At 43.1% G+C, this 71,177-nt stretch overlaps 1 protein-coding gene and 1 long non-coding RNA gene across 2 annotated transcripts; one reads left to right on the top strand and one right to left on the bottom strand.

Moving 5' to 3' along the window:
* Positions 1-8,827: 8,827 nt before the first annotated feature.
* Positions 8,828-14,765, top strand: HHEX (hematopoietically expressed homeobox). The gene is made up of 4 exons (XM_014862945.3): positions 8,828-9,324; positions 11,392-11,570; positions 11,787-11,837; positions 13,666-14,765. The coding sequence occupies exons 1-4, from the start codon at positions 8,964-8,966 to the stop codon at positions 13,882-13,884; spliced, it is 810 nt and encodes a 269-aa protein (XP_014718431.1). The 5' UTR covers positions 8,828-8,963; the 3' UTR covers positions 13,885-14,765.
* A 2,641-nt stretch (positions 14,766-17,406) lies between these two features.
* LOC123279278 (uncharacterized) lies at positions 17,407-64,483 on the bottom strand. The gene is made up of 3 exons (XR_006517211.2): positions 64,311-64,483; positions 64,043-64,206; positions 17,407-18,617 (listed from the first exon to the last, which is right to left on the bottom strand). It is a non-coding gene; the product is annotated as an uncharacterized lncRNA (long non-coding RNA).
* Positions 64,484-71,177: the final 6,694 nt, after the last annotated feature.

Raw genomic sequence — 71,177 nt, 5'->3', positions numbered from 1 at the left:
TAGTAAAAACAAAATCAAGCTACCCTCTTAGAATCACTCTGATTTTTTCTTTTTATCGATGAGAATAGACCGTGAACTGCTAAACTTAACAAGCTTTTCTTGAATGTTTTATAAAGGCAAATAATGGGCCTGTTTCTTATACTTTTGTATGAAAAGGTATCTATGACATTTAAGATAAAATATTGGATAATTAAAATACAATTGAAATATTTTTAATATATGGAGTTTGAAATAACAAGGCAATTATAAGAATTTTTCAAGTAAAAGGTGGTAGAAATCAAATTTATTTTAAACATGGTGCTAACTGGTTAGTAATTTTGCATACACTGTATCTACTTCTGTATGCACTTAATTGCCTGATCATAATAGACAATATATACTTGCGTATACATTGGATTTAATAAAATAACTTTGCTCTCTTATTTTTTTTTCTTCTGTGGAGACTTCCTGTTTTTCACTGTAATACCCCAGATCACCCAGGAATGGGTGCATTCCCAGGGATAAAGCAATAGGTTTGGGCTTCTTGATTAAAAATAGTACTTGCACACGTTACCATTGCTTAGCCAATAGCAAGGCTTTATGGAACCACAGAAAGTTCTTGCTTAAGAATCATATCTAAGATTAAATCCTCGCTTTGCTATTTATTAGCTCTGTGCCTTTGGACAAGTTGTTTAAATTCTCTGGGTCTATTGCTTTATCTATAAAATGAATTATTATCTATCTGCTGGACTATCAAAATATAGCAAAAATTTCTTAGGCTTCCACCCTTGGAGGCATAATAAGGTGGAAAATAATGAGCCTATAGTCATTTTGTGGCTGGTCTTGCATCAACTCTAAGGTTGGAACCCACGTGTGACATCCTTCGGCTCTACACCCACAGTCAGTGCTCCTGAAGACCACGAGAGAGAAGGGTCTCATAAACTCTAGCTCAGAGCCATGAGCCACCAGGTTTAGGAGATGCTGCTTTTCATCCTGACCCGTGTCATTTTCACAGCTGCTGCCGCCACAGCAACGCCACAGCAATCGCCACTATGATTGTTGCTCTTGTCTATATTCCTTGTCCTTGTTTCCTCTGAGAACTCTTAAATATTCTGATCCACACAGATGTTCACCTTATGACTCAGAAGAACAGAATGGGCTCTTTCTCCCTAGAAACCCAGAAAGCCCCTTGTACTCACGGTTTTGCTTTTTAGCCTATATAATCCTGCTCTTTCTCCAGGCGGTGCTGGGGTGATACTCCGTGACCCATATTTGATGATGCTCACTTGCTGCCACGTATAGTGCTGGGTACTAGTGGGGAACAGGGACGACTAAGAGACAGCTCCTGCTCTTCAGAAACCACTAGCCCAGTGGTGTCCCCTCCAGTCTTGTGGACCATACCCTATTTCATTAAGTTCATTCCCCCAAATCAACCTGGGCACTCATCTTCTTCTCTTTTCCTCTTTTATGCTACTCCCACTTCAACCCTTCAATCCCTTTTCCCTCTGCTTCTCCCTTCCCCATCTCAAACATGGCTTGTCTCTTTTTAGCTTGAGCGACGGAGTGGCTGGAGGTACCAATAATCAAGATGGGGAACCCAGAAAGAGGAACAAATCAGAACCATCCTTCCTAAACCAGCAGAGATTTAGGAAATGTCCAGCCCTGCTCTTGTTATCCATTTTTTGTTTTCCTTCAACATAAGCCACTTGCAACAGTATTTTATATAATTTATGAAGTTAAAAAAAATCAGTCAATCAAGATTGTTTGCCCTTCAACTTGGGAGCCGGAAAGATGGGCTAAACTAAGTTCTTCATAGCTCAAACTAAGTTCTTCATAGCTCATTGTTTGCCGCTGGGCAAAATTTATTCTCCTCTCAGAAGGAAGTTGAGAACCTGTTGGGTCAGGCATGCTCCTAAAAATTTTGAAGGCAGTGGCACATTTAATCCTCACAGCTGTATGATACAGCCATGATTATTAACCTGTTTTTTTTAGGCTAAAGTGAAAAACACAGGCTGAGAAAGAGCAAACGCTTTGCCAAGGTCCTAGGGTTAGGAAGCGTCAGAGAAAGTTCCATGCTTTTAACCAGTGGTTAACATGCTGCACATATTCATGAATGTATGCAAACAGCGTACGAAAAGCCCAGACGCTAAGCACAGAAAAGGCAAGATTTGAGTGATGTCCATGTGATAGCTGGTTCATCACTACACCAATAACTGTCATAAGTGCAGAATCTTGAGTATTAGCTTCATTGAATTTTCCAGCTCCTGAATCTTCATGCTCTATGTGCATGTTAACTAAATTCCTTACAATAACAACAGCAGAAATCAGACAGTCTGGAGTTCATTCATTCACCAGTACGATTACAACAAAGCTCCTTGAGGCCAGGGACCTTGCCCTCTTCATCTTTATATTCCCTACAGTACAACAGACTTCAGGTAAGCTTCTAATTGAAAAACCTCCCTGTAATGAAAGATTCCCCAAATCCAGATGATGTGCATTTACTTCAAGCAATATTTACTAGAGCAATGCTCCATTATCGTAAAAAAATTAGGAGAGCACCTTGGTCTACTTCTCTTCCACCACTATTGTTGCAGTTGTATCATCATCATCGTCATATTACCATCATCATCATCATCACAGCAACTACCATTTATCAAGTGCTTACTGTATGCCAGTGATTTACATGCAACAACTCATTTAATCTTCACAGCAATACAATGAGAGAGGTTGGCCTGGTGGCGTAGTGGTTAAATTTGTATGCTCCTCTTTGGCAGCCAGGGGTTTGCTGGTTTGGATCCCAGGCATAGACCTACACACCGCTCATCAAGCCATGCTGTGGTGCATCCCACATACAAAATAGAGGAAGATAGGCAATAGATGTTAGCTGAGGGCCAATCTTCCTCGCCAGAAAAAAAAGTAAAAGAAAAAAGACATTATTACAATCCCTACGCTACTTTTGAGGAAACTGGAGCTCAAAATGGTTAAGAAACTTATCAAAGCTCGCAATAAAAATGGTGGAGCTGGAATTCAAAATCACATTTGACTCCATTCATTCACCCTTTCAAAAGTATCTATTGAGCACCTATACATTCCAGACACTGTTTCAGGAACTGGGTTCAAAATTCAAAAAGTATGAAAGGGTATGCAGCATAAAGCCACTTCTCATCTCATTCTTCCCCCAGCCCACGATTGTACCACCATCCATTTCTCCTCTAAGCAACCAATGTTACCAGTTTCTTGGGACCCATAACTTCAGGTGGGAATTTCCCTTTTAGGTCAAACCTTGGCATGATCAATTTTTCCCACCTCTCCAATTATCCCAGGCTTCTTTGATGAGCTGATTTTAAATAATTCAGTATTTCAGGCCCATTTCACAGCTCGGGAAAACAAGTGCCCCTGGGAAGCCGGATTATGTTTATCCGAGATGAGGTCATTGCCAAGCAGGAGAGTGAGTTCTTCCTAGGTTGCTGCCTAAGAGTTTGGCTGCAAATCCACAAATTTGGATTATATGTCAAAATATCACTTCTGATATTATAACCCCTGTTAAAATTATTATAGGGTACATTACTGGCTTTCATCCTTTCGTCATTAAAGAAATTTACATAACAGCTTTATTGAGATATAATTCACACCACGTAATTCACCCATTTAAAGTTCTGAGTTTTTTTTAGCATATTCATAAAGTTGGGTAACCATCACCACAATAACTTTTAGAACATTTTCATTACCTCAAAAAGAGACTCTGTACCCATCAGTGTCACCCTCCATTTACCCCCAACTTCCTTAGCCCTAGGCAACCACTAATCTACCTTCCGTCTCTATAGATTTGCCTATTCTGGACATTTTATATAAATGGCATCGTTTAATAGGCGGTCTTTTGTGTCTGGCTTCTTTCACTTAGCAAAATTTTTTCAAAGTTCATCCATCTTCTAGCATGTGTCAGTACTTTCCCTTTTATTCCTTTAAATTCCTTTTTATTACCAAATAATGTTCCATTGCTTGGATGTACCACATTTGATTTATCCATTTATCAGTTGACGGACATTTGGGTTGTTTCCACTTTTTGGTTGTTACGAATAATTCTGCTAAGGACACTTGTGTACAAGTTTTTGTGTGGACAATGTTTTCATTTCTTGGGTTTATACCCACGAGTGGAATTACTGGCTCATATGGTAACTTTATGTTTAACCTTTTCAGGAACTGCCAGGTTTTCCAAAGCAGCTGCTTCATTTTTCACTGCCACCAGCAATGTATGAGGGTTCTAAATTTCCATATCCTTACCAACATTTGTCTTTTTCTGTTTTGCTTTTTTTTTTTTTTTTTAAATTATTATAGCTATCTTAGTGGGTGTGATGTGGTATCTTATTGTGGTTTTGATTTGCATTTCCCTGATGACTAATGATGTTGAACATCTCTTCATGTACTTATTGGTCATTTGTACATCTTCTTTGGAGAAATGTCTATTCAGAGCTTTTGTCCATTTAAAAAATTGGGTTCTCTTGTGTTACTATTATCGAGTTCTCGTGACTTTTTTAATTGAGAAAATAGATATCATAAGTGCCACCTAAAGCTGCACGGTGAGTAAAAGTCACCCACATTACGGCGCTATGTAAAGTACACGGTAGCACGCAAAACGTGGACATCGCTGCAGCGACGTCACGGTGACGACTGCCCCTGTGTTCCAGAGCTCTGATCCCATTCATGACACGGACGAGACAATTCTACTTGATTGTATCAGCATTTTCCAAGTTAGTAAAGCCCTAAAACACTAATTAATTAGATTTTGTCAAATTTTAAAGAAAATTTTATTTGATATGTGATTTAATAACTGATATAGTCATTCCAGCAGTTGAAGAGAATAAAACTTTTAGTGTAAGTAAAAACAGAACCAAATCGTTATAATAAAATCCATTGATGCTTTCAAGCTATAGCTAACTTGAAGTTTTACCTCTATGTATATTTAGTTATTGAAAACAAGTTGCAAAAATTTTACCTAAGTTCCTACTAGATAAATTAGAGGTGAGAACCACCTTCTCTTCTTACAAAGTTTGGTCTCACGCACAATAGCAGTGACTAAAATAAATGGTGCCAAATTTTTGCAGACAGTCTTGTTTAATTCAGAATATAATTAAAATCTCATGTAGCTTTATTGGTTTTAGTATCCAGCAGAGAAAAAATATTGAAACTCCAAGAGATTTTGAATTAAATAGCTACAACAGTTTTGTTTTATTAGCTCTGACTGTGTGAAAAAAAATTATAAGGACAACTTTGGAAAAATCTAGTTCTTTTAGAGCCCCAAATGACTTTTAAAACAATAAAACAAACTATAAAACCTACACAAGTGATATTAAAAATTATGTAGTTCAATAAATGTGACATTCACAAATGTGGTTGTAATTTTTTTTTTTAACTATAGCAAAATGAACACGGATCTGACGTTTGGATTTAGAAGAGGTAAGTGTTACACAGCTTAACAGAATTAAGTGCTTCAGTTTGCAGGGGAGGATTATGTAGCTGAGTTGAAATGTTACACATTGCAATGCTTTTAAGATCTCCATCCACCTCACAGGGTCTGTGGCTGAATCAAAGAGAAGGATGATGCTTCTTTTTTCTGTAGTAATGATTTTTTCTCTAGCATTCTAATATCTACTTTTGGAAAGTTGTACATTTAGATCTTTTTGGCTGGTGGCTGAGCCCTGCACAGCATAAACTATAAACCTACTCTTTTTGAAGATGGAGAATGAAGGCTGGCTAGTGATTTACTGTAAAGGCACTAAATGAATTGGAGTAATCATCTCAATTTCTCATTAGGTGGAAGGGGTCGGAAAAAGTAGAAAAACACAGATGAGAAGAAACATTTTGTGCAAAAATAATCATCACAGTTATCTGCTTAGTTCCCTGAGGTCCCAATCTTTGAAGACCCAAACATAACTTTTGAAAGCACCTTTGAGCTTCAGATAATAACTCTTTCTTTGTCCCCAAATCCTGCCCCTGTCCTTGGTACACAGAAGAGCACACTTTACTTTCATAGTCTCCCGGCCCCTGCCTGAATTCTCCGTCAGGCCACGTGATGAGGATTATGATCAGTGCAGAGGGCACAACATCGGACCAGACCACAGAGGGACCATCAATTTGCAACAGCCCTGCACGGATGGTGTCCAGGGGCAAGGCACTACCTGAACTTGTATGCAGACTTAATAATTAAAATAATTTTTACCTTAAAAAAATGAGACGGAGCTTTTATTTTCTAACATATAAAATCACACTTATTTTTTTAAGTTTTTACATTGAAAAATTTCAAACCTGTAGAGAAGGTGAAAGTAGTATGATGAATATCTGTATACTCTTCCCTTAAATTCACCAATGAACAAAATTCTAATTTGGTTCATCTCCCTCTTTATACAAACATGCGTGTGTGCCCATGTATATATATGTATGTATGTGTGTGTACTGAACTATTTAAAAGTAAGTTGCAGATATCATGACCCTTCACCCTTAAATACTTTAGCTTGCACCTCCCAAGAATAAGGATATTTTACCCACAATATCAATATCACACCTAACACAATGAACATTAATTTAATAATGCCATCTAACATACAATTCATATTCAGTTTTTGCCCTATTCTCTCATAAAATGTCTTTTATAGTTTTTTTTTTTTAATCCAGAATCCAATCAATTGGGGTGATACAATGGAACCTGTGAAAATCCACATCCCCAACCAAACTCAACAGTTTTGGTGTCCACTGATGGTTTTTTCTTGAACGAATTACTACATTTTCTGATTCTATCAATCTTTCTACATTTGTTAGCTGGCATTCTTCCAGCTGTACCACCCACCATCCCTTTCTCTCTCTAAGTACCACTATGGACAGTAATACTACGCACTGTTATAATGCATGATGTGTTTTTGATGCTTAAATCACCCCAAATTTGGCTAGGGGAAGACCCTCCAAGGCAGTTCCTGTTTTCTTTCCGTGCTTTCTGGCACAAGATGCCTCCAGCTACTTTGTACTTTTCCCATCCCAGACCTAGAATCAGCCACTTCTTGAAGGATCTACTTATACTATGAATAGGTCATGCATCCAGAAGGTCCAGTTCTCCAAATACTCACAAAGTATACAGCACATTCTCTCTCCAGCTCCACCTCTCTCTTCACAGACGGCCAATGCTATTAATTTTTTCATGGATCCTTCCAGAGATAGCTTATATAACAGAGAAAGGCACAGCTAAATATTCCTACCCTCTCCCAATATTTTAAGTCAAAGGATAGCATATTACACTCGCTGTTTGTCTGTGCTTGTAGCTGTTGTCTGTCAGCAGATTCTGAAAGATGCCTATGACTCCAGCCCAAAAAGATTAGGAACCTTTAGGTTAAGTTCCAAATGTTTCAGATGAGAAAAGCTCAAGGAAGGTGATCTGACCAAAGCTGCACTGACAAAACTCACATGCCATTCGCTGGACTTGGCTATTTGCCCCTCTCTAGGCTTGTCGACAACTACTCATTTTTCAAACATCGCTTCTGTGTGGAGTCCTTTCCCTTCCTGAAAACCTCCCCTCCCCCAAGTAGGTGTTGTCCCCTCGTTATAAGGTTTCAGATCATGATGCACTTCTCCTTCCTAGCGCATACATAAGTCACTGTATTAAAATTTGTTTCCTGTCTCCGTGAGGACAGGAACTACATCTGTCTCGTTCACTGCTGGTACACAGTAGTTGCTCAACAAAAATGTGCGGAGTGAAACTCGAACTCAGGCCGTCTGGCTTCCAGTCCACTCTTCTTCCTACTACGGTCTCACCGCAGTCGGAGAAATAGTTCCAAGACGTAAATAAAAAAATCTCCTCTGGAGAAAAAGCCGGGAAGTCTTTTCATTTCCACGATTAATGGAGGACCTTAGCAGAAACCGCTCACCGCGAGGTGTGACAACCGCAGGAGGGCGTCAATCAAGAAAGTGCCCCCTTGCCCCGCAGGCGAGTGGAGCTGCACAGAGCCGAGGCCACACTGGGTAGCGTCAGGGCTTCAATAGAAAACACGTGCAAAACGGGAAAGCGGGGCTGCGCGCAGCTGCAACTCCCAGGACCCGGGACAGGGGACCTGGAGGAGTCCCCATCGGGTCTGAGATTACATGGCTTCTGCTTAGCGCCGTAGGATCCAGGTCTTCCCTTGATTCTTGCCCGAAGCGGCTTCTGCCAGCGTCCCCAGGGAAGTGGCCGAGTCTGGGGGCCCACAAATGAAATGGGCTGGAGCGGCCGGGAGTCTGGAGCACCTGAAGTCTAGTCGTCCTTACCCCACTGGGACGCAGCCCAGAGCCGTGGATCTCTCCCCTTGGAGCTGCCCCGGGAACCCAGGGCACCCTCTCTCGCTAGGAGCTCGGGGACGCCCCGGGCAACAGCCAGTGCCACCGTTACTCCAGGGAGCTCGCCGGCCACGGAGGGTACTCTCAGGCCTGCGAAGGCGCGGCCCTGCCAGTGGCCTCCACGCCTGCCAGGTCCGATCCAGCTGCCCCTTGCCTGGGGCCGGCCGCCGCCCCCGGGCCCGGGCCTTGGACCAGCGCCCCGAGTGTCGGCAGAGACGCCTCCCCGCTGGGGCGAGGGCCGCTGGAGTCCGCCTCCCTGGCCGCTGCTTTCCTCGCGCCTCTTCCGACGGACGCGGCCCTGGGCTTCCTTCGAGGGCGTCCCGAGCCAGGGTGCCTGGAGCCCCGCGCGACGGCGGCGGCCCGGCCCCGGGGCGCGGGGTCCTCCGAGGCCTGGAGAGAACGCGTCCCAGGGGCGGGGAGCTCGGCCGGCGGGGGCGGGCCAAGGGTGGGGGCGGAGGCGGCTCCCGGGGCTCCGCGCCATTGGCCGCAGGGCCCGGCGGCAGGAAGGGGCCAGCGAGCGCGGCCCCACCCCGCGGCCGGCAGAGCCTATCGCCGGGAGCGCGGAGCGCGGATAAATGTAGCGCCGCGGCGCGGCCGGCAGCTCTCCGAGGGCCGGAGCGCGCGGAGCCATGCAGTACCCACACCCCGGGCCGGCGGCGGGCGCCGTGGGGGTGCCGCTGTACGCGCCCACGCCGCTGCTGCAGCCCGCGCACCCGACGCCCTTCTACATCGAGGACATCCTGGGCCGCGGGCCCGCCGCCCCCAGCCCCGCGCCCACGCTGCCGTCCCCCAACTCCTCCTTCACCAGCCTCGTGTCCTCCTACCGGACCCCGGTGTACGAGCCCACGCCGATCCACCCAGCCTTCTCGCACCACTCGGCCGCCGCGCTGGCCGCCGCCTACGGACCCGGCGGCTTCGGGGGCCCTCTCTACCCCTTCCCGCGGACGGTGAACGACTACACGCACGCCCTGCTCCGCCACGACCCCCTGGGTAAGGCGGCCGGGGTCATGGCGGGGCCGAGCCGGGGCGGCGGCGAGGAAGGCGCCACCCGGCAGGTGGCAGCGCCCAGGCGGCGGCGGGGGCGGAGGGGAGGCAATAGAAAGTTGCGGCAAAAGCGCTTGAAAAGCGGCTCTCGGGCGCGCGCGGGGCCAGGAGGCGCGGGCCCCGGCGGCGCGCGGCCGGCGCTGACCGCACGGTGACTCAGATTGGTTTCCCTACACCTTGCAGGCGTCGGGGCGCGCGGGCCCGGGCGAGACCTCGGGGCTGGCGGCCGAAGGCGGTCCTGGGGCGCGCGTGTCGCCCAGGGTGGGGCCCCCTTCGCTGGAGGGACGGGGAAGGGAGTGCCAAGGCGCCCGGGCCGGGCCCTGCGGGGCAGGGAGAGCTGCCGGCCCGGCGGGTTAAGGGGCTGGACCTGGTTCAACAAGCTTGTGCAGTGAAAGAGCCTGACCCTTTCCGTTCATACAGGAAATCTTGAGTTCTCGATAGGAGTAAATCTGGTTTCAGAAGCTGTTAAGTGTTTTCCTGGCTGCATGAAGCAGACCCTTCCCCCGGAGTAGTGCACGCTGCTGATTATTTTATCGACATCCTCAATACAGACAAATTCAGGAAACACTCGACTTCTGATAGCCGGGATCCGTTTTTCTGATATTGTTCATTTCCTCTGTGTGGGATGTGACTTTATGGCAGCTAAAATAACCGGTTGCTTCCTTTTTTTTTTTTTTTTTTGAGGCTGTTTTGCACCAGTCTGAAGCCTGACGTAAGCAAAATCTCGAAAAAAAAAAAAAAAAAAACAATGCCAGCTTTCAAAGCGTTTAGGGGCAGGCCTGCAGACCCACTGAAGGACAGACGGACCGACGCGTCTTTGGAGTAGGAAGCGCAGCGCGGACTCGCTGGGCATATAGAATTTGCAGGACTTGTCCCCCTCAGTGTTGTCCCACTCAGTGCTTGGCCTAAGAAGTAAGCCACCCGTGATTGGCGCTCGGGGTGACCCTTGGCGCCCCCCCGCATCTGAAGCCCCCGGGTAAATAAGGAAACGGGGCTCCTGGCCTTGGACGACCAGGGTTTTAAATCGACTCCGTTATTTGTCTCTTCTGTAGGGACTCTGGAGACAAGTAACATTTTAATTAACATTTTAATGCCATCATTATTATGGTGCGGCCTCTAGGTCAGTCCTCCGCCCTCTTTCTCATCGTTAGAGAGACTTGGAGCGGATTATATTTTTGTTCTTTTTAAAACAGTTGTTGGATTGTAGTTTTGCTTCCAGCCTTCAGGGTTTGGTGGGCGGCCCGGCGTGGCACTGTCCTCCCGCTGCGGCCGGCGCGGGACCCTCCGCCGGGCCGGGCGCGGGGTGAGCGTTTTCACAGCGCGCGCCCTGGGTTTCCTTGGGTTACTGCTGGGACTGCGCAGGAGGAAGCAAAGGGTTTTTCGAGATAGACCAACAGGAAACACATTGACGGAAATGTTGCCATAGCCCACGGGGTGGCTTTAACTGGCGGCCCTCGCGGGCCGGGTGTGAAATCAGAGGAGGCCGCGGCGCCCTCGAGCCAGGATTGGAAGCTCCCCGCGCCGCCTAAGGCCGGCGCCCGGGCCCCGGGGCTCCGCGCGCAGCCAGGCTCCGCCGCCGGCCTGGGTAGCGGAAAGTGCGGGTCACCAAGGGAGAGGACCTAGAGGTGGAAAAAGTTGTGTATAAATTCGAGAGCGATTTAGGTTAAAGAGGGCCCTGGTATTTTAAGCTCAGCCTATAGTGGATGTTCCTTTGGAGATCAAAAGATTTGTATGTTTGTGTCTAGCTATGGATATGATGGTTGGGGTGTGCGTGTGTGTACGCGAGTGTACAAGGGTAGTCTATGCGTATGCAGTGTAGGTGTGTGACGTCGGGTATTTCTGTGTCTCTGGGCCTGTGTGTGTATTGGTGGGAGCGTGTTGGGGTCATGTGTCGGTGGGTGTATGTGAACATGTCTGGTTGGATGTCCTCCTGCGTACCCTCCCCCTCTTTGTTCACCCCCTGGGCCAGGGCGCTCCAGGACCTTCACTAATCCCTGCTCTTGCTGCCCGCAGGCAAACCCCTGCTCTGGAGCCCCTTCTTGCAGAGGCCTCTGCATAAAAGGAAAGGCGGCCAGGTGAGGTTCTCCAACGACCAGACCATCGAGCTGGAGAAGAAGTTCGAGACCCAGAAATACCTCTCCCCACCCGAGAGGAAGCGTCTGGCCAAGATGCTGCAGCTTAGCGAGAGACAGGTGAGCGCACCCGCGGGCCCGGAACAGGCTCCTGGGGAGGGGGTCGCGGGGCGGAAGAAAGTCGTGGAGCCACGGTGCGCCTTGGGCGCGTCGCGCCGCGCTGTCCAACACCTGGAGTGCTGGGCTGTGTGGCAGCCCGGGATCCGCTTCCCCCCTCCTCCCCAGGTCCCTGGGATTCTGGGCTTGTGGCAAGTTTTCTTTCTCTCTTTCCTGTAGGTCAAAACCTGGTTCCAGAATCGACGCGCTAAGTGGAGAAGACTAAAACAGGTATGGACATGGTTTTGTTTCTATGGAAATAAATATTTTTATCATGTTATCTCAATGCGAGGCCTGTTATAGGTTGTATGCAAAAGTCATTTGAGAGTCTATTTAACCTCTTCACCTTGATTAAAAAGGCAAATAGTCCTGCTGAAATTCAGGATGAGTTGCTCAGGCGGCAGTAATGCTAAAAGCACCTAATGCAGTTCCTATATCAATTATGCTTGGGTTTTCACACACTGGCTAGTAAAACTCCCGGCTAATTGTTTTATAAACCCCATATGTTGTTTATCTAATTAACGCAGGAAAGATAAAGTAATTGACAGTAAATGACTTAAGCAGTTATCTTTGGGAGAAAATTGTTTCTTTTATTTACACAGCCATAATAAAACCAGGCAGAGCTCAAGGGTAAATATAAGGAAATAAACACCTTTAGGTCTTGTTTGCACTGTTTTTAAAGAAGAATTAAATATCAAAGAGTTTAAAAATTATTTTTCCTCTAATGCCAGCTCATAAAATGAATATAAAAACATGTAAGAGAATATCCAAGCCTGTTTGGAAAGTAGCTTCAATTTTCTAACAGTCTTTCTTCCAATGACCTTGTTACGCAATAAGCGATAAAAAGTAAAGGGTAATTCAGTTTTTAAAGAAGCTGTATTGACTTAAAGCTAAAGATTTGTTTTTGATGTCCTAGTCTGGATATCTTCTCCAGAGTTATCTGACAATTGCTGAATTGTTCATTTGCCATTGTATATACAGTTTATAATAAATAAAATATTTTTGAAATAATAATACGAGTAGGGAAATTGGAAGCAGTGTGCGTTTTCAAATTTAGTGATCATAACTTTTTCATTAAAAACAAGATGGTGTCACAGAGAACCTTTTGAAACAGAAAATAAAATTCCCATAATTTCATTATTCTAATATAATTTAAAAATTTTCAGATTCCCTTTCAGTCTCTGATCTTGCACATCTATTTGCTAAATACTTGCAAGCCTGGTGAATTTATTACTCTACTCTTACTTAAAAAAAAAACTTTAGCAGTATACCATAATATTTCTATATAGTGTTTATGTCCATTTTAGTCAGACATAGGATTAAAAGTTCACTAATGTACTTCATTCTCGGGCAAAGGCTTGACTGCAGTTTTCCAAGGACTTTTAAAATAGTGGTTCCTATGTAAGATGGGAATATTTTCTAGAGATTTCCCCCAGATTTTAAGTAAATTGTTGGTAGTTTTCTCCCTTTTCAGTTGGCAACATTCTTCCAGTTCTGCATTTTTTTTCTTTTGCCGTGATTTTGTAACTTGGTACTCATATTTATGTGTATATGTTTATAAACTTACTCCAGAAAATCAATGAAAAAGCATTCGATCTAATCATTTTGAAACTTTATCCTTAATTCACTATTTAGCATTAATATTTTTTAAGTGTCTAGAAGACCCTGTTAATTGGCAAGTTTAAATACTGAAGAATGAAGACTATATCTGTAGTGATCTGCTTTCTTTTTCCCCCTAAACTTTTAAGACTCTGGAGACCATGGGTCTGGGCTGGAGCTAAGTGTCCATTTGACATAATACATTTACAGTTATATTTATGATTGGTTTTTCTTATCTGGCAAGAGTATAATTTTTCTCTGATAAGACAGGAACTTTACTTCTGCCAGAGTGAGAAAGAAGCACAAGTGTATATTTTCTGAATAAAAACATGATGGTTGAAAGCAACTAATAAACAAAAAGTTACAAAGATAGTAGAGGATGCAAAGACGTTTTAATTTGTCTCTCCCCTCTCCATATTTCCTGATCCTGCCAATCTCCATTTTCATCCTCTTCATCCAGGAGAACCCTCAAAGCAATAAAAAAGAAGAACTGGAAAGTTTGGACAATGCCTGCGACCAGAGGCAAGACTTGCCCAGTGAACAGAATGAAGGTGCTTTGGATAGCTCTCAATGCCCGCCCTCCCCTCGCTCCCAGGAAGACCTTGAATCAGAGATTTCAGAGGATTCCGATCAGGAAGTGGACATCGAGGGTGATAAAGGCTATTTTAATGCTGGATGATGACCGCCAACGTTGGCACGTTCAGAAAACTGGACTTGGGAATAACATTTGCTACAGAAAATCTCCATAGATGAACTGGAAAACCATATGAGAAAGGGAATCAATTTTCTGCTATTCTGGAAACCGAAAATATTTGGTGCACTGGCTAAATAACAAACTCACATTGAAAGCTGAATTTTGACTTAAAAAATAGTTTATGTACTGATTTTAGGTTGTATGATAAAGGGACGCCGCTGATTAAATTCACCCCCCTTTTTAAAAAAGCAAATTGTTTTTCTATTTATAAAAAGTAATTGTGAACTTTCTTGTTAAAATTTTAAGTTATAACTTTAAAGATTTTAATAGAATCTTTTTGAATGACTTTTCTATAATCTGTATCTACATCCCACTTAGGGGAAAAGCAAAGGGGCACCCCAAATCCAGAGCTATGCCTTGGAACGGGGACCCACATTTCATGCAGCCTGGGAAAATTTTAAAAGGCAACATTCTTTTATATTACATTCTTATACTGCTGCCTTAAATCCAAACCCTTCTCGGAGCTCTTGTCTTGGGATGTGCGGGTTCTTTTTGTCCGAGAGATCAAGTTGATAATCTTACATGCTTGTTGTGCACTGTCACTTAGTACCTGTTTGACCAAGGTGTTAAGTACAGTCCAATTCAAGCAGGGAAACTGACTCATCGGTGACTAAAATTAAGCACAGATGAACTAGAAGTAGCAGGTTAATTAAATGTAAGTAGATTGTAGATATTGTGTTTATCAAACAGTGTTTATAATGTGTATATATATATAATTGTTCACTGTAAAAAACATGGCCAAAATGTTTTTTTTTTTTTTTGAATGAGTAACTTGTCTATAAAATAAATCCGTCGGTGGGACGAACGACCTCGTCGGAACTCTCATTCTTTGATTAAAACAAACCCACAGCTTTGCTTCCAGCGCCTCGGGGCGCCTGGCGGGGTGTCTCGCTGGGGCTCCTGCAGCGGAGGCCCTGGGAGCGCGGTTCCGAGCGGCTGCCGGCGGGCTCGCACGTGGCTGGGGGATTCGGGCCTTTCCGGGCGTTTGCCGCGGGCCGGGCGTGTGCGCGTCGGGGCGGCGGGGATGGCTCCCGCCCGCGGACCCCGCGCCAGGTAGGTTCCAGACCCGGGCGCGCCGGGCGGCGGGAAGAGCACCGTGGAGCGCGCGGCCGCCCGAGCGCCATCGATCCACCTCGGCTGGCCCGGGCCGCCGGCCTTGACCGGCGTGAGTCAACACTGCGTCAGCCCTGGGCGGCCGAGCCCGGGGCGGGGGGAGGGGGTGGGAAGAGGGGGGTCCGTTTAGGGGGATGGGGGACCTGGCCGGGAGGAGCCGGGAATTAGCTTGCACTAAGACTGGGCGGTGGGGGGGGGGGGGGGTCTCACGCTTCAGCTAGTTTCAGACTAACCTGCAGAGCTTGTTGAAGCTCAATGCCGGGCCCATCCCCAGAATTTCTGATTTGGTCGGTTTGCGGTGGGAGAAGGAATCTGTACTCTAACAAGAGCTCAGGTGATGTCACAGCTGCTGGTGGGGTACCACGCTTTGAGAACCACTGTTCTAAGGTGCTCCTTGTGTGGAAGAAGCAGGTGGGGCCGGCATTCCTCTCTCACCTGCTTCCCTCCTCCTGGTGCTCAGGAGGCAGGGAGCACTGAGAGGGAGGAAGGGGGAAGAAGAGGGAAGCTGGGCCTATGAAGTGGAGGGAGCAAGACTTTGATGGTTGAGGGGAGGGAGCAGGGTCGAGGAAGAAGTATTGAGGGATGGAGGAGAATGAAGGTGCTGAGGTGTGGGTGAGTGTGGGGCTGAGGAAGGGTGGGCTGAGGTTTCTGACTGGCCCAGGTATTGCTGGCCTCATCCAGCTGCTTGCCTGGCTGAGCCATCAGCTCCCTGACATTCCAGGAAAATGATGAGAGAGACCTGTGAGGGGAGAGGTCCAGAAATCTCTCCCTCCAGCCTGGGCCTCCATGGAGGCCTCTCATTGTGGAGCTCACTGCCTCCTTGCTGAGGTCCCATGAAGGAATGTCTCTGCCTCTGTCCTGGCTGACCAGGGCTGTGGCTCCTGGAACACGGGCACTCACGCGAGGAGAGAGTGAAAAAGTCATTGCTCTTCGGGGGTTGTCACATCTTACCTGTTAGATTCCCAGAAGGCCCCTGGAATTGCCTGTGACTTTAGAGTTCTGGGAACATCAGTCCTGGGTCCTTAAGCAGAGAGGTGTGCACAGGCCTGCAAGTTTAGAGGTTTGAGGTGGAGTTTTAGTTCTCTTTAGTGGCCTCAGTTCTCTTTAGTGGTCTCAGTTCTCTCCTCTGTAGAATGAAGGTGGTCTGGTTGATCTACATGATCCTCCCCAGCCCCCATATTCCCACCTCAGTTCAAACACTTTGTTTCCCGTATTCTCTGTCTCCCCAAGCTTGGGTCCCAAAGTAGACATCCAGTGGGAGGGTCTCCTTTCCCATCAACTTCGGGCTCCGAGCTCCCTGACCCTGCCAGACAGGTTCCATCAAGGTTTCAAAGGTCATAATCAGTCTCGTTTGGAAATGGGACTGTCTGCATAGAGCCTGGGAGAACAGAAGGCTTGTGGGCCTAATATTGAATTAGAGCAATCTTGAAATTGGTGCATGCATGTTTCATTCCTGGAGATAACCTCTGGTTAATGTTTATTATTGAGAATAATTGTATCGTGACTATCAAGCAGAGAAACACAGGCTTTTGTATTGATTGACACTAGAAGAGTTGAGGGGTGAAATCTCGTTTTAAAGTAGACAATCCTTGAAACCAGGCTGTTTTCCAATTTAAAGCTATTCCTAACTGTCTTCAAGGGGCTTGGACTCTGAATCTAGACATGTCCTTCTGAATGGAGAGGGCGTTACGTGGAGAAAGCACAGCATGCTCAGGACACAGGCTGGCAGTAACTGTTTTCTAAAGTGCCCCATTGCAGATTGCCAATGAATATTTACAAATTCTTCCTACGATCCAGGCATTTTTCATTTGTTTGCCTTTTGGCTATTTCATGTTGAAGCAGCATATATGACCTTTACAGCACAACTCCTGTCTTGTTTTTAACTCTTTTTATCAGGAGATTCAACTTGAAAACGGTTATCATTTAGCAGAAAGACAAACAGAAAAGCACATTTTTGTAAGCAAAACGTTAATGATTGGAAGAATTGCCCTAATTTCACCATGACAGTGTGTGATTAATCCCTTGGGTCGTGTACTTATACTTTCAGTTATTCAGTTGGTTGGTCTTTGATATTCAGAACCCTTTCTAACTTAATAGGATATTGATTTTGCTGGATGATGTACTTTGACTCTTTAAACAATGTCACTTTTAGGGATGACTGGGCTGCTGTGTAGTATTTTATTTAGAGAACTATTGCATAAGGTTTCTTTTTCTTACTTTTTATAGTTTTCTCAGGGTGAAAGCTGATAAGACATCTTGTGGGAAAAGAGGAAACCATCTCCGATAGTGAAAGTACCTACTCTCTTTCAACATTTCTGACAAACTTTTTTTTTTGTGGTTTCATTGCTGTGAATATTCATTTTAGTTAACGGGGGCAGGGCAGGGATTCAAGAAAATATATTTGGGGGGGCCGGCCCCCGTGGCCGAGTGGTTAAGTTTGGGCACTCTGCTTCAGCGGCCCAGGGTTTCGCCGGTTCGAATTCTGGGCGTGGACACGGCACTGCTCATCAAGCCATGCTGAGGCAGCGTCCCACATGCCACAACTAGAAGGACCCACAACTAAAAATACACAACTATGTACCGGGGGGCTTTGGGAGAAAAAGGAAAAATAAAATCTTTAAAACTATATATATATATTCGGACTTGAAGGAAATGCACGTTGCTGGAGACAGGCAGCACCTACTAAAATTCCCATTTCAGTTATACTGCCTCATGGAACATGACAAACGCAGAAGCTCACCCTTCTGATTTTTCTTCAAAATCTAATCATCAATGATGCTTTAAATCTGTGTTTGGCAGTGATATTTATGTGACTACTGACGACAAGAGAAGGTGGAAAACTAAACAGTCACTCAGGATGCTTCTAAATGGTTAGAGTTTATCTTGCAGTAAAAATAATCAGATGTTGTACTGACATTTACTTTTCATCCCGTTTGGGTTTCATGAAATTCCAGCTGGACTCTGCATTTGTGTAATCTCATTTTGCCCTTGGATACATTTTTGGCTATTGTTGTTGAATGGAAATGAGAAGCACTTTGGGGATTTCTTCCACTCACCAAAGTATCTGAGATCCAAGGTCTGCAGAACAGCAGCTACCCCTTCAGATGTGGCTGAACCCTTTCTCAGGAATGACACCCTTGTGGATAAAAGCGGGGCTGGAAGTCAGGCAGGTGACTCCCCTACACCTCCCTTGCCGGTTGGGGGCCTTGGGAAACATGAATTCTCAGCCTCAGTTCCTAAAGAGGTGGGTGGTTCACCTGAGAGGAGGCATCAATACCTGGCACACAACAGGCGCCAAGGGTTAGCTAGAAAAGCTGGAAAGCCCCCACGGATTCCCTCCTTTTGAGGCAGCTCTTTGATTCGCAGTTGCAGGCGGGAAACCTCTTCAGTCGGATGTGCACAAACCTCCCCAGACAATAGAGACGGCTGCGGGGAGGAGACCTTGGAGCTGGCGAAGGCATTTCCTGTCTGCGGAGGATCTTGACTTTGGAGCATCCGGCGGTCGCCGCGAGGTTTTCGAGGCCGCAGAAGACTTTCTCGTGTAGCTGCTTAAAAAAAAAAAAAAAAAAAAAAAAGTCGTTGCTAGTTTCAAGCGATTTTTCAGATGCAAGCCAATGAGACAATTTCTCACTTAAATAAAGAAAAACTTTTAAAGCATATTTTCTAACCATTAGAATTTTTTCTAATTTGGATGGGGAGTTTGATATTATTCAAAATCTTAAATATTCGAAAATCTCGTCACTCTCCAAAGACTACCACAGGAAAGGATTAACTGTCACCCCATCTCCCCCCCGTAGATACTTGCAGGAAGGGAAGTGCCTAATGAGTTAGTGTCTATTACACTTGTGTATGTTTTTCTTTTAGAATTTAATTATGCCCTTCATCCTTCCTTGCCTCTCCACTTCTTTTTATTCATTCCCTGTCTCTTTTCCCCCCTCCTTCTCAGGGTTCCTCTTCCTCGTTCAGTTTATTTCCCCTTTAAGAGTAGAAAATGACCAATCCTTATTCTTTAGATGTCACAATGCGGGCCAAGATTTTCTTCAAATATAGAGAAATTTTCAGCTTTCAGGTGGAAATCCTGTTTGAGGGAGATGTTGCTCCAGTCCTAATACACTGCGCCCATCCCTCCAAGGACGGTTCTTTAGTTCTGCTTTTTTTTTTTTTTTGGACCAGGCTAAGCAATAATCGTGATAATGATAATAGAGGAGTAATAATACTTGTTTCCCCAGGGGGCACGCACTTGTTGCACTGGGGTGTAGTGGGGCTGACCAAGAGATGCTGCAAAGAGGATGCCATGGCAGAACTTTCCAGCGGCTCCCAATGCAGAGAAAAGGAAATGAAATGCTGTTCCAGGGAGAGAGATGATGGTGTTCACAGACCTGGGAGTGAAAGAGGGCAGGGACTACGGATGACTAGAATCTTCAGAGGTTTTTGGGTTCCAGCATTTTGGAGAAGGGATTATGGGCGGATCCTCTCTCCCTCCAGTCATGCAGAGCTCTCTGCGTTGGTGTCTGCTGTTTCCTCTACCTGGCACTCTCGTCCCGTCCCCTTGGCTGGCTCCCTCACCTCCCGCAGGCTTGGCCTTCCCTAGCCGTCCCACTTAAAATCCCAACCCTCTCTTCCCTATTCCCCTCCCACAATTTACTTTCTCTATTTCCCTTATAACCATGGGATGTAATATTTTTTGCTTATTTATTTATTATTTATCTCTCATTGAAATGTTAATGCCACGAGGGCAGGGATTTTTGTCTGTCTTGTGTATTGCTAAATATCTCCAGCCTGACACAAGAATAGGGGCTCGATAAGTAGGTGTCGAATGAACATATACTGAACACTTATGATGTACTAAACGTTATGTAAGTCCTTCACTACTTTCTATCATTTAATTCTCACAAAAATCCTGTAAAGTGGATACTGTTATGGACCTCGTTTTCCAGATAAGGAAACATGGAGAAGGTTAGCCCAAGGCCTCAGGTACTATACCGGTCAATGTTGCAATGTGAACTTTCTCATTTACTGTTGTACCCTTCAGAAAGCGTCAAGCCAGGTCTCGCTCTAGCTGTCAGAAGAGAGTTGAGGGTTTTTGTTCATTTTATGTAATCTTTTTTGCCTTAATTCAAGTCTAGTAGTAAATCTGGAAGGGATTACAATACAATACGTATAGGGGATATGCAATTTCTGTATATGTAGCACATTATTCTATTACACAAAGAAACTAATAAACTGACTGGAGCGCCATTTCCAGTTTTCTGAGGAAATGAGCATATAAAATACACTTTATATCTTTCAAAGTGTTAAAAAAAAAAGTCTGCTTCTGGTCCATGTGATTTGGTGTTCCCATTATATAATCTGTTTAGTATCGTTATATTTCTTCTTCATCTGACCCCTTGACGCATGTTCCACAAGGGCCTCTGAACATATAGCAGCACAGTGGCTTACCCTGGAGTCCCCGGCATCTAGCACTGTGTTTGGCATGCAGCCAGCTTTTAATAAATACTGTACTGCAGAATGAAAGTGAAAACCATATGCCCTCCCCAGCAGAGAGGAGAGACATTTCCCTCCCTCTCCAGCCTTGCACTCTCATTAAAGTTCCTACTTCTTGGCCCCCAGAAACACAGCTTCCCTGGATGGCCTCAGGAGCCCAGCAGAAAGCACAGGAAGGGCAGCACACGCAGGAGAGAGAGTCTTGGCTGGGCTTGGGCATGGGTGGGGGGAGGACACGGTTAGGTCTGTTGAAGCCTGAGCAACCACTGAAAGAAGATGTTCTCCCCGCTCTCTTTACCCACATGAATTTTAAGAGGAAGTGCTTCTGTGGGTTTATATTGGCCATCTTTCCCTTCAGATTTGGTTGTTTCATTCAATTTCCAATTCACACTTCTCAATTTCGACTAAGAGTTTTGTTTAAAGTATACCTAGTTTACTGAAAAATGACGCTGTTGAGAGTAGCCTGTTATTACTGCTATTTGTATCAGCATCATCCGTTTAGCAAATGGAAGCAGGAAACCCAAATGTTTTAAAATGATTTCTTTAAGTATTTCACGAATTGCAAAGAAGTAAATGTAGAAGGAACATAAACTGTGTTTGTTTCACACCCTGGTTCAAAGCTTTAGCTCTCCTTAGCTGCTTATGGAATTTGCATTACTACAGACTTTCCATTAATTGTAAATTAGACCAGACTAATTTAATAAATGTTTAAAAAATGGCCCCTGAGTGCAGGTTCGGACGTCCAGAGGAAGTGGTTTCTTAGACACCTGCCTCCCATCTATTGACTCGATGGTATGTAGGGGGAAGGGAGCGAGATACTTATGATGATGTATGATGCTGTTGGTTAGCTAATTGAAGGTAAAGTTTTTAGCTTCACAAAGCAATTACCTGATCTCATTAAGGTCTTTAAAATCACCCAAATACCATTTTGCCTGAAGCACCTGCCCTTGTTTAGGTGTTATTTCAGGCATTGAGAAAAACACAATGCTAATGGTAACCAGGGAATTTAAGCCTGCAATTTTTGGAATATATTGTTCTGAATCTTAGCCATTATTCTGTATTATCCGTCCTGTCTGAACATGGGATACTAAAATATATTTTCATTTGTATGGTGTTTTACTTTTCCAAAAGTTTTTTAAAGAATCATGTTTACAAAATGTGTTTTTTCACAGATGGCTTTTTTAAATAGATGTTGTTGATTTTACTTTTGTTTTGATTTTTAAGCAAACTTCTTATTGAACTTACCTACAAAAATGTTCACAAAATGAATGCAGTGTGTAACTGGAATCTGTATGCTGACACAGAGGTACTGGGTCCCAAGAAGCCCCCTTAACGCCCCCTCTGGGTCACTGTCCCCACTGCCGCCCCAAGGGATGCCGCTATCCTGATTCCAAACAGCATTGATTCCTATCCTGATTTTTGAACTTTATATAAATAGAATCATGCATATGTCCTGTTTTGTCGCTGACTTCTTTAGTTTACTTTTTTGTTGGTAAAATTCATCCATGTTGTTGTGTGACATGTGTTCATTCCAATTGCTGTGTAGTAGTTGATTGTATGAATTTTCCTGCTACTTTAAATAATCCACCTGAACGTAAAAACTCGGGCAGAAAGACCTGGGACATCGTTAAGAAACAAATGTGGCAACCCTTTGCCCATCAGGAGGGCTGGGAATATTAGTAACTATGCTACTATCTATTTTTTCCATTCAGGGGCGTTAAATTTTTTTAAAAAATTCTTCTAAAGGCAACTTTCAAAGATTAATTTGTGTTGTTACACATAGTTGTTCATGATAAGAAAGTTAAGTAAGGAGTCAAAGAGAGCAAAAAAGAACCTCAAATTTATTTTAATTCTGGACATAAGATCTCTCTGTAGTTATAGTAGTTTTATGCAATAATTTTAGGAATTTAGTTTGCATCCTCCTCCACTTTTATGTTCCTGTTACTTTGCAGTTTATAATATGAAGGTGCTATGAAAAGATGGCCTGGTTTTGACCCCTGGATTTGCTGTTAAGTAGCGGTGTGACTTTGAACATGTCACGTAACCTCTCTGAGTCTGTTTCTTCATCCTACAGTGAGGGCCTTGGCCCAGTGGTGTAGTGGGTAAGTTGGAGTGCTCTTCTTCAGTGGCCTGGGGTTCGCAGGTTCGGATCCCTGTCACAGGTTTGGATCCCTAGCACAGACCTACACACCGCTTGACAAGCCACGCTGTGGCAGGTGTCTCACATATAAAATAGAGGAAGATGGGCACAGATGCTAGCTCAGGGCCAGTCTTCTTCTTCTTCAGAACAACGAGGGCCTTGGACTGGGTCATCTTTGGTGTTGCATTTAACACTAAGATGCTACATTTTTCTGATCTATATCTTTCTAAAGAACACATTATTGTCCTAAATTAGGGAAAGTGCCCAGAAATGCCTTGGAATCTTCATAGACCTTCTCTACCATCATCTAAGAGTAGTTTTTATTCAACTTCGTTTTCTGTTTTTATTGCTAGAGTTATGACACTTTGTTTGCTACTATCTGCCTTGTAGATAAGCGCTATTTCAGTTGCATAAGGATTAAATAGGCTTGAGTGGACTGCACCAGGACCTGATCTTTTTTATCTACCTATCTATCTATCTATCATCTATCTATCATCTACCTATCTATCATCTATCTAAAATCATGTTAATTTTTCTTTGTTGTGAAAGCCATACATTCTCAATGTGAAATATTTGAAAAATAAAGAAAGTGTGTAGAAGAAAACAACAATCACCACTAATCCCACCATTTAAGGATTAAAGTCTATGGAAACTTTAGGACATTTTCTTCAGTTGTTTTCCCCACGTTTCTATGTATAATAATTTTAAATTTTGACTTTTTTTCATCTTAAAATTATTTTTGAATAGTTGAAAAATGGTTAAAAATGTAAGTAGTACATGGTGTCGGTCCGGTGGCTCAGTGGTTAACTGCACATGTTCTGCTTCGGTGGCCCGGGGTTCGCCGGTTTGGATGCAGGGTGCTGACATAGCACGGCTTGTCAAGCCATGCTGTGGTAGGTGTCCCACATATAAAGTAGAGGAAGATGGGCACAGGTGTTAGCTCAGGGCCAGTCTTCCTCAGCCAAAAGAGGAGGATTGGCGGCAGATGTTAGCTCAGGGCTAATCTTCCTCAAAAAAAAAAAAAAAAACCCCAAAACAATGTAAATAGTACAAAAGGTAATATAGTAAAAAGTAAGCGTCCCTCGTCTCCCTCTCTGCCTGCCCCTGGCCCTCTGGTTCACCATCAGAGGCAATCTCTTAGTGATGTCCTTGGTAGTCTTCCAGCGATGGTCTATAGACATACAGTAGTGTCCCTCTCTCATACGTGATTTCGCTTTTTGCCGTTTCAGTTACCTGTGGTCAATGGCAGTCTGAAAATATTAAGTGGAAAATTCCAGAAATAAACAATTCATGTCTTAAATTGTGCAGCATTGTGAGTAACATGATGAAATCTCGAGCTGTCCTGCTGCAACTCAGGGATGCCACGTCACAGTGCCGATGTCACTCACCTCACTTCCTCTCATCACGTAGGCGCTGTATCATCTCACATCGTCACAAGAAGAAGGGTGAGTAGCCTACAATAAGATATTTTGAGAGAGGCTACATTCACCTAACTTTTGTTACAATGTATTGTTATAATTGTTCTACTTTGCTATTAGTTATTGTTGTTATTCTCTTACTGTGCCTAATTTATAAATTAAACCTTATCATAGGAATATACGTATAGAAAAAAACATAGTATCTGTAGGGTTCGGTACTTCTTCAGTTCAGGCACCACTGGCGTTCTTGGACTGTGCCCCCTTGGAATGGAGACGGGGGGCACTACTGTACCAGCACCTTTGCAAGTATCTCCTTCTCCTCTGCTCAGTACAAGTCATAATGTACTGTACATTCTTTTCTATATCTTGCTTTTTTCTCTTAGCAATAGACCTTAAAGATTGTCCCATATCAGTATAGATAGAGCTTTTCTTTCCCTTTTTCTTTTTGGCTGGCTGGATTGTATGCCATTTTATGCCTGAATTCTAACTGATTTGATGTACATTTAGGTTTTTTTCAGCCTTTTGCTATTGCAAGCAATGCTGCAATAAATATCTTGTATACATGTCATTTCTGCTCTCATGTATCTAGGACAAATTCCTAGAAGTGGAATTGCTAGGTCAAGTAGTATGTGCATTTTTTATCTAGGTAGGTATTGCCAGTTCACTTCCTATGTTTTATCGTAATTGAGGTTACATGGAATGTAAAATTTTATTTCCTATGTTTAAAATATTTTTAAAATATTTAAAAATATTTTAAAAATTTTATATAGATATTTTGCTTTATAAATATCGTTTTGATGGTTGCATAATGTATTCTTATGTAATGATGCCATAATTTTTTAATTCTCTTAGCGTTAGGTTGTATAACATTGTTTTGTTGTTATAAAATTTTCTAAAAGGAGCACAGTTTACCTCCATTTCAGTTTAATTCCTTCCAGAGTACATTTATGGAAAATGATTCATTGAGCCAAAGGGATGACTATTTGATAAATATTGTGAATTGTTTCCTGGGAAAGTTCTATTAATTTACATCAGGGGAGAACAAGGCTCATTTTACCATACCTTTACTGACAAGGAATGCTTTTTTTCTAATCTTTCTTAATTGTACAAGAGGAGAAGGATATATTATAATTTTGTGTTTAATTTTTCTTTTTAGGGTGTGGGAGAAGATTGGTCCTGAGCTAATATCTGTTGCCAATCTCCCTCTTTTTGCTTGAGGAAGATTGTCACTGAGCTAACATCTGTGCCAGCTTCCCTCTATATTGTTTGTCTGTGGGACGCTGACACAGCATGGCTTGGTGAGTGGTGTGTAGGTCTGTGCCCAGGATGCGAACCCTGGGCTGCCAAAGTGGAGCATGTGAACTTAACCACTACACCACAGGGCTGGCTCCTATGTTTAATTTTTTTATTATTAAAAATCGAGTTATTTTATATGCTCTTTATTTCTTTTTCTTCTTTATCATATTGTCTTTCATGCCTTAATCCATTTCTTATTGATTTATTTGAAGTCTTTATGTTGGAGGATATGACTTTTTGTCTTATTTATACAGAAATATTTCTCAGTTTCTAAAAAATGTGCTCATAATTTTGATGCAAAGAATTTTGTGTAGTTAAATGTAGCAATAGCTTCTTGATGATTTCTTTTCTTTCTCTTAAGCTTAGAAAGTCTTTCCTCAGGTCAGTCCTGTGGCCAAGTGGTTAAGATCTCGCACTCTGCTTCAGCGGCCCAGGGTTTTGCTGGTTCAGATCCCGGGTGTGGCCCTGGCACTGCTCATCAAGCCATGCTGAGGCAGCATCCCACATGCCACAGACAGAAGGACCCACAACTGAAATATACAACTAAGTACTGGGGGGACTTGGGGAGAAGAAGGAAAAATAAAAAAAAATAAAATAAAATCTTAAAAAAAAGTCTTTCCTCACTCAGAGAGCAAATGCGCATCCACCTGCATTAAAAGATTTCTCTCTGACTCTTCCTTTTCCCTCCCTCCCTCCCTCTTTGCCCCCTTTCTCTCTACATTTAACTCTTAATCCGCCTGGAGTTTATTTTGCCCCACGGTATGAAGTAAGGAACCAAATAAAAATTTCCCTCTAATATCTAACCAAGTGTCCCATTTATTCAATAATTTTTTGGGCTCTTTTCCAATATTAAGTGTCTAGAAACATGTTGGTTTCTGGACTAATTATAGTGTTCTTACAACGTGGTTTCTGGATTCCATATATCTGTGGCTGGGCTTAATGACTCGAGCTTGCTTTCTGCAGCAGCAGGATGAGAGCTCCTGCACATCCTTACATACATTTGGCTTTCTCCTTCTTCCATGGCACGGGCTGGCTTTTTGAAGAGATAACAGCTAGCATCAGATTCTACCCTATGCGGATCTTCCTGTTCATTACTCTTGCACCACACGTGAAAGGACTGTCAGAATGTACAAAGCACCAAACTTAAAAAGCACAGAACTTAGGAAGTTTTATGTGACTCACTGTTGAATCATCTGACATGGAGGAGCAGGTGCTCTGCCTTCCAGTCCGTTCATATTTTAAATTATACTATTTCAGCATTGCATTAGGCAAAACCTTAGATTAAAAAAATAGCTAACACCTACTGGAGGCTTATATTTTCTACATTTTTTCAAATCTTCATTAATGTTCTCAGTAAAATATTTTCTAGATCTAATTCATACTCAACAAATTTTTAATTTGAGGAAAAATTCACATAACATGAAGTTAACCATTTTAAAGTGAACAATTCAGTGGCATTTAGTACTTTCACAATGTTGTGCAATCATCACGTTTATTCTCTTCCAAAAACATTTCCATTACTCCAAAATAAGACCCTGTACCCATTAAGCAGTCACTTCCCATTTTCTCTTCCCCCCCAGCCCCTAGTAACTACCAATCTACGTTCTGTCTCTATGGGTTTGCGTATTCTGGATATTTCACATAAATAGAATAATACAATATGTGGTCTTTTTTGTCTAGCTTCTAAAACATTACAATAATGTTTTCCAGGTTTATCCGTGTTGTAGCATGTATCAATACTTCATTCCTTTTTGTGCCTGAATAATATTCTATTGTATGTATATACCACAATTTGTTTATCCATTTGTCAGTTGTTAGATATTTGAGTTGTTTCCACCCATTGGCTATTGTGAATGGTGCTGCTATGAACATGTGTGTACATGTATTTATTTGAGTACCTGTTTTCAATTCTTTTGGGTATATCCCTAGGAGTGGAATTGCTGGGTCGTGTGGTAATTCTATATTTAACTATTGGAGGGACTGCCAAACTGTTTTCTTTAGTGGCTGTACCATTTTACGTTCTCACTGGCAATGCATGAGGATTCCAATTGCTCCATCCTCCCCAACACTTGTTGTTTTCTTTTTTTTTTTTTTTGATTATGGCCATCCTTGTGGGTGTGAAGTGGTTATCTCATTGTGGTTTTGATTTGCATTTCTCTAATGACTAATGATGTTGAGCATCTTTTAATGTGCTTATTTGCAACTTGAATATCTTCTTTGGACAAATGTCTATTCAAGTCCTTTGCCCATTCTTTTTTTTTTTTTTTCTCTTAAAGGTTTCATTTTTCCTTTTTCTCCCCAAAGCCCCCTGGTACACAGTTGTATATTTTTAGTTGTGGGTCCTTCTAGTTGTGGCATGTGGGATGCCGCCTCAGCATGGCTTGACAAGAGGTGCCATGTCCGTGCCCAGGATCCGAACTGGCAAAACCCTGGACCACTGAAGCGGGGCGAACGAACTTAACCACTCGACCATGGGGCCAGCCCCCCCCCTTTTTTTTTTTTAAAAAGATTTTACCTTTGCCCATTCTTAAGTTTGCTTGTTTGTCTTTTTGTTGTTGAGTTGTAAGAGTTCTTTACATATTCTGGAAAACTAATTATACAATTCACTAGATCTTTATCAGATATATGAATTGCAGATACTTTCTCCCATTCTGTAGGTTGTCTTTTTCACTTTCTTGATAAAGTACTTGGACACACAAATTGGATGAAGTTCAACCTATCCATTTTTCTTTTGTTGCCTATGCTTTTGGTGTCATATCTGAAAATCTGTTGCCAAATCCAAGGTCATATAGATTTAGCCCTAAGTTTTCTTCTAAGAATTTTATGATTTGGGCTCTTACATCTGGGTCATTGCTACATTTTGAGTTCATTCTTGTAAATGGGGTGTGAGCTAGGAGTCCAACTTCATTCATTTGCAGGCAGATATCTGGTTGTCCCAGCACCACTTGTTGAGGAAATTATTCTTTCCCCATTGAATGGACTTGGCACCCCTGTTGAAGATCAATTGGCCATAGATGCGTGGGTTTGTTTCTGGACTCTCAATTCTATTCCATTGGTCTATATGTCTATCTTTGTGCTAGTACCACACTGTTTTGATTACTGTAGCTTCGTGGTTAAGTTTTGAAATGGGAAATTGTGAGTCTTCCAACTTTGTTCTTCTTTTTCAGTATTGTTTTGGCTGAGGGTTTATTATATGCCGGATACTACTGTAAACCTTAGCACACACATTATGTTCTATAATTCATGTGACAACTCTGTAATGTAGACATTAATATCCACATTTTACAGATTAAGTGATTTGGCCAAGGTTACAGATGGGTTAGTAGATCTAGGATTAAAACTAAGATTATCTAACTCTAGAGCTTACTTTCTTAAGAATTACGTATACTAACTCCGTCAAAGATGATGGACCACTGGAGCTTCATAACATTGTTTTCTTTAGGTAAAAGGTTAGAAATCTATTTGTACTAGTGAACATTTCTCAATTGGTAACCTACAGTCTGGCTGACCTGGTAATAGATATACTGAAACCCGTTTTTCCTTTCACATTTAGTACTTAATTTTTCTAAGGTTTGTGACTGCTCAGACAGTTTTGCATCCTCCTCTGCCTTCCTCTTTTTGTGATCTTATTTTTTCAGATGGATGTTTTGAGGTTATTTTCTATTTTGAGAAAATTACACAAATCTGATTTATTAACACGACAGCTCCAAAGTGGTTCCTGTTGAAGCACTCCACCTTGTCAATCCTGGAGGCTCCAGCCAGTCTCCTTCAGTGGACAAGAAACTACTGAGTCTGGTTGATGCTCCATAATGGGTTTTGAACTAAACTGTTGTTGAATGAAACCTCAACCTTCTTAGATGTATCAAAGCAAATATACAAATGAAGATTTTACCATCATAAGCATGCATGACATTAAAAGCAAATACATGATATATATTATCTTGGCAAGCTGTTTCTATATCTTTGATGTAGTATTTATTGTTTATTTAATTTTTACGTGCAGTAAAATTCACTCTTTGCTGTTTGCTTCTGTGAGTTTTGATGAGTGCATAGAGCTGCATACCCACTCCCACACCCAGGATAGAGAGTAGTTCCTTCACCCCAAGAAATCTCTTCTCTTCTTGCTACCCCTTTGTAGTCAGCCCCTCTTCTTACCCCCAGTCCCTGGTAACCACTAATTTGCTCTCTGTTCCTATAGTTTTGCCTTTTCTAGAATGTCATGTAAATAGAATCATACAGTGTGTAGCCTTTTGAGTGTGGTTTTTTCCACTTAGCATCGTGCATTTGCGATTCATTCGTGTTCTTACATTTAGCAATCGTTAGTTCCTCTTACTGCTGAGTCGTCTTCCATAGTGTGGATGTGCCACAATTTGTTTATCCGTGCACCACTTGAAGGGCATTTGGATGGTTTCCAGTTTTTGGCGATTACAAATAAAGCTGCTATCAACAGTTCACGTAAAGGTTTTTGTGTGAACGTAAGTTTTTATTTCTCTTGGGTAGATATCTAGGAATGAAATTCCTGAGTTACTTCATAAATGCAGGTTTAACTTAATGAGAAACTGCCAAACTGTTTTTCAGTTCCTTAGAGCTGCTGTAACAAATTACCACAAACTTGACGGCTCGAAACAACAGACATCTATTTTGTCGCACTTCTGGAAGCTAGAAGTCCGAAATCAAGGTGATGGCAGGGCCCTGCTCCCTTTGAAAATTCTAAGGGAGAATCCTTCTTTGCCTCTTGCTAGCCTTGATGGCTCCTGGCAATCCTTGGGGTTCCTTGGCTCGCAGCTGCATCACTTCAATCTCTGTCTCAGCCTTCGCATGTTCTCTCATGTGTCTCTCTGTGTCCTCGCCTCTTCTTTTAATGATGCAAGTCACTGGATTTAGGGTCTACCCTAATCAGTGATGATTTCGTCTTAACTCAACTAATTATATTTGCAAAGATCCTACTTCCAAATAAGGTCACATTCGGAGGTTCGGAGTGGACATGAATTTTGGGAGGAAACTTACTCGATCCGTCACAGTAGCTGTACCATGGTTGCATTCCCACCTGCATTATACGACAGTTCCAGTTGCTCCCCAAGCCTCATCAGCACTTATTATTGTCAGGTTTTTTTTTTTAAAAAGAAAACCATTCAATGGGTGTCTAGTAGTGTCTCATTGTGATTTGAATATGCATTGCTGTAATGATTAACAATGTTGAGCGTCTTTTCATGTACCCATTTGCTATTTGTATATCTTCTTTGGGGAAGTGTCAGTTCAGATCTTTTCCCATTTTTAAAATTTATTTCATTTTTATTGAGTTTTGAAGGTTCTTTATATATTCTTGGTATAAATCCTTTGTTAGAAATGTAATTTGCAAATATTTTTTCCTAATCTGTAGCTTGCCTTTTCATTCTCTTGACAGTGTTTTTCATAGAACAGAATTTAAAAATTTTGAGCAAGTCCAATTTGTCAATTTTTTCTTTTATGGCTCATGCTTTGGATGTTGTATTTAAGAACTCTATCTAATCCAAGGTCACAAGGATTTTCTCTTGATGTAGTTTTGAAACAATAAGGATTGAGTTTTGTCAAATAGCAAGTTGATTTGAGAGAAAATGCTTGGGTTCATTCAATATTATAAAGAAATTAATTCAGCTTAATTATTTGATAGTCCAGCATTCAAACAATGTCTCCAGGACTCCATCATGATCTCTCAGCTCTTCCTTTGAATACAGAGACTTCCATCTCAGGTAGGGTCTCTCTTCATAGTTAGCAACTCCAGGTTTAGCAACTTCAGGAGATGGAAGAGTTTCTCTTCCCCAGTTGTTACATCAAAAGTCCCAAGACTTTCTCTCATAGGACTGCCTTGGTGAATATGCCTTTATCTCTGAACTGATCACTATGGCCTGGAGACGGAATATGATTGTCGGCCAGGCCTTGGTTACGTCCCCACCCCTACAAGTAGGGATGGAGAGGGGTCAGCCTCACCTGAATCACGTGGTTGAGAGTGGGTAAGTGTATTCCTAGAAGAAAACCAGGCAGATGTTAAGGGAAGAAGGAGAACCAAATGATTGTCAGGTAAAAACAACTAATAGCTGCTACAACTGGGAAAGTGTCCTTTTAGCTATCGACTAAATTGTGTCCCCTCCTCAAATTCGTATGTTGAAGCCCTAATCCCTAGTGTGATGGTGTCTGGGAGATGGGGCCTTTGGGAGACAATTAGGTTCAGATGAGGTCTGAGAGTAGGGCCCTCATGATGGGATTACTGTTCTTATAAGAAGAGACATCAAAGAGATTGCTCTCGCTCTCTCTGCCGTGTGAGGACAGAGTGTGAAGGCGGCCAACTGCAATCAGGAAGAGAGCTCTCACCAGAACCCAACTTTGCTGGCACCCTGATGTCAGACTTCCAGTCTCCAGAATTGTGAGAAAATAAATTTCTGGTGCTTCAGCCACCCAGTCTATGGTATTTTGTTATGGAAGCCCTAGCAGACTAATATTCAGCTGTTCTGTGTCAGTTTCCAACAACTGCTGTAATCAAACCAACAACTATCCTTTATTGATTGCTTTGTGTGCGCCAGACACTGTGGCAAGTGTTTTACATGACTCCAGTTTTCCCAACAGTGCAACAACTCTCTTCCTTATTTTACATAAGGAAACTAAGGCTCAGTGATTTTGGATAACATGCCCAAGGTCACATAGCTATTGGGTCGTGGACCCTGGATTCTAAGGCAGGTCTGTCTGACTTCAGTGCCCATGCCAGGAACCACTATGGTATCCTGTTCTCTCTCCCCAAGTCTCCCAATCAGCCAGTCTACCCTCTTCTGTCTTGACTTGACCCCTTCAATGACAAGGATAAATTCATGGAGGTGAATTTCAGCCCTTCCCCCAGTGACAGACAACCTCTGCCTCCTACTAAGTTCTGGATCCAGAGCACAGGCAGGTTTCCTGCTCTTTCTCCCATAGCAACTGAAGTCTGCTTTGAGTTGGTGGAGGACCTTGGGCCCAACAGAGTTTCCTGTCCCTCACCCAGCAGCAGACCTCTGCTTTGTATCTGAGCTGAATTCTGGGCACAAGTGTGCCTCTTGCCCTACCCCCAGGTGCAGACATCTGTCACCTTGTCCTCATACAGGGCTTGGAGTATGAATGGGCTTCTCCAGGTACTTTTGCTCTACTGTCAAATCTTGGCAGGTGCTGCGGGACCGTCCCACCAAGAGAAAGGGTCTCTCAGGTCTGCTCTCCTGCTTCCAATCTTCCTCATGGGCACCAAGTGGAGCCCAATGGAAAGAGATGGCAAGCAGTTGGGAATCCTCTTGTGTCTGAAGTGCTTAAGGATTCTAAACTCTCATGCCAGCTCACACGTGCTAGCCTTAAAGAATTTTCCTTCTTTCCCAATTTTATGGTGATTACCTATTCTTTCCATTCTTTACCACAAGGGAAACAGTTGATGTGTCTTGTTTCTCCTCCAAAGGGCTTGTCATCCTTTAGAATTCAGTTCCCCTCGTTGCTTTGCAGCTCAGTTCTCTGATGGGCTCAAAAAAAATGATAGTTTTGTAGATTTATCCATCTTTTTCTTGTTGTTAGTGTGGGAGCAACATTCCCTTGGGGCTTTTTACATCCTAGGTGGAAGTAGAACTTCCCAGTTCCAAGCTTAGAAAAATGGTTTCCAAAGAAATTGTTAGAAAAATACCAGCCTCACAGAGTGTGGGATATGGGGAAGAAAAGATTCTGGGGTCAAATAATCTTAGGAAATTGGCATATCTTATTCTCTTTTGGATATTTACGTGGCACATTAACATCTTAAAGGCTCTGAGAAGTCCTCCAGAATATAGAAATAAACTTAACTTTGTTTAACAAAGTGTCCTTAAAATTTGTTTGCTTGTAGAACCCTTTGCTTGTGTAGCACCCATATTTCCCTTAGAATTGCTATTCTGTGAACACAGCTTGGAAAATAGAGGCCTGGATATTGATGCTTTATTCTCTGGGAACCTGGAACCAAAAGAAAAGGAGGGATAAGAGATCCCTCAAGATAGTACCGGAATCTCTAAAACCATCCTGAAGATTATTGGGTAGGGGGGCTGGGTGGTACTGAGGCACTCAGCAATGGCCTCAGTCAGTAGTTAGTGTCTAATCTTGTGTGCTATGACTTCAAAGAGGATACCTGAATGAATGAAACACAAAATCAAAATAAAATTTCTGGAAGTCTATAGATCATTCCACTGGCTCTCCTCTCTGACACACCCCACCTCACTCTCTAAAACCAATCATAAATCTCTTTCTGGATGCTATATTTATACAACTTGCTCTGATGGCTGGTGGTCCCCATTCCTGCCGTGCTTGGGGCACACCCTGACTATGGGGCTACTATTGTATAGAAGGGCTGGATATGAACCTGTTCTATGGATCCTCATGCTAGTTTGAAATGAATCTTCAGTCTCAGCTTTAAACTCTTTAGCATCTGGGCCCTGCTCTCTCTGTCCCATGGGTTCAAGAGTGGGCCTTTGGTCCCTGCCCTCCACCCCTCAGTTACATGACAAGTCTTTGAAGTAGCCTAGACATCAGTTATTTCCATCTCCTTATATCCCTTTTGTTTCTCCTCTTGGGACATTGCCTCCTTCCCTTTGAAGAGCTAACCCTCCTCCATCCCATATTCAGAATGGTCTGCCAATCAGTGATTGCTGGCAAGGACCGAGCTAGGATTTGAACCCAAGAAGTCTGATTCCAAAACCCACTTCCATAAAAATTACACTAGCCTCCTTTCTCGTTCTAAATTTCATCACTTTTCTTTTATAGCATTTACTTTTTCTTGCTCTAAGTAGTGAAATATCTTATGTTACAGAGTTTCTCCCTAGCCATTTGGATAACCACAGAGAAGACATACCTGAGTCAAGGTTTAAGATTATAAAAATAATAAATAAAAGTTCTCATCTCATAATGGGGAAAATTTTTATCTTGTTAGTTTTGGTGGTGGCACAAATTAGGTTCTGTTTGAAATACAGGTCTTTAGTTCTTTGTATTCCTTAGCTACTTCAGCTCCACTGTGCCCATGAATGATGATGAAGGAAGCTAACAGGTTTTACAGAAGGATACTAGCCTAATTACCCTGCAAATAGCAACTCTGAATCAAGAAGTATATCATGACTTAATTGTTCATTACACAAAAATTATATGATCCCCTATTCTTCATGTCCTCTCTCTCTCAGTCTGAAAAGGTATTTGACTAAGCAATCAGGGATATTAACTAGTCACAGCCTAGGCAGGTGAGAGCAAATAGCCCCGCAGGAACACGTGGGCAGCCTCAGAGATGGCTGCGTGTGAATAGGCACCCAGCCCTCAGTCTGCCCCTTCTTATGTGTTTGCTGATACATTTGCAATTTCATGCACAGTTTTAAATGTTAAGCATTAATCTGAAATGGGCACTGAAGCATCAATAAAGTCTACATTTTGCCCCTTTTAATGAAAATGCTAGATATAGATTTAATGCAAAACTAAACATTTGGCTCAATATGTTCTGCTCCGGTAAATTAGCCAGTGTTTGTCATCTTTTTAAAAAACCGAGAGTTGAATGCCTCATTTCACATGGTTTTGTTAGGGGCAGATAGAGAGCTGATAAACAATCCATTTGTTCTATGACAGTCGCGCCTAGCTGCCCCGCTGAAGTTCAGCGCTGTAAAGCTCAGTTTCCTTTACAGGCCCTGTTGTGAGTTGAAGTGGCCGGCTTTTGAATATTTGACTGAAGCCGAGCCTTGACGAGAATGTTTTCTCCGAGGAACGCAGGCCAGGCATTGTTCGACAGTGGCCCCGGAGCAAGGGGTTCCCAAATGACTCAGTGAACCCAAAAGGGAATAGTGAGCCCCTCCTGTGTGCTGTTCTAGATTTTCACATGCATTATCCCCACAACAATCACCACAGCCCTGAGTCGTCCACGTGACTACCTCCACTGGGCCAGATGAGGAAACCAGAACTCAGAGATGAACCTGCACAGCTAGTGAATGATGGCACCTGGTTTTGAGCCCACTCACTATACCACCCTGCCTGGCAGTTAGGGACTGCCCTCTCCCAGCTGTACCAGTAATGCATTATTTGTCATTCAAGGAGGTTACATATGCCACCTCCTCCGGGAAGTCATTGCTGATTGCCTGCTTGCTGACTATTCTTGTGTTTTTATTGCATTTTATCTGTGCCTCTAATGTAGCCTTTAGGACATTCTGCCTCTTACTATGTTAATTCAATATCTGACTCCCCAAGAAAGAAAGGGCTATCTCTTGGATCACCTTTGTAAACCATGTAAGACCTTCCCTATCGAAGGCGCTCAACAAATATTCATTGAAATCTTGATAAAGTAGATCGTTCTCAATATCTCAAATTCTATTTCCAAATTATGAGGAACACTGTGGTGAAGGGAACAGGTCCTGCAGTAAGTCTGTCAAGATTTGAATCCCAGCTGTGTGACCTTAGGCAAGTCACAGAGCTTCTCTGAGCTTCAGATGCCTTACTGTATAAAGTAGGCATAGTAACAGTATCAACCTCGAAAGGCTATTGCAAAAGCTCCATAAGATGAGGCACATAGAGTGCTCCAAACAGTGCCTGGTGCACAGAGAATGCTCAATGACTGTTATTTTCCTGAAAACTGGAGAGGTGACAGCATAGGCGAGAAACTACATGGCGCTTGATTTGTCTATAATTTTAAAATCTATAAAAAAGGGGGATTGGATCGAGTATAAGTGGAACTGACAAAGCTGAAGAACCATTGAATAATGACCGATTGGGTAAGATTATGGAAAGAGCAATGATTAAGAAGGCTCAGGCTTTGGTAAGCCCTGGATTCGTCATGGGCTTGAACCCACCAGTGTACTCGTCTGTTCCAGTCCTGGACGCGGGAATGAAATTTGTGCAAGGAAGAAGAGTTGGCAATGTGTGTAACGCTTTCTGAGAATGGCTTTCCAAATCATTGTGTAGCCACTGACACGGGTGTCATGTTTTCCAAACCCACCTAATCAATATGTACCAGACAGACAGACAAAGAGAGAGATGTCCATACAGTTCAGAAAGCCGATTTGGTAAACCCAGGGAGGTATTTTGTCCCTTATTCTGATAGCTAACTAATGAAGTAACTAACCTACTTGCCTATTTAACATTATTTGATTCAGGGTAAGCCTGTCCACGTCTCTTTGAGCCTGAATCTTCTCATAGATAAATATGGGCCAAAATACAGACCCCTCCCCTCTGTTTCCCTCTCTGGGCGTCAGTTTCCATGCTGTCAAATGACCTGGTGGCCTCTCAGTCCCTCCTCTGGCTAACCTTCCATGGCTCTACCTTCTCTGGGATGCTGTGAAGTCAGTTCAATAATGTTGACCAAGCCGCTGGGGCCTTCCTGAGCTGGGCTCTGCGGGAACCAGCTGACTAGAAGAGTTGATGGACACACAGGGAAGAACCACCTCTTTCCCGGCAGGAGGACAGCTGCCCGACAGGGGTTTCTCCTGAGTGATTCCTCACAAAGGAGAGGGTGGGGCAGCTGGCGATGGCTATGTGTTCCCGCCTCTTCTGGCCACCTGGCCTCTGCTTGCATGTAACAACTCTCCTTCTGGGTAGCAGACAAGTGGCAGGAGGGCCCAGATGTCTGGATTTTCTTGAACAGCAGGCACCTTACAGGACCCTTGCCCTGATACAGTACCCTCTCTCTCATGAAACTACATGAGCAGCCCACCGTGGAGGGAAGAGGAGGGCAGGAGGTCTTGCAGCTTAGGCCCTTTGACTCAGCCAACTGGAAAAGTCAACAGCCTTACACAGAGGCTCCCAAGCCGGGAGTGGACCAGCAGCACCTGGAGAGGTTGTTTTAAGGCAGATTCATGGGCTGTAGACTAGAACACTCTGATTCAGCAGGTGGATGGTGGGCCTGAGCGTCTTTTTTTTAACAAACTCCCCAGGGGGTTCTCGTGCACAGCCAGGCTTGAGAATCCCATTGGTTTAGGTCAAGGCAGGGCAGATAGAATAGATTAGAGGAGACTAGTTGGCGAAAAGCACATCAGCTCCACCCATGCTGCAGTGGGGTCAGCAGTAAGAGGCATCCCAGCTCTTTCTAGCTGGCCCATGAGTGAGTCCTAACATTGCAAAGCCTCAGTTATCTCATCATTAAAATGGGAATCACAGCAATGGCCCCAGAGTATAAATGTGAGAGTTAAATGGACGATGCCTACAGGGCACTTGACAGAGGGCTTGGCACAGAATGAGAAGTGAATAAATGTTAGTCGTTGTCATTCTTATTGTTATTGTTGTTAAGACTTCTAAAGAAGCGTGGAGGCCCTTTAACTAGTGTGTCAGGAAGTAGCCCTATTCCAAAAAGTCTTTCTGAGAGGAAGCCAGTAAATCTTGCTCTGGCTGAAAAAAAAAGAAACATAAATAATAATAAAAAAGAAAGAGTATCTAGGTTTGGGGTGGGGCCTGGGGATTCTGAAAAGGCGGAGGGAGGTGCAGGCAAAGAGCTGGAGAACTTGGGCGGCTGGAGGAGTGGAAGAGCCCGGAGACCTGAGGCCGGGCTTGGCTCCGTGCGTGTGCCAGGCCTTCGGTAAGTCACTTGACCACTCCCGGCCTTCTTTTTTCCAGTCATTTGTAGAGTGGGTTGCCCTGGATGCCATCTAAGGTCTTGTGCACTGGATGGTTTACCTCAGAGCCCCCAGAGGAATCACACTTCCAACACTTTTCACAAAAATGGCTCATGAAATTAGGCTAGAAGATGTTAATGTTTACTCAGTCTGGGTGATGAATACATAAATGGCTGTTAGAATGTTCTTTCAATTTCCTGTGCTTTTGAAATACTTAACAACAACAAACCAAGCTGTCATTTACAGATGCCAGCTGACTTGTTCCCATTAATCCCAGCTGGCATGACCCTGATCAAAATGTGGAAGCAGGCAAAATGGCCTTCGGTGGCACTCCAGCCGTGTGACGGCACCTCCTCTTCCCTTTGAGATCCCCCACACTCCCTCTCAAGTTCTTCAGCCATCTAAGGCCTCCCTTCCTCAAGGACCTGTTTTTCCAGGGCTTCCAATCTCATCGTGGGACTGGTTTGACCTGAGGTATGAACAGCTGATAGTGGCTTCATTTCAATTCCTGCTTCTCCTCATAAACCAATTAGCATGCGTGTCAGAGCCTGTGAGTGGGGAGGCTGGAGAGGACATTTTGGTGGAGGGTCAAGTTCGCATGCTGCCCCTCGAGCTCCACCAGGTACAAAGCTGCTTCCTTGTTGCAGGGGAAACAGTCATTCCTGTCTCTGCATTATGATGTTCTGTTCTGCACAAGGCAATTCAGACTGAGGCCCAAACAACTGTTCAGGTCAGGCATCTGGATGTGTGTGTGTGTTTTGCCTGCTAATTAGTTGGATAAAAAAAAAAAGTGATGAGTTGCCTTGATGTAAACGAAATAGTCAGCTAGTTGACAGGCATTTTTACTTTTCAACCAGTCCTTGTTGCATTGTATAGCCTTAGACAAAGAACACCTTTGCTAAATTGCTTTTCACAACATCGCTCAGTCTAACAAATACAAATACAGGTCGGATTCTACCTTTGTTATCCTCCTCCCGTATGAATATCTAATCTGATCTCCAGTCTTTCTCTTCCTTCTTGGCGGTCCTCCTGATGGCTCCCTTGGTTTCCTCAGGGTCTTCGTTCTTTCCTAAGGAAGCACTTCTCTCTCTTTCTCAGATACCTGCAGTGTTCCCCAAACCTCAGTCAGTCCCAGACCACTCTCCCAGTTTTTGCCATATCCATGTATCACGCTTCCTATCATTTCACCAGTTTTCCTTACGCCCGATCACTTACAAAATAAAAATCAGCTTTAAAGAGAACTTTAAATTGTTACCATAAGTGGGAAACCAGTATTACTTGCCATAAATAGAAGGTAACCCTAAAAATAAATACAATGGAAAACAAAACAACGTTCCTAAATTCTAGCTGAATTCCCTCTTAAGAATCTCAGTCTAAGACCTGTTTTCTCTTTGTTAAAAAAAAAAAGGAAGTAACAACTTTAACAAACATGTTAGCACCAAACTCAGATTTTTCCCCCTTGATTTAAGTCCAAACAACTGATCTTGAGCTGAAAAGCTAATATCCTTTCCTTTAGGTGATTTACTGTGAATGCCGACAATAATCCCTTATACCACAAGTAGTTGCATCCCACATTTTGGAGTTCTGGAACCTTGCAGGTGATCTTCTAATCAGACTACCCAATTCTATCCTGACCTTAACTCAAATGCCCAACCTACCATCTCCTTTCCTTAGCTTTGTGTGCCTTACATTCTCCCTCAGGGCTCTTTTAAGAGTCTCTTGGGTGCTTGTACCTTGCCTCACCTGCCACTCATCCAAGTCTGCAAGGAGGCAAATTTTGCCCAGGGAGCAGTCTTCCTAACCCCTGCTTCCGAATACTTCTAAGGAAGGCTGACACTGTAGCCTCTCGGAGCCTCCATTCCTCATCTGCGAATCAAGGAAATATAATAATAATGGCCTCACAAACTGTTGCAAGGATGAAATGATCCAATCAAGAGAAAGCGCTTTGCACATGGCCAATAAATGCTCAATAAGCAGTAGCAACTGTTGTTAGCCATTAAGACATTGTCTGACCCTAGTGCCAGCTACTTTCAAACTCTGAGCTCTTCAGCCACCCCCTTACCTGTGGTTGCACGTATTCACTGGCTCTTACAAATGCCAACAAGTGATCGGTTTACTTAAATTCCTGGTCAGTGATGGTTGGTTGTCTGGAATGCCATTTGTGTTTGCATGGTACACCTCAGATCTGAATTAGCCACCGAAGTCAAGTAGCTCAGAAAAGGAGTGTGATTGCAGGGCATGTCCTGGTTTCCCAACTGAGAGGCTCACGGCTTCTTGGAGAGACCTTTGTTTTTCTCCCTTAGTGGACATGAGTAGGCAGCAGCTTCTAAGAAGGGATATGGCCTTTAGCCCTCAAGGGGCTTTGGAGTGGCTGTGTCCTCCTGAGTGTTGGGCAATCTATTCATGGGAAGTTCAGTTTCTTTGTGGGAGCCTTTCTTTGCCTTACACACTTGAGTCTTGGAAGCCAGGCTCATCCTCTTATAAAAGGACGCCAAGCAGAGAGTCATACAGTAAAGGGAGGTAAACATTCTTTTAAACTAATTTATCAATTTAACACAGCGCAGTGGTGTTGGGTTACTGGGGTCAACAGCCAGCAGTCGCATTCCTCAGTTGTTTGATTGGTGAAATGCATTAACAAACAGCCAGTAAAACTCTTTCTGATTGATCACGTTGATAAGTTTTTTTTGTGGTGTTCTCCAAGCTCTTCTAATTTAATCTGCTTGGACAGCAGCCCATTCTGGTGAAGTGTCTTGACTTATCTAAGGAAGCATTGATGAGCTGGCTACTGGGCCCGGAATTTTATTGTGATATCAAGTAATCATTAACGCATGTGGCTACTGCTTTCCTGCATTTTAATTCCTTTCTTGAAATGAAGGGAGTGTTTGTAGGGTGAGGGCATAAGGTAAGCTAGCATGATCCCCAGAAGCACGAAAGGAAAGGAAGGTGTTGTTATTAGTGGAACCTGAAAATGCTGCCTCATTGTTCGGTATAAAACTATTTGAAAATACTAATAGCAACTTCAGCGAACACTCATTTTTTAAAGGCAAAGGAAGGCAAGTATGCTTTTCTCACAAAAAGTGCAAATCTAAATCAGGGCTTCTCAGCCTTGGCACTATTGGCACATTGGGTGGGAAATTCTTTGTTGTGGGGAGCTGTCCTGGATCTTGTGGGATGTTTAGCTTCTACTCAGTAGATGCCAGGAGCTGTTCTCTGCCCCTTTGTGGCAACCAAAAAGATCTTCAGACGTTGCCTAATGTCCCCTGGGGGAGAGAATTGCACTCAGATGAGAACCACTGGTCTGGAGGTACAGTTCTAAAACCTCAGATAACCTATTATGACTCTGCCGATCCCATTCCATCATAGTATTTAAGACAAAACTCAACATTCGATTCCTCCAGGGGCTCTTTCTCCCCTGGACTGCGCCTTCATCTGCTTTCTCTGCACTGAGACCTGCAGTCTTTAGTCTCTTCCTGCTCCTCCTCCTTCCTCCATGCACAGAACACTGTACAGAGCTTGCTAATTAACCAGGGAATTCTGTCTCCCTCAGGTTTGTGATGCCTCGGAGGCAGTCCAGACAAAATTCCCCCAATTATCCAGAGGTAAAATGAATATTCTTTAATTTAAAGTAGACACCTAAATGATAGCAACTTAAATGGGGTGAGAGGCAGCAGGAAGAAGTGGCAGAATTACTGAACTCAAAAATAGCTCACATCTATTAAACGCTTACTAGGCATCACACGCATTATCTCATCTAATTCAGATGTGATCTCCATTTTACAGATGAGGAAACAGAGGTTTAGTGAAGTGAATTTGTTCAAGTCCCCAGAGGTGAGCTGGCAGCATGCAGACTTGAACCCCGGCAGCCTGACGCTGGGGTGGGCGCTCAGCCCCTATTCACACAGCTGCGGTCCTCAAGAGGTGGAGGATCACTGAGTGAAGCTGGGGACCAAGAGATGGGGTGACTTTTCAGGACTTGTAAGAAAAACTTGGCTGAGTTCTAGAGGCCTCAGCTTTCAGTGTCGGGGCCTATGCAAATCTTTAAGTGAATGTGGTCCCATTTCTTTGTTTCCATCTGTCTTAGTGAAACTGCCTCTGCTTAGCGGTGTGGAGTATTGCTTTCCCAGTTTAGAAAGTTAATTTATAAAGGCAGCTGAAGTGAAGAATATGGTTCAAGAGGGTGCCCCAGCTAGCAGGTGTTAGAGGAATAGGGTGGGGGCGGGGAACATAGGGCTGGAGAATCGAGAAATAAGTTGAACCTTTGACGTTTGAAGAATGTGGGAGGAAAAAGAAAGTATGGACACAGGTCCAAAGCTTTAGCAGTACCCATCCCTGGACCTGTCCTAAAAGCCCTATTTTTGCTCATTTTGTATTTCTGATACAAAAACACGAAGAGGTAGTTGTAGTTTCCAGTTTCTTGGTGGCAAAATTGTATGCAAACATTGAAAAAGATTTCCCCATGCCCTTCTTTACTGCAACAGTAAACATGTTTACTGGAGAAAAATCAGAAGCAAGCAAGAAAGAATAAAAATAGAACTGACAATCCCAGCACACAGCAAAATCCACTGTTTACATACTGTGAACTGTACTCTGGCAGGTCACAAAGAAAGTCTTCAGGCGAATTGTAATCAAATGATGGGTTGAAGGAGATGGGAAAGAGGGAGGAAAGAGGCCATGGTGAAGGCTAGAATTAACGAAATCAACCTCCTTGTATCAGCTGCCATCTGACAAGCCCCATACATGTTGCATGGAGCAGAATGTCATTTCCTAAAGACAGGGCACCCATGAGGCCCCTCCTTCACCACTGACCATAAGCATCATCTCTATCTCGCTCTAAATCCCCTCCCCAAGCCTAGAGAAGGCCTCTCAAGGGCCTTCAAAAATCCTGCATCCCCCCAGAGAACCCTCCTGGAGCCAGGCCTCCACGCATGCGTGCCCGCACATGTGCCCCTGGCACTCTCTCCTGGGGAGTGCTCCGAGAGCCAAGGCCTTAAAAGGCTCTCAAAACTCCAGGGTCTCTCTGGAAACCACCCACTCTGGGCCTTCTGGAGGCTTTGTCACTGGAAGGTGTGAGGAAGGATGAAGTCACACAATCATTGGGAAAGCTTTGGTTTGGGCTGAAATCTGTTGTCAGCCTGTCTTCTCCTCTGTTCCTATGTAACTCAGTGTTGTGTGCATGCACACACACGTGCATGAGCCCATGATGTGTGATTTCAATGTTTTTTCCTTTTGGGGGGGATGTTTTTCTCTTAAATGATTGTTTGATTTGTTTTTGATAGAAAAATCCATTGCCAGTACAAAAGAGCATATACAGTGGAAATTGGTCTCCCTCCAACCTCGCTGATCTAGTTAGTCTCCCAGTTCCCTTCCCCAGAGGCAGCCCCTACTATTGATTTCTTGCGTATCTGTCTAGAGAGATTCCATGCAGAAACAAACATGGCCCCTTAAATCTGTTCCAAATGGTCAGAGTGAGTTCTTTTAAGGGACTGCTGAGTTGGTCATTCCCTTTCGAGTCTTCCCAAAACACAGAGGACCAAGTCCCAAAGCTCTAACAGGCCCTCCAGAGCCTGCCCAGCTCTCCAATCTCCTCTTGAGCCACCTTTTTCCTTGCATTGAACTCCAGTCACACTGGCCTTCCCACCCATTCCTACCTCGAGACCTCTGCCCCTGGTGGCCAGTCCAGCTGGGTGCTGTCTGTCCTTCCTCTGCCCAGCTAAGCTCCTTCAGGTCTTCATTTACATACCACTTCCTCAGAGGGGACTTCCTGACTTCCTTCTTAAACCTGGGTCCTTCATTATCCTCTCAGCACAGCCAGATCATTTCCTTTGGAGCATTTTCTTAACTCGTGGTTATATATTTATTTGTGTGACTATGTGTTTAATGTCTGTCTCCAAGTAGACTATATGCTCCCTGAGGGCAGGGACTCCAGCATCCCACACAACGATGGCACACAGTTCTTAATTTATTGAGGGAATAAATAAAGTGTTGACTGAGTGTTTGATTGATTTGGAGGCAATTGTGTTTTTGTGCATTTTCTGCTTTTTCACTTAAAATTTTTTATGGAAAATTTCAAACATACATAAAAGTGGGAAGAACAACACATTGAACCCCTGTATAAATATCACCCACATTCACCAGTTGTCAAGATCTTGTGATATTTGCATACTTTTTTCCTCTTCTACTTTGTTTTCCCCTAGCCTTCTGAAGGCACAGAAAAATTACTGACTGCTGCCATTTATTGTTTACTCTGTGCCAGTAACTTTGTTAAATGTTTCTGACATAAATCATTATCTACTCCCCTCAACAACCCTGCTGGGTAGGCATTATTATCCACATTTTAGAGATGGGGAGACCGAGACAGTTTAAGTCAACCTGCGCAGTGTCCCCAGTTCAGTAGATGGAAAAGTTGGGATTGAAACCCAGGTCTCTCTGACTTCAAGGCCCAGGTCCTCAACTGCCAGACTACTTGATGCAGACTTCATCAGCGCGCCTCACCACCTGCCTTTCTTCTTCATACCCACAGACTTTGAAAATGTTTGAAGCATTTTTATAGTGTTTAAGCTGTGGAGGGAAATGCTTGCTTCCCTGTGAAAGGAGTGCAGCAATTGACTTTATTATTCTCCTATAAAAAAAAACCCCACCAATTCAGCCAATAAATATTTATTGAACCCTTTTTTATTTACCAAGCACCATGTTAAAAGCTGGGGAAACAATAGTGCGAAAAAATAAATACTGTCCCTGCTCTCCTGGAGCAGAGTAGAGTCAGGTTCTCCAACATTAGATAATTTGTGGCTGAACCCATTCTATGTAAATACACTCTTGGTTTTTCAGCTGAGGCTGTGGGTTCAGAATGAGAGAAGTAAGATGGAGCCGCTGACACTGGAGGTTCGAAAGACTCCACTCTACTATTCGGAGGCGTCTTCTCTGAGACCCTCTTCTACTTCTTTTCTTTCCCTCTGCTTCGTGAGCACCTGAAGCAATACTGCTTTCATCTCTGACTGGACAGAGGACGGGAAATGATCTATGGTTCAAAACTTCTCTGATGGCTCAACAGGGCTGCTCTGTAGTGTTGTGCAGTTAGTGTACTTGCAAAGACACCTGGTTAAGGCGGCCAGTTGGAGCTGAATCAAGCCTAAGGCTCACTTCCCAGGCCGTGGCCTTGTCCTGGGTCGGCACAGCCCTGAGGAAGGGGTACCTTCTTCTTCCCTTAAGCTTCCCAGGGCAGACCCACAAAGGCAACACATAAGCTCCAGGTGGCCCTCTTGGTAGAGCTGGAAAAATAATGGAAAGGGCGATGGTTGAATTGCTGTGTCAGATTGAAGTTTTGTGAAATTTACCGTTTGTGTTTTCCATGTCTCCCACTGATGCAGTTGATGTAATTCAAAGTGCCTTCGTATTTCTTTCTTAATAGACTTTATTTTTTAGAGCAATTTTACATTCACAGCAACATTGAGCTGAAGGTACAGAGATTTCCTATAAACCCTCTGCCCCCCACACATGCATACCTTCCCGCATTATCAACATCCCCCACCAGAGTGGGGTATTTGTTACAATTGATGAACCCACAGTGACACATCGTTATCACCCAAAGTCCTTAGGTTTTGGTGTCAGTGAGAATGCAAGCGTTGGTTCAACAGAGGAAAAATGCACGCTGGTTAAAAGCATCAGCTTTATAGGGTACATACTGTGACTTGAGAATGTCCCTGCCAGTGTGTAACTGGAAATAATGGGAAGAACTGGTAATACTTTTCAGGTGGTTCATTTCTTAGACTTAACTTCTAGAGTTGAGCTCATCATCTCATCATAATGGTGAAGAAAATAATAACAATTGCCTAGCCCTTTATGAATAAACCCAGGGGTTTTCCATTTGGAATACATTCACTGTGTTTTTCTTTCTTTTTTTTAATTGAGGTATAATTGAGGTGTAACATTGTGTAAGCTTAAGGTATACAACATGTTGATTTGGTACATTTATATATTGCAATATGATTACCATTGTAGCATTAGCTCACACCTCTCTCACATCACATAATTATCATTTCTTTTTTGTGGTGGGAGTAATTAAGATCTAGTCTCTTAGCAAGTTTGATGTTGATAATACAATAGTGTTGTGTCTAATCACTCTACCGTGCATTAGATATCCAGGACTTATTTATGTACTAGTTGCAAATTTGTACCCTTAAACAACCTCTCTCCTATTCTTCTACCCCTCCCCCACCCACAGCCCCTGGTAACCACCATTCTACTCTCTGTTTTTATGAGTTTGGCTTGTTTAGATTCCACATGTAAGTGATATATAGTATTTGTCTTTCTCTGTCTGACTTAATCTCACTTAGCATAATGTCCTCAAGGTCCATCCATATTGTCACAAATGGCAGAATTTCCTTCTTTCTCATAACTGAATAATATTCATGTATATTATATATATATATATCTATCTATCTCACATCTTCTTTATCCATTCATCCACTGATGGACACATGGGGTGTTTACATATCCTGTCTATTAGGAATAATGCTGCAATAAATATAGGAGTGCAGATATCTCTCTGATATCCTGTTTTCATTTCCTTTGGCTGCATACCCAGAAGCGGAATTGCTGGATCATATGGTAGTTCTATTTTTAATTTTTTGAAGAAATGCCATTCTGATTTCCGTAGTGGCTGGACCAGTTTACATTCTCACGAACAGTGCACAAGGGTTCCCTTTTCTCCACATCCTTGCCAGCGTTTGTTATCTCTTGTCTTCTTGATGATAGCCATTCTAACAGGTCAGGTGAGGTGACATCTCATTGTAGTTTTGATTTGCATTTCTGTGATAATTAGTGATGTTGAGCATTTTTCATGTACCTATTGGCCATTTGGATGTCTTCTTTGGAGAAAGATCTATTTAATTCCTCTGCCCATTTTTTAATCAGATTTTTGTTGTTGTTATTGAGTTGAATGAGTTCTTTATATATTTTGGATATTAGCCCCTTATCTGTATTTATTATCGTGTATAATAGTATTAATAACTTTAATTTAGTGAGTACTGATATGTGCAGGGCATTATACTCAGACTTTGAAATACATTGCTTTATTTAATTCTCTTCATAGCTTTATAAGGTAGGTATTATTACCTTAGTTTTATACATGGGGACACTGACATTTGAGTTACCCGAGATCATATAACAAGGAGGCAGTAAGTACAAGTAGGACTTAAACCCTGTTCTATTTGACTCCAAAACCTGCACATATGACACCATCTCACGCTCTTCTGTTTTGAGAGAAGAGATCTGTTCAGTCAGCTTTGAGGTCTCTATCCTGACCTGAGCACCCGCTGCACAAATTCCAGACTTCCAGAAAATATTCCCAGTCTCCTCCAACTTTGAATCTTTCTCAGCTTTCCCTTCTTGAATATTTACCGCCCTCGTAATGCAAACTGACCACCAGGAACTCTTCTTGGTGCAGCCACCAGACGGCTCCCTCTTAGTTAACATAACCACAGTTCACACTTGCACCACCAGCCCCAAACCAGCCCGGCCCTTTATCTCTGCCAACCTCATTGCTCAGTGCAACCAGTGACATACAAATATACAAAATCTCATGAGGATTTTTCTCTTTGACAATCTCCTCGCAGCTGTCCATATGAGGGGACAATAATTTAAAAGGACTAAGACAAGAAAGTTGTGTGTAATGGGGTTTGGGGGGATCAAAGAGACTTGAGTTTCACAGGATGAAGAATGTAATTCTGTGGGAAGTTGGGGCAGGAGGTGGTGGCACTGGGCGATGGTTTTCATGGTCCTAAGATCACAACTATGATCAGGAGTTGACTGTAATTATTTTTTGCTTTGGGTCAAGTGAGATAATTGCTTTGCAATTCTTGGCCAGCTTGGTATTTTATTTCCCGTTTAATTTAAGGAGCCCGTGGCTTTTATAAGACAAACTCACCGGTAATAACTTACATTTGTTTTGCTCTTATCCTTGAGTGTTTTTGGCTCATTATAGACTTTCTTTCATTCAATCCTCACAACCACCCCGTGAGGAAGGTACTACAAGTACCTGCATTTTACAGATGACAAGACAGAGGCCCAGGAAGGGTAAATAACTTGCTCAAGGTCACAGAGTTAGTAAGTGGCAGAGCATGGATTCAAAACCAGGCAGCTTGCTCCCAGGCTGAGCTCTTAACCACTATTCAATGTACCCTCTAAATTCTTGTGGTGGTGGTGGGCAATTAAAGATACTCATGATAACCTTTGCATACAGAGCTCGTTAGGCAGCAAATGCTTAGAATGCTTCTTGCCTACTTTTTGTTTAGAAACCTAGGGGTTTTCCCAAAACACTTTTGGCCTCTGTCCCACCTTCATGTCTCCCCTGGGGAGATGGAGTCACTTACCTGAGTGGGAGAGTGAAAGGGGCTGCGTGGCCCATCTTCTTTCTCTCGTTCCCTCCTTGGGGCGCAATCTGCCTCTCGAGACCACACCTTTTCATCTGCCCCTCCAGGGGCAGGTCTCCTCTGTGGAGTGGGTGTGGGGAGGACTTCGGGGATCCAGCGCTCCAGAGTAAGTCTGCCTGACTTTGGGGCTCGGTATGAGAAGGCCCCTTGCTTCATAGAAGCCACAGTCTCCACATCAGCTTAATAAAGGGGATATTTGAACCCTATTTGATGATTCTTTGTCTTCTTTCTCAGTGGATCTAGAACTCAGATGGAGAAGAGAGGTGTTGTGTGTCCTTATCACATCTTCCCCCAGCAACTATTGAGGAAAATAAATAAAGAAGTATAGATGAGTAATAAGACATCACATCCACTAGAGACTCTTGATCCGACATCCGATGAATCCATCCGCTTCCAAGGTGACTAGTTCATCAGTTAAGCTCAAGAAAAGGAATGCAGCAGGTACTTTGCTTACGTGGTCTCATTTAACTCCTATAAGGAGACGGTATCTCATTCGGTCAATAAATATTGGGAGTGGCCCACAGGCCTGGCTTTGTTCCGGGAGGCTCAGAGAGGTAATGGGAATTGCTCAAGGTAGCTGGTCAGTGGAAGAGCTAGGATTTTTTGAACCCAGGTCTGACCAATGACACCGTTTAGGCATTCCTTGGAGAGAAAAGAGAGTGGGAACAAATAAAAAAGTAATAATAAACATGTTATTGAGCCCTGACTTGATATCATTGTGTAACTTTGTACCACTCAGTGCTTTGTGGTGCTTTATCTCATTAAATCCTTGCATCACCCTTAGAAAGTAGGTATTGTTTTCCTCATTATACACACCAACAACCTGAGCTTCGATGACGTTAAATAATTTTCTGAAGGCCACACAGTAAATGGCAGAGCTCCAGCTGTAATCCAGGATCTTCTCACTCCAGTCCTTTGGCTCCTGTGCAGCGCTGCCTTTGTTTTTCTGGAGCTTATAAAGGTAGTTGGGAGACTCAATCTCTGATATGATATCAGAGCATCTTGAAACCATTAATTAACAAGTGCAGATCAGCCTGGTGGGTGTGCGTGGAGGTGCTGAAGGGAAGGGAGAGAAGCCAGAGGCAGAGGTCGGGGGAGGAAAGGCGGGCAGAGTAGAGTGATCAGCCCTGGGTAGGTTCACCTAGGCTTCGCGGAGAGGAATTTTCAGCTAGGTTTTGGCTGACATATTCTTGATGACAGTGAAGAAAAATAACGAGGCAAGTTTGAGAATCAGGGATAATTTTTGAATGACATCCTTTGTACCTGTAAGTCAGTTGTAAAAAAGAAACAACAGCAACAGCAAAACCCATCCCCTCTGAAAATGAGGAACCGCCCTGCAAGGACATGGCCTCCAGCCAGGTCTTGAGGATTTTGTTTGGGTGAGACTCTGAAGACCCTGGATCTTGCCATGGCTTTCTGTCAACTACGTGGTCACAACGGGGGGTCATTTAATTTTTCTGGGCCTTAATATCCTTATCTCTAAAATGGGGAAGTAGAATGTGTGGCCTCCGGAGGTCTATCCAGCAATAATATTCTTCCTCCTCCTCTGCAGGGCAGGGAAGAGTAGCAGCATTTCCCAGAATTTCTGACACGTAGATGATGGTCAGTAAATGTTGAATTGAACTAATTGAGGACAACGACACTAATTGAAAAAGAGATTCCCCTTCACAGTAGCCATGTCCTGCCATAGTCTTGTTGCCTGTGTTCCATACTTCATCTATCTTTGCCTCTGAGTTATCAAACTTGTCGTTTCCTTACGGAGAAACCTCTCCCCACAAATCACTCAGCTTCCCTCATTCTACCCTCTGTCTAGAAAGGGCTCAACCACTCTACGAATCCCTTACGTTCTTAATTCTTCTTACGTAGCCTTCTGACTTCCAAGTTCTTAACTACAGCTGGCTTGGCTACACACTTATTCTACATTTTTCATTTAATTGGTGCATGGAGAGTCTCATTTACTCCCTCCATAGCTGAGCAAACATCTGCATGCAGGGTGTGAATGAAACCACGTGACTGAAGGAGCAACACCTAGTGGCAGCAGGCTTTAATTGCAGGCTCAAATTTGGCAGTGAATTAACTTCTTGAAAGTTGACTTTTAAAATTAAGTAGGGCCTGGCCCCACGGTCAAGTGGTTAAGTTCATGTGCTCTGCTTCGGTGGCCCAGGGTTTCACAGCTTCAGATCCTGGGCGTGGACATGGCACTGCTCGTCAAGCCATGCTGAAGTGCTGTCCCACATGCCACAACTAGAAGGACCCGCAACTGAAAATATACAACTATGTACCGAGGGGGCTTTGGAGAAAAAAAGGAAAAATAAAATCTTTAAAATTAAGTATATACAGTGATAAGAATAGCATTTCAAGGAGGAAAGTTTCTTCCATATCATTTTTTGGTTTAAGCAGATATATTTGGTGTTATATAGATAAAACGACCATGTATTTGATGCCATTTTTCACTTGTCGTCCACATCACTTAGCACCATAGATGCAAAATCTGAATCACTCTGCTCAAATTTCCAGCCTGAAAAAGATCACTTCCATCTAGGCTTCTGAGACTGGAATCTGGTTGATCTGGTTGTTTGTGGCAGTAGTATGGCAGACACTCCAGGGTGGCCTCCCAATCCCCAAGCTCCCCTATTTTTCACTAACAGCCCTCCAGTTGTGTTTAGGGCAGCAGTGTGCCCATTTAAGAACATGCACCTTCCCAGACTCCTTTGATACTAGAGGGGCCACAACTTAGGTCTTGCCAAAGAGGTATAAGTAGAAGTTCCCTGCGTGGGGTTTCCAAGAAAGCCGTTGTTTTCCTGATAAAAAGAGATGAGTCCAATTGTCACATGCACTTTGCCCTTTACTCTTCTCCTTCTTTCTGCCTGGAGTATGGATACCATGTTGTAGGGGCAGCATCCCAGCTTTCAATTCTGAGGAAGAAAGTCAGGCACTAAGAGTAGCAGCAGAAGAAGCTATAAAGAGCTTGGGACCTTGTTGACTTCCTTAAACAGGTGTATCAGCCCTACTTCAAAACTTCTATTATTGAGAGAGAAATAAAGCCTCTATTTAGTAAAGCACTATGGTTAGCTCCTTTCAGCCACGTGAAATCCTGACTGATGGAAATATAGAAGAGAGGAAAATATGAAAATTTTAGGTTTCAAGAAAAACTTACATATCTTGAAGATATTGGCAATCAAATGCACCAGGCCATAAATATATTGTGCTGAGCTTTGGTTTATCCAGATTTTGTCAGTGATTGCCTGAATCTTTTCCTTCGTTTCTTCCTCCCATCCTTCCTTCCCTTTTGAAACAAAGTTTGTAGAGCAGCTCCTATACTATCTATGTGCTAGAGGTAAAATAGTGAGCAAAACAGGCATGATTTCTGCCCTCGAATAATTATGTAAATATATAATGAGAAAACAATCTAAATATAATGAAAGGTGCTAGAGGGAACAATGAGAACATGTAAATGAGGGGCCACATCTAGTCTGGGAAGGTTTCTCTGAGGAGCTGAGGTCTGAGCTGAGACCAGAAGGATGAACAGGAGTTTATTAGGCAAAGGTGGTAGATGAAATGAGAAGAGAAACATCATCATGTGTAAAGGCCCCAACGCTGTAGAGAGAGCAAAGCACTTTTGAGGAACTGAAAGTAGTGCCCTGTGACTGATATATTGAGAGTAAAGAAGAAACAGCACAAAATTAGGGTGGAGAAGTAAATGAGCCAGACGACTCAGGGCGCTCTGGTCAGTTCATATGAAGGATTTGCATCTTTGTCCTAAGACCAATGGAAAGTCATTGAAGATCCTAAACCTCTAGGGATGACCTGGCCATATTTGAGTTTAAAAGCCCAAATGCTGGGGCCAGACTGGTGGTGCAGCTGTTAAGTTCGTGCACTCCACTTGGGCGGCCCAGGGTTCGCCGGTGGAAGCCCAGGCGTAGACCTACACACCACTTATCAAGCCATGCTGTGGCAGGCGTCCCTCCTATAAAATAGAGGAAGATGGGCACGGATGTTAGCTCAGGGCCAGTCTTCCTCAGCAAAAAGAGGAGGATTGGCAGCAGATGTTAGTTCTGGGCTAATCTTCCTCAAAAAAAAAGAAAGAAAACCCAACCCAAATGCCATTCTATCCATATGGCCTAGACTGGATTGGAGATGTGAGGCTAGAGTTTATATGGGGAGCCTGGTTAGGATACCAGATGGGAGATGGTGGGCAAGGTGAGGATGATGACAGCTAGGATTCAGGAAGTGACAGTGGAGAAGGAGGAATGTTGTAGGATTTGAATACTATTTAGAAGGCAAAATCAGTAAGTCCTGCTGATGGATTAGACACAGAGGTTGACAGACAGGAGAGTTCAAGGACGACTCCTAGATTCTGGCTTGCAGAATTGGATGGCTGGTTGTTGGAGGGGGGTGGCCTTTACTAAGAAAGGAAACTTGGAGGAGGTCTGGGTCAGGTGGGAGGCATTATGATGAGTTTCCACTGAACATGATGAGTGTGAGGAACCTTAAGACACCCGTGTGGGTCTGTCACTTGGGCCTGTGAGAGCAGAGGTCTGGCATTCAGAGGAGAGGTCTGGGCTGCAGGCATCAGTGTGTAAATGGTGGACGAAGTTACAGATCATGAGATCACTTAAGGAGAGAGGATAGAGTGAATAGAGAAGGGGGCTTAGGACCAAGTTGATGTAAAGATGAATAATCTTGTTCTCATCCTCAGGAAGCTTATAACTTGCGAGAGATGATGAGCTACATACATACGTGATTACAATATAGACCGAAAAGGACTTTTATCCTACCAATGCCATAACTGAGGCATTCAGAGGAGAGAAACCCTACACCATCTGAGAGGATCAGAGACCATTTCATGGAGAAGCATTTAAGAACATCTTTGGGGCCAGCCCCGTGGCCAAGTGGTTAAGTTCTCGCACTCCGCTTCGGCAGCCTGGAATTCACTGCTTCAGGTCCTGGGCATGGACCTACACACCACTCATCAAGCCATGCTGTGGCAGCATCCCACATAGAAGAACTGGAATGATTTACAACTAGGATATACAGCTATGTACTGGGGCTTTGGGGAGGAAAAAAAAAAGAGGAAGGTTGGCAACAGATGTTAACTCAGGGCCAATCTTCCTCACCAAAAAAAGCATTAAAAAAAAGAGAGCACATTTATAAAAAAAAAAAAAAAGAACATCTTTGTTGGATAGCTAGAATGAAGTGAGGTAGATGAGGAGAGGAATGGGCTTCCAGGTGGAGAGAGTGACTCAAAAAAAAGTTTGAAGTCTGAAAAGCAAGACACATTGGAGGTACTTCAGGGTTTTCCATTTATCTAGCAATGGGGTATAAGCAGGGGAGTCAGGAAAACGTGAGCTGGAGCGAGACTGAAGAGGGCGGTAAATGCCAGGCTGAGATACTTCACCTGTAGGAGTGCGAACTACCAAAGGTTTGTGTGTATGTGGAGGAGAAGGTGAGGTGATGAAGCAGTGATTACTTCATAAGAAGACCCCTCTGGTGTCCCACATGGGGTGCACTGGAGAGGATGAATACTGGAGGTGGGGAGACCAGGTAGGAGGCTGGAGTGGAATATCTCAGAGATCGTCTGAATGCAACGACTGAACCCACTCAGCTAGTTAGCTTAAGTAAAAGGTAGATTTAGTGAAAAAAAAATTTTTATATATATGAATACCTCATGGAATGCAATCCTGGAAGTCCAGTTGGCTCACAGGAGACGGACAGCTGAGAGGCCCTCTCTGGGCCTCGGTCTCCCTGGAGACACACGGTCTCTTGCCTTTTCTTCTCTCTGCACTCCTGTAGTCTTTGAAGACCAGCTTCCTCTGTGAAGCTGTTGGCTTCTGCTCTTCCTTCCCCATGGTTTGTGCGGGGTTTGGGCTGCCATGACACTCACTCTGACCTGAATCCACTAGGTCTTACAGCTCCAGAGCCCACTATCATTTGCCACAGTCTCTTCAATGATCATGGCCTGACAAAAAGCTGTACCTCTGAGTGACAAAGTAGACTCCAAATCGATATCCCAGTCACGATCCATACAATAATATAACGCATCTCCTTCCCGCATTCCACGTTGGTGGGACAGCCTAGCATTCGTACAGGTTTGCTGGGCGGGATTCAACTCACAGTGCTTCCACATTTGTGCAATAATAGGTTATTATCCATCCCCAGAAGGAGGACAGGGACCATGTTTGTCTTGTCTACTGCTAGGTAACAAATGACCCCAGTACTTGATGGCTCCAAGCAACAACAGGTATTCATCCTCTCACAGTTTCTGGAGGTCAGGAATATGGGAGTAGCTTGACTGGGTGGTTGTGGCTTGGGGTCTTCATGGAAGTTGCAATCAAATGTCACTGGGGTCGCAGTCATCTGAAGGCTTGACCGAAGTTGGAGAATCCACTTCTAAGATGGCCCCCTCTCATGGCTGTTGGTAGGAGGCCTTGTTTCCTTACCACCTGGGCCTTTCCACAGGGCCCTTAAGTGTTCTCACCACATGGCAGCTGGTTTTCTCCACAGTGAGTGATCCAAGAGAGACCAAGGAGGAAGCCGCATTTATGACCTAGTCTCAGAAGTCATATCGTTACTTTTGCCCCATTCTATTTACTAGAAGCAAGTCACTACTCAAGGGAAAGGGAGTTAAGCTCCATCATTTGAAGGGAGAATTGTAAAAGAATTTGGAGACATATTTCAAAACCACCACAACAACTATAATTCCAGCACTAAGGCACTAAGGCAGGGAGTTATTCTAAGGAACGGCCGTTTGCGCCTTCATTCAGCTTTAATGTCTTCTGCTACGGTGTCCCAACAGCAAGTGGTTGGGCCATTTTGAGAAGTTGCCTGGCCATTCACGCAACATATGAGCTGCTGGGATTCCTTATTGGGGAAAAACTGGAAGAAGAGCTATGAAGTCTCAGAGGTACCTGAGAGCTAAGTTTTTCTAATGAACTAGAATTATAAATGAATATTTATAATAGGGACCTCTATTATTATTATTATTGTTGTTGTTATTATTCTTGTTATTTGAGGAGCAGCTATTTTAAATCTCTTTGAAGACTTGGGATCACTGATGTGTGTAAGATCAAGTGGATTGAGATCAGAGTGAGTGCCCTGGGAACTCAAACCCCACACAAACCATGGTGGAGGAGAGCCGAACGGGGTTCTTTCGTTCAGTTTTTTAATCCCTGGTATTCCAAGAGAAAAGAAGGGAGTGGTAGGTGTGGCAGCAATGGATGAGTGCCACTAAGCTCTCCCTTCAAGAAAGAGCCTGACTCAGCTGGGAGGAGCGCGATTAGTGGCAGCACCTCTGGGAGCCACCACAGCTTGGAGCTGAGGCGGTGCTCTTCCCGGGCAGCCCCCAGCCAATGACAGAGCATGCTGAGGGCAGGTCTAGTTATTTCTGTCTAATGTGAGACTTCTCAGATGAGCAATCTTCGTGCTCCAAAACTCCGCATTGAGTGGCCGAGCCCTTGTCAGATGTGTATTGTGATCTGAGGCTCTCCCTGCCCAACCCTGCAGCCTCCTCCTTTCTCTCTCACGCTGTCTCCCTCTCCCCAGTAAGCTCTTGCACTCCTAACTCCATCTTGGCATCCCGGAGGACATGAATGGGCTTGGTAGGGATGTATAGAGGGCGTGTGGTCATGGGAACCGTGGGGCTTGCTTAGGTGAAGGACAGTGGAATGCAGTGGTTAAGTGCTTTGGAGGCAAATAGCCTGGGTTTGAGCCTGGCTATGCTACCTACTAGCTTTGTGACATTGAGCAAGTTCCTTAAGCTCTTTGTCTCTCGGTTTCCACATTGGCAAGATGGAGATGATAATATAAACCTAGATTTTTCAGATTTTTGGGGAGGATCAAATGGTTCATTCTTATAAAGTGCTCAGCATCATTGAATCAGGCAAAGTTCTTAGTTGTGAACAACAGAAGCTGACTCAGGTTGATCGAAACAGAAAAAGAAGTGATCAGAAAGACAGCGGGCAGCTCCCAGAATCCCCAGAGAGGCTAGAGAAGCAGCTAAGAAAACAGAAACAAGGGCAGCAGTCAGGTCCATGGTCAAAATCATGCTACAAAATCAGCCTGGTGAGGACACTGCTGCTGCCACGCTGGAAGGTGGGATGCCTCCGTGTGTCCCATTGCCTCTGCCACTGCCATTCCCAGTAGTGGACCTCAGACCCTGCCCTTGGCCTTGCTGCCACTGCTGTCTGGAAATGTGATATGTCTGTCCCTAACCACACCAGCCCAGTCATCAGAATGGCTTCTCTGGGGTCCCCCAGATCTTTTCTCCTCCCCCCTTCCTCCCTTCTTCTTCTTCTTCTACTTCTCTTCCCCTCCCCCTTCTTCTCTGTCTCTCATCTCTGTTTCCATGTCCATCATCTCTATCTCTATCTTTCCTTCCTCCCCCTTCTTCCTCCCCCTTTTCCTTCTCTATCCTCTTCATCTTCGTCTCCATCTTCTCTGTCTCTACAGTAGTCCCCTCTTATCTACAAGGAATACGTTCCAAGACCCCCAGTGGATGCCTGAAACTGTGCATAGTGCTGAATCCTATATATACTACATTTTTTCCTATATATACATACCTATGATAAAATTTAGTTTATAAATTAGGCACAATAAGAGAATATCTGAATTGCCAGCCTCACAACTCTTGTGCTTTGGGGCCATTATTAAATAAAATAAGGATTACTTGAACACAAGCACTGTGATACTGCAACAGTCAATCTGATAACCGAGACGGCTACTAAGGGACTAATGGGCAAGTAGAGTATACGGTGTGGATACACTAGACGAAGGGAAGCTTCACGTCCCAGGCAGGATGGAGTGGGACTCCTCAAGATTTTATCACACTACTCAGAATGGCGTGCAATTTGAAACTTATGAGTTGTTTGTTTCTGGAATTTTCCATTTAATATTTTCAGACCACAGATGACTATGGGTAACTGAAACCACAGAAAGCAAAACCATGGATAAGGGGTGCCTAGTGTGTTTCTCCTTCAACCTTTCCCTCTCCACTGGCTCATTGTCCTTGTCAACTAGCTATACCAAATCTTTCCCATTGAAAAAATATGTGACCCAATGATCTCTCTTTAACTTCCTTTATCCTCTTCTTTCCTTCCTCAAACTTCTGAGAAGTCTATTTTTCTTCCTCGCTTCTTATTCACTCAACTACAATCTGGCTTCCCTCTCTTTTACTCCTCTGAAACTGCTCTTCCCAAGTTGCTAATGACCTCTCTGTTGCCTTGCCAGGAGTCACCTTTTCTGTCCCCCTGCTTGACCTCTTGGGAACATTTGATTTTGTTGACCATGACTTCCCTTTGAAATTCTTTCCTGTTCTTGGCTTGATGTTGCCATCCTTTTCTGGCTTTCCTCCTTTCTTGAACCTCACCATCTCGGTGTTCTTAGATTTTCATTCTTTGTTTACCTTCCTTATTTATTCTCTAGGGGTGTCATAACAAAGTACTATGAACTGGGTGGCTTAAATAACAGAAATTTATTGTCTCATGGTTCTGGGGGTTTGAAGTTGGAGATCAAGGTGTCAGCAAGGTTGGTTCCTCGGCTTGTAAAAGCATCACCCTGATCTCTTCCTTCATTGTCTTGCGGTGTTCTCCCTGTGTGCATGCCTCTGGGTCCAAATTCCCCCTTGATATAAGGATGCCAATTATATTGGATTAACCTTCCTTCCCCAATGCCTGCATCTTAACTGACTATGTCTATAATGTCCCTAGTTCCAAATAAGGTCACATTCTGAGTTGCTGGGGGTTAGGACTTCAGCATATGAATTTGGGGGGCAGGACACAGTTCAACCCATAACATCTCCTAAGCATTGTGTTCCCTGGGTCTTGTCCTTAGCTCTCCCTGAGAAACTTCATCCAAACCCATAGCTTTAACTCCTGCACCACCTCTACAGTGAGGATGGATGCCCAAAGGCATTTCTCTAGCCTTGTCCTCTCTCACTGAGTTCTGCAGGGATAGATCCAATTCCTCAGGGGACACGTTTGGAGATTCACAGGTCTCTTTAAATTTATAATGTCCCAAATTGAATTTACCTTTTTCTCACAGCTCCTCCTTCTCCTGAGTTTCCTGTCACAGACATCTGGCTCCTCCAGCCCACCCTGGAAATTACCCTGGAGGCTTGCTCTAGCTTACTGTCTCCTTTCGGTCACCAAGTCCTGTCAGTTCCACTTCTTCCATAGTTATTTCATGGCTCTCTCTCTCTTTTGTTTTTCTTGCTGTCACTTCCTTGGTTTAGTCTGCATCTCTTTTAACTTGAATTATTATGATTAATAATGACAATAACAAGCATTTATTGAGTGCTTACTGTATGCCAGGCCCTTACATAACACGTCTTCTAGTCTTACCCCCTCTTCAATTCATCCTGATTCCAGAAAGACCTCTATAAACACAAATGGAGTAGGTATAAATGTTTAGTCCCCTAAATTCAGAGGATCAAAAAGAATAATTTTTTTTCTTATAATTCAACTTAATGATTGTTTTAAACTTTCATTCCGTCTGTGGGCAGAAAACATAATCTCAGATAATTCTGAGCAAATAACTGATTCCTGCACTGTGCTTTTTCATCTACTATTTCTTAATATTATAGTTCTTAATACTACTAATAATATTGAGACTGCCATCATTTTTCTTAGCAGCATAGTATTCCAATATATGAACGTACCAAAACTTTTAGGCAGTTCCCTATTTATGAACCACTAGATCATTTACAGTCTTTTGCTATTACAAAGTCTTTGTGACACATCTTTGCATAAATGTTCCTGAAATGAGAATACTGGATCACAGGGTATGTACATTTTAAATTTTGATTGCTCTTGCTAAATTGCCCTCCTAAGAACTTGTACCCATTTATACTGCTACAAATAGCATATGAAAATGCCTGTTTCCCCTCATTAGCATCAACAGTAGTTATCATGAAACTTTTAAATATTTGCCATACTTTGTCTTAATTGTATTTCTTTAATTATGAGTGAGGGTGAACATTTTTTCATTATACTCTGTCTTTTAACCTTTTTTCCCCCACTGAATTTAACGTCAACATCTTTTCATTTAAATATTTATCATTCCAGATGTACTTTTAGGAGTTTAGTTTCTAGTTACAAACCTATAAGACCACACTAGACAGAATCTTTTTTGAAATAAGAATAAGACGTTTGTGACTAAGAATTCTTAGGTGGCTTCTAAACCTTAGAATAAACAGTCAACCAAGAGTTTAAGCCAGCAGTGCCCCAAAGAAATATAACATGAACCACAAATCCGAGTTATGTATGTAATTTTAGATTTTCTTATAGCCACATTAAACAAGTGAAAAGAAACAGATGAATTTAATTCAATAATATGTTTTTAACCCAATATATTTAAAATAGTCTTGTTTCAATATATAATCAATCTAAAATTATTAAGGAGACATTTTGCATTCTTTTTTTTTTTGTTCTAAGTCTTCTAAATCCAGTGTGTATTTTACCCTTACAGAACATCTCAGTTTGGCCACATTTAAAGTGCTTAGTAGCCACATGTGGCTAGTGGCTCCTGAATTGGACACCACAGAAAAGTAGTTGTAAAGAAACTTCCCAGGGCATAGAAACTACAACTAACACCCAAATAGCTTAAAATTGCGCATGACAACTTGCCTAGTTTTTTTGAGGCCAAGTTCCGTGCCTTTTAGAGAGGAGGTACTCAAAGTTTGTTTTTCTACTTGGGTTATTTTTACTTTTTCAATTGAATGTTCATACTTGTTTTATGTAGATATGGTCAAAATACCTCACTGTAGCCATGAATCATTTTGTTAGTCATGAAATAAAAAACAATTCATACATTTTACTTTGTTTCTCAGAAATGAGAGATGTTTTAAGAATGTGTTTTCATAAGATTTGCCAAAATTTTTCATGGAACAATAGCTTTTTTTTTTTTTCCCCTCTTCCTTTTGGACAATTGTTGAGTCGATGAAGCTTTTAAGATAGGTAAGAACAGATGTGTTGACTCAGTTTGGGAAGGCAAAAACAATTTTACTTGAAGAGAAGCCCTCAGGGAAATGACAGCCTCCCAGAGGTGTTTGAAATCCAGTTTTAGGAAGTACTGAGGCCTCAGCGGATGTAGTAATTGGGTCAAGAGCCAGCGGAGTTTGGGCAAACTCTGACCGTCCTCCAAATAGCGCAGCAGCAGGACTGGACTCCCTCACTTGACATTTCTCAAGACGATTTACATTTTAATTATTTGCTCAAAATTTGCCCCCCAACTGGTCCTTTACGCAGATGTTAATCCCATTTACTTCCCTTTAATTTTATTGCTTCGAAATCTACCAATTTAGGGAAAGAAAGAGAAGTATTCTGTGAAGTTATATAAGTGCTTTATAATATGATGTGAGAAAGAAATTCTTTTCCTGAAAATGATATTAATGTTCAATTCAAACATGGAGGCACTAACACGTTAGAAATGGACTTGGAGAATACCAGCTGGAAAAGCCCCATGTGCACCTAACTCAATTCCATCCACTTGGCTTACAAACTAGACAACAGACTCAGAGGGCAGAGACACTTGCTTAAACCGCATGGCTATACAGACGTCTGGATTTCAGGTTCTTTGATGCCTGGACCAGTAGTTCTTTTTAGTATGAATTACAGCATTTTATAACATTTTCTGAGCACTTCCTAAGTGCTGGGCCTTGGGCTAAGTGGTTTTCATAAATGTCAACCATTCACAAAATCCTTGCAATATAAAGTATTTCAAATTTAGAAGAAAAAAATGATCACTCTTCTCTAACAATTTTTTTCTTGAAACTTCATTTGCTATTTTAAACAGAGGTTGTTGACGCACAAGCCATTCTCCACTTCCAGAGTCAAGGTCTGCAAAGGAGGCCTGGGTATACTGCCCTGGGCTGTGTTTTGATAGCTACATAAGCGAAAGCTTGTTCACCGCTCAAGCCCACTGCAGAGAGGTTTGGAAAGCACATCTTTTTCCATCTTTTCCTTTCTTAGTTTGTTCACTAATAATTTCTTCCCTCTCTTACTTCCTTTTTTCCCTTCCCTCTTTCTCTCCCCTCCTCCCCCACTTTTCTCCTGCCCTCCTTCCTGCTTCCTTCCACCTCATTATAGAAAGTGAGGTGTTAAGGGCATTTTCTGTCAAGATTCCAAACTCTTCGGTTTATCTTGGACGTGTAGAATGCTGGAACTGCAGGGGCCTTGGGCATCATCTGAAGGGAAGTGGAGGCCTGGAGGAGTAAAGGACTTTATCTGAGGTCAACTAAATGAAATTCTGCGCGGGTCAGAAAGCTATCGCATAGCAGGAGTCCAATCAACCCCAAGTTGGAAAGCTGTCGGAATAGCAAAGACAGTGTCTGATTGGCTCTGAGGTGTCGTCCTTTTTTAGTAACTTAATTCAATCTCAAACCAGCAAGTTCTTCAGCTTCACTTGAAGGAGGCCAGGATCCTTTGCCAGGAGCCTTAGAGCCAAAAGCAGATGGCTAATCACACCCAGCGCTTCAAAATCCCTAGAGTTGAGGGCTAGGCAGCCAGTAGGGCTCACAGAGAGCAGGTTCTCAGAGACACAAGGGCTCAGGACTTGTAGATACACGAGAGAAGGAAACAAGGCTTTGATTAACCCGTGCCTTCAAGCTCTTTAAGTCACTCGATTGTGGAATAGAGCCAACATATTAAGAAGACTTGAAGACGGAAAACTTGAAACTGGTTTTGCACTTTGGAAGCCCAGGTTTCCAGACCCACCGTCCTCAGCGAGGTTCTCAACACTGGGGCACTGACTTTCCCTTCCCCATGACTGCAGCAAAGGGAGCTTCAGAGTCAGTTCCTGGGCCTTAATTTCTTCCCTTGTAAAACAAGAGAACTGGTCCGCCTGACTGCTAAGGTCCTATCTAGATGTAAGAGCTGTGTGACTCCATAATCACAGTAAAATAATAAAATGACATGTGACTCAATTGCTCCTTGACTTTTTATCTTCCTGATTTTCTCCCATCCCAGTTTGTGGCTTGGCCGAACTGGCTGAACTTAGGGGAATACCTTTGAGGCTCCAACTTACTGGTAGGTATTTTCTCTCACAAATTTTCCCCAAGGATGTTAGGGCTGCTGCATTCTCTTTGAGATCCTTGCCTAGAAAACATTCTAGATGCAGAACACTGGTAGAGGTCAGCGGTATTAGTGGAATGTTCCCCAGTGTGCTCAGAATACAGCCAAACTCCAGGTGGCCTACAAGGCCTCACCTGATCTGGCTTCTCTTCACTTCCCAGCCTCGTATCGCACCTTTGCTCTCCTGACTTAAATTATTCTGGACACGGAGGTCTTTCCTTAGTTCCTCAAAGGGACCGAGCTCTCTCCCATCTCAGAACCTTGAGATAGGCTGATTTCTCTGCTGGAGCTCTCTTCCCCGACTCTTGGTCTGCTTGGATGACTCGGGCCTAAATATCACATCCTCAGGGAGGTCTCCACTGACCAGCCCGTCTAAACCGAAATCAGGCCACCCTGTCCTTTTCTCTTCAGAGCACTCAATATAATCTGTGATTTACTTATATTTGTATATTTGCTTCACTATCTGCCTCCGTACCTAGACTGGGAAGTCCTTGAGGGCAGGGGCTGTCTCTTTTTTGTTCACTATTGTATTTCCTAGCACCTTGTAGGCACTCAGTAACTATTTGCAAAATTAGTGAATGAAGGAATGCATTCACAGAAAATTCCCAGCACAGTCAGCTCTTGCTAGTTGTTTACATACGACACAACCTATGAGAACGCTTAGGGAGATTGTCCCTCTGACCCTGTTCTGGCATTGCGGAAATAGCTTTTGGTCCTTTGGTAAACTGGCAACTATTCCAATGTGTGTTTATTCAGAGTGAATCGATCTCTTGAATGACTCAGTGGGAACACCATTGACCCAGTTAATGCAACCTCAACTCTCTCAATCTGAGTTCTCAGTGAACTTCAGGGAAGGTCTCCTGACCAAGAGGATACCGAGATTTCGAGCTTGAACTAAAGTATACTGAAGAGGGAAAAATCAAATGAATCTCCAGTGATTGATTTTATCTATGAATAAAAGTCAGAGTTAAGTCATAGGTGGAATTACTACATAGTCACCTGACTGCCATCAGATTTGCTTTGCTGTGGCTGGGACCACATGAAAAAGGGGTTATGTGTTAAGAACGGAATAGTTCCTTTTCAATTCTGTAGCAATCATGTCTCTTTTTTTTTCCTTCCAGTCCATGGAAAGTGTTATCTCAGGCAGCGTTGTGCAGGAAGTTGGGTTTATCACTTCCTCACAGTTGCCGTTTGTCCAGGACTTAACTACATGCTATCAGATTATATCAAAATGTAGGCCTTTGTGTGCTTAACTCATCAAAGGAGTGGACCCTCAGGACTTGATATCACTTCACTGCATATGCAGCCATGTAGCAAAACAAAGCCTATCTCCACAGGACAGAACTATTTCTGTTGTGGGGCAGCTCCGCTAGCTCGAGCTTGCAGAAATGGTCGAGTTTCAGGTGTCTGCAGTGTTTCACTTCTTGTTTTTATATTTATCTCTTTTTAGAATTGCAGTCATTTGGTTGTGTGTAAGGAAGCAAGACCCAAAATTTTACCTCCAAGGGAGGAGACGAGATTGCTCCAATCCACAGTGGCCGTCAGAGGCAGCACTCACCTTTACCTCATCATCTTGATCTCCACTTGAGAACTCAGGTTGCTGCTGTGATGATCTGGGCTCCGCAGCTGACCACGCAGGGGGTTCAAATCCCGGCTCCTCTGTTTCCCAGCTGTGAGTCCTCGGGCAAGTTATTTTACCTCTCTGAGCTTCAGTTTCCCCGTCTGAAAAATGGACAAAATAACAGCACCTGCTTCATAGCCTTATGATCTGAGATAAACGATATGGATTAAACAATACCTGAAAAGTGCTTATGGAACATGCTTACCATAGGACGCATATCAAGTATTGTAAAGCCCAAGGGGTGCCATACGCCATGCTCTGCAGAGTGGCAATGCGAGCTGGCAGAGCAGTCCCAGCCAGCTGAAGTTTCTCAGGCTGCACTTCCACCTTTGGGGCCTCGTTGCTATTTTCTTCTCCGTGGAGTTCCCTCTTCTCTGCGGTAGGCTGGCCGCCAGATGCTGCCTCTATTGGCAGCCACAGGAAGCCGATGCAACTGTGAAGTAATACTTCTGCTCCAGGGCTGGCTCCGCCCTGTTGACCAAGGTATTTTAGATCTGCTCAGCCAACTCCTTTTAATGCCTTGCCTAAAAAGGACTTCTCACCCAGCCTCGCTGCACTAGGAAATGGCTGACTGCCCCAGCGACTTCGGACAATGAGCTTTCGGGGGATAGAAATGGTGAAGGGAGCATCTTCCTCCCAGCTCAATGCTTCAGGGGTTTGGGGGTACCATCTGACAGCAACTCTCCAATATGAGGGTCATTTACCAAAATCAGATGTCAAAGGACCAGAGACGGGGCTTGATTCTATAAAATCTCTCTGAGCCGATGAAATATAATGAGACACTCAAAAAAAATTATTTGCATCAGAGCAGTATGCAAATTTTCACAGGCCTATAACCGGAAAGAAATTGTTACACCTAAAAAACTGTATACTTTAAGACGGTAAATGTTTTTTCTTTTTTAAAATCTGAAACCATTTTAATGGGAAATTGAAATAAGCCTGATTCTTTATTGCCTCTTTATACTCTGATTATTCACTGATAGCTCCTTATCTTCATAGCTTCCTCCCTTCAGGCCTCTGAGGTGGCAGATGCTCTGTGAGCCATACTTTGCCTCAGCTCTTCAGAACCACTAACCACCCTCCCTTTAGTGCCAGCTGGCTTTAGGTAGGTGTCAGAAGTTCCTATCCAGTGGATTTTACTTCTCTCTGGCCCCTTGGGGCAAGCCCTTTGGCCATCTCTTTAGCTTTTGCCCCTGGATGCTGTATTTCAGAACTCCCCTTACTGACCATAGGGCCAGTCTCACCTTACCTTCATGTTCCCTGGCTGGATCCCAGGAGACAGGTTCCCAGGCTGGATCCAGAAGGTTGGGCTCCATAATATCTGGGGACAGAGTTGGGACATTGGCTACAACCCTCTTAGGATAGTTGTGAATGCTGAGGGAAGACCAGCCCTTTCTGTAAATTAATGAGATTGAAAAGCAATTTTTTTCTAATTGCAAAAGCAGTAAATGCACACACACACACACACACACACACATACACTCCTGAACACAGAAATGTATACAGTTTAAAATTGAAGGCCCTCATATCATCCTCCTAGTGCTAATTCTTTGTTATATACTGCTCCAGATTTATTTCAGTGCATACAAAAGGATTTGACTTAAAGAAAAAAAGAGAATGGAATGCATACCTACCCTTCTGAAACTTGCACGTTTTTCTTAACAGTATATCTTGGATAGATTCAAATGTCAGGATACACAGATTTAGCCCATTATTTTGTACGATTGTGGCTATTCCACAGTAGAGCGGACTATAATTTATTTACTCAATTCTGTACTGATGGACTTTGAACTATTTTAGATTTTTTTTGGCTTAACAAACAGTGTAGTACTGAACATCCTTGTGCAAACTTCTTTGTGCTCATGCGTGAGTATTTCTGTAGAATTGTTGTGTTAAAGTGTGTGTACTTTAAAATTTTAATAAGTATTGCTAAATTGTGTACCAGCGTACCAATTTGCAATCTACCCAAAAATCTGAGAAGTCCTCTTTTCTCAAATGCTTATCAACTCTAGAATTACCAATTTTTATAAAGCTGGTGGGCAAAAAAATCTTGTTTGGTTGTGTTTCTTTTGTTAGTAGTGAAGTTGAACATGTGTTTCTTTTATTAGTAGTAAAGTCGAACATCTTTTAAGTTATTTCTTGGCTATCTCTATTCCTTTCACGTGAGTTTTCTATTTGTATCCTTTATTCAATTTTCTATTGAACTGTCTTTTTCTTATTGACCTGTGCATTAGTTAGGATGTTTTTCACTGTGGTAAGTTAGAATGCTTACTAACAGGTGGCTTACATTTATTGTTGCTGTGTTCTATAACGTGGTGTCTGGAGGCAGGTTATTCCAGGGTTGGACAGTGGCTTAGCAATCTTGGGCACAGACTGTTTTTCTGCTATGTTATACTCCACTTGTCCTCCTGTGGTTTCAAGATGGCTGCCATAGTTCCAGTCATTATATTCTAGACAATTATCTCCAAAACCCCCAAAAAACTCCCCTACTCCAAACCCTCCAGCTTCTCTTTTGATCATGGAGGAAAACTCTTCCTAGCAGCTTGCCTGTAGACATCTCCCCCAACCCAGGTCCCATTGGCCAGGATAGGGTCACGTGTCCCTTTCCAGGCTGAGACACCCACACATCTATCATCTTAAATGAGATTTTTCCCTGTTAGTCTCCATGTTGTCTCCTGAATTAGTTGAAGAAGGCAAACTCAACTTATTGTAATGCAACAATTTGAATTTAGAGGCCAACGCTATACCTGAAATATAAAATTGTCCTTGGTTTTGAATGATGTATCTTCAAAGGCTCAATGTATGACTTGAGCATGGGCAGTCCAGTCCCTTAGTATCTGGCCACTGTCAGTAAGTCATAATGTCCTGCTTAGTCCTCTCAAAGCAGGATAACCCCATGGCTTTCTCTTCTGGGCAGCCAGAGGTAGTAGGACTGCACCCGGTCTGTAGAGCCACTATTAGGCCAGTTGGGATCTACTGGCAGAATTTCTGGACCTCCCCAGATGAGATGAGGGAGATTGGTTTCTTAGGGGCCCATAGATGTCTACAACAATACCTACTCTATTAAGTGGATGCTGAGGCCCGACTGGAACGATGAGAAGCTGTAAGTTTCCTTCCCCGTTTTGGGGTAGGGGTCTCCCCTTTTTCTCCCTACTGGACATAGAGAGAATGGGAGGTAGCAAGTACAGCTTATTTTTGTTTTACTTATTTCTCGTGAATCAGTGGTCTCAGTTAGAGGGAAAAGAAATCTGATCTTAGTTAGACCTTTGTAACTAGAAAATTATCTTTTAATCAGACTAAGTGCCCTCCTCAGGCTCACCTTCTCTACTCCCAGAGCGTCAGTGGCATCTTCTGGGGACCAAGGGTCTGAACTTTTATAAAACTAAAGTTATGGACCTAGAAGCCTGAGTTTCAGAGTCATTTAGCTGGTGTTTATCCTTCTCCCTTGATCTATTCTAACTTTCTCTAACTCGAGAACCCAAAAATGAAAGCTCAAACAAATGTCGGCCTCCTTCTCCCCTTCTCCTGTTCTCTACCTCGTCGCTCACACAGTAGTTATAGTGATATCTACGCTGAGGGTTTATTAGGGTAACGGAAGTATTCACTTTCATCTTCAACCATAGGGAATCCTAGGCAACTATTATTTAAATTTATCCCTAATTGTTTTATGCTTTTAGATGCTAGTGTACATGGACTTAAAATTTTTTATTTCCAATTTTTTGTTGCCAGTATGTGGAAATACAGTTGATTTTTGTATGTCAACTTTGTATCCTGTGACCGTGCTGTTGGTTTTACAGGGTTTTTTGGTAGACTCTTTAGGCTTTTCTACATATACGGTCATGCTGTCAGTGAATAAAGATAGTTTTACTTCTTCCTTTCCAATCTGGATGGAAAGGCTCCGGGAGGATGTAACCCCACAGGCAGCCAGCTTGGTGAGCAGCTGCATGGCCTAGATTTCAGATCTGCTCACCCCCTGGCTGGGCTGTCTCAGCCAATGAAACACCTGTCCGATCACACGCGGCGGTCCTTCTGGCTCTTTGGTTCCGTACATGCTGTTTGCTCTTTCTATTCCCCCTATTCGAGGCTTTCCTTCCTTACTTGATGATTTTGATTTGAAAATTTGTTCACTTAGAGTTGTTAGGGCTACGCTATTTCTAAAGCATTTTTCTTCAGGCTGATTAACAAATCTTCCATTCTGGGGCGTTTTCCATTTTTTCCTTTGGTTCCATATGAAGCTGCTGCCATTGTTCCCTCCAGATTCACTAGCCCGTTGGTCCACTGGCTGTTCCCTGACTTCAGCCAAGTGACTATTCACCAGCAAGTGGTCTGGTGTTCTTTCCAAATGAAGGTCTGGGACTTGCTTTGCTCCCACTTGTCAAAACTTTAAATTTCCTTTATCAGGCAACTTCTCATGTTGGGAAAACCACAGATGGTCTCTAGTGCTCCCTTGCAGTTTCAGCTTCTTCAGATTACTGGATTGTCACTTTGATTCTTTATCTAAACACCTGTAGATTTGCTTGTTTTAAATATTTTATCCTCCAAATAGCACTCATTCTTTCAACTGATTCTAATTATTTTTCTCTATCTCTCCTTCATCTATTTTGGAAGTTACTCATTTTTCTGTTGGGCTCCTTTCTTTGTTAAAATGAAAGAACAAAATAATATCCAATGCAATGGTTTTTAGACTTCCTTCATGGACGTATAGATAGAAGATTCTTTCAACTCAGTGAAACTTTGTTTCTAGGGGGTTATGGTGAAAGAACACAGTTTGTCACACATAGCTGTACAGCAGGCATACCAGAGGATCAGAAAGGAAACTGGCGCAGGGAGGCTCCACTGTCAAGCACAGGGGTCATCCTGGATTCTTACTGATCATTCCCTTTTCACTTTACTTTCCAGTTTGCTTTGCATTTCCCTGCCTCCAGCACCAGGGCATCTTCTTTGAGTCTTTCTTCTTTTTGGAAAAAAGCATGAGTAAGTGGAAGGAGCATGGACTTTGGAGTATAAATAGACCTGCGTTTCAACACCACTGCTGCTCGTCACTAGTTGTGGGTCCTTGGGCAAGTTACTTACCCTTTCTGTGCTTCACATTTTTCTTCTAAGGATTGCCTTTGGAAACATAAATAATATTCATACGGCATCTAGCATAGTGTCTAACCCATGGCAGATACTCAAACATGTTACCTATGATTATTCCCTTTATGCTTCTGACTTGCTTTCTCTCACGCTCTTTCTGTAATCACTTGCTGTTCGTTGTTGGGCTTGCATAAATCTATACCTTTGTGATCTTTGAAGGAGTGGCTTACCTCTTCTTTCCTCTTAGCATTAGCTCTACGGTGTGATGTATCTACCAAAAAAATAACTTGTGCAGTCTTAGCCTGAATTACAGAGGAATGAATACAAGTTGAGTATGTCCAGAATCACAGTGTTAGAGCCGGAATGGATTTTAAAGACCAGCTGCTCTGACTCTTTTTATTTGGCAGCTGAACTAACTGAGGTACCAAAGAGAAGCAATTTGTCCAAAGCTCACCGTAGAGTATATATGGAGACTGAGATTTCCTCACTTCAGGAAAAGATTCTTTTTAAAAATTGAGGCAAAAATGGTATAACATAAATTAACCATTTAAAAATGTACAATTCCCTGGCAGGTAGTACATTCACAATGTGCAACCATAACCTTTATCTAGTTCCAAAACATTTTCATCCCATATCCATTAAGCAGTCAGTCCCCACCTTCCCTCATACCAGCCCCTGGAAAACACTAATCCGCTTTCTGTCCCTGTGGATTTGTCTATTCTGGATATTTCATACAAATGGGACAATACACTATGTGACCTTTTGCGTTGATTTCTTTCACTTAGCGTACTGTTTTCAGTTTATGCCCATTGTTTAAAGATTAAAACATTATAGGAAAGTATAACGAAGAGCATAAGAAATATTCTGTCATTCCATCGCCATTGATGCAAACTGCTAACAGTATGGTGATAGTTGCTCTTCCTGCTCTCTCTTGCACAAACGGGTTTACATTATTTGCAGCTTTTACTTGAATTTGGTTTTTCACTTAACACTGTATATGAAACAGCTTCCTGTGTCGATACATACAGATCTCTTCATTCTCTTTTATGGATTGTACTTTTTTTATTATATAGTTTTAGTCTAGGTTGTTTACAAATCTGCTGATGGACATCCTTCTCTCCCACCCTCACCCCACCCAATTCTTTGCTAAGTAAAATAGTTTGCATCCTAACCTGCTGATTGTGAATTATTTTGAAATCCAATATTGGAGAAAATTAAACAGGAATATCTTTTGCTTCTCTGGGGTCAGCTGAGATACACTGGGAAAGTCACTCATCAGTAAGAGCTAGATAAACTTTGAGACTGTTTCTAATTTCTGATTCTTTGATTCTTGGGATTAATACCAAAATCATGGTTGTCCTAGGGATACAGAGGCAAATGTCTAGGACTGGAGTTGGCAGGCCTGGGTGTGGCCTTCATTTGGCTCAAGACTAGCTCTGGACCTTTGGAAAGTTACTTACCTCTTCGGACTTCAGTTTCCTAATCTGTGAAATGTGGTGAATGGGCTACTTAGTCACTAATGTTGTAGACTTCAACTGAGGCACTGCTCGGTTTACAATGATTCCCTTTCTGCAGGAACAGCTCTACTTCATTAGGGTAGGTTCCCAGTAGCTGTGTTGCTTTATGAGACTGTCCTCTCAGCTATATCTGATTGTTCTAGTGGAAGCCATTTGTCACAAATCAATCCAATCAAAATCCTTCTTTAGGATTTTTGAATGTGAACCACAGAAATTATGGGCAGTTCCTCTCTTGTGGTGGGGGAATATGAGAAGTGAAACTTGGTAGCCATTGGTAACTGTATTATCAGTGTATGGAGGTTCTAATGTGGAGAGGGAAGGAGTGGGAGTCCTGTGCTATGTTAGTGGGGGAATAATTGTAGAAAAAATGATTTACCTCTAAATGCAAGTGGTATCCTGGAATAGAAAAAGGACAGTATAAAAGCTGGTAATCCAAGTAAAGTCTGTAGTTTAGTTAATAGCATTGTACCAATGTTAAA

This window comes from Equus asinus, chromosome 2 (assembly GCF_041296235.1).
Source record: "Equus asinus isolate D_3611 breed Donkey chromosome 2, EquAss-T2T_v2, whole genome shotgun sequence".
Classification (NCBI taxonomy): Eukaryota; Metazoa; Chordata; class Mammalia; order Perissodactyla; family Equidae; genus Equus; species Equus asinus.
This window is presented reverse-complemented; position numbering and strand designations above follow the sequence as displayed.

Bases quoted from the DNA above. Each gene is read 5' to 3' on its own strand.
- HHEX (XM_014862945.3), top strand. From the start codon at position 8,964: ATGCAGTACCCACACCCCGGGCCGGCGGCGGGCGCCGTGGGGGTGCCG. The intron at 11,571-11,786 runs GTGAGCGCACCC...TCTTTCCTGTAG, and splicing joins TGCAGCTTAGCGAGAGACAG to GTCAAAACCTGGTTCCAGAA. The intron at 11,838-13,665 runs GTATGGACATGG...CTCTTCATCCAG, and splicing joins AGTGGAGAAGACTAAAACAG to GAGAACCCTCAAAGCAATAA.